Source organism: Lactuca serriola, chromosome 8 (assembly GCF_051521515.1).
Source record: "Lactuca serriola cultivar US96UC23 chromosome 8, Lser_US96UC23_V15, whole genome shotgun sequence".
In the NCBI taxonomy this organism is placed as follows: domain Eukaryota; kingdom Viridiplantae; phylum Streptophyta; class Magnoliopsida; order Asterales; family Asteraceae; genus Lactuca; species Lactuca serriola.
In genome coordinates this window covers 197074864-197146952 of record NC_136415.1, presented here as the reverse complement: position 1 = coordinate 197146952, position 72089 = coordinate 197074864, and the positions used below count along the sequence as shown (strand labels likewise).

The following is a 72089-nucleotide window of genomic DNA, read 5'->3' as shown; positions in this document are numbered from 1 at the left end:
TCAGAGGCATCTGTTAGTGATTTTGCAACGACACAATCTGATCAACCCCCATTGAAAAGACAAAGAAGGGAGCCGATGCAGGGTAAAGTAATTGCAAGTCTCGTTAGCGGCCTCCCAGTACCACCTACTACTACTAGTACTACCAATCTCACCACAACCAAACTGTTTTCTATGGGTCCAGACACTACTTTTGAGGTTGGTGGTTCCTCTATTCCACCAGGGTTTACTCGTCCTCGATCTGATCATGATGAAGCTTCTGTGAGATTGGCCATGCATTTGGCTGAGGAGCAATTTTTAATGCCTTCTGCTCATGGTAAGGGTGTTTCTATAGGAGATGGTGGTTATGGAGGAGACAACCTTACTATCTCAGGGCTACAGAAGGAGATATCGGTGCTGAGTCAGAAAAACATTGAGCTTGACATTCAAGTGTCAGAACTTCGAGCTGAAAATTCAAAGCTTAGTGTTCAAGTGTCTGAGCTTCAGTCTGATAATTCAAACCTTGTTGTGCAAGTAGCTGATCTTACTAAGGATAAAGAGCTAAAGTCAAAACAGATTTCCGATCTCCAAGATCACTTCAATTTATTGACTTCAAGCTATTTTGAGCTGAAGAGGAAACTTGAGGAAGACTTTGGTGATAAATACCAGACGTTTGCTGATGAATATAAGATTAATCTGCATGTTCAAGATTTTCCAGTCTCGATGCCAACTGGTCAAACATCAGGAGCTGCTAATCGTGTTGAAGATGAGCCTCCTCAAGCTCCTCATGTTTCAGCAACCATTCGTGATGCACAAGAGGAAGCAGCTAAGAAAGGGCAACTGCTGTTCAAAAGAAACACTAATCAAAATGCTTCTTGGGATGAACCTGCGATTACAATGACTGATCTTGAAGTCGTTCGATTTAGAGATACTTTCAGTGATAGGTTAGGAATTTCTTCGTGGGGATTTCATGATCCTCTCAAGATGTGGATAGTGTTAAGGAAAAGTGGCAATTCTGAACTTTATAGAGATAGTCATGACTTAAGTTCATGGACTAGAGTCGATCTGACTGAACTGTCTCGAGCTCCTTTCTCCAATTTATCAAACAATCCTCAGGCTACTCAGTTTAAGCACTTCCTTGAAGATCAAGTCAAGAAAGGGTTTCCGGCCATGAATACTGCCGAGTCTGTTATAGAAGAGCACTCTGATATCCTTGATCCTAAAACTGATAAGCCTTTGCAAGTCGTGATGTGACCTGCAACTAAGCAGGTCAAACAATTCCCTATTCTTCAACATTAGCAAGATGGATCTCTAAGTTCTATGGAGTGTTGGGTCTTTGATGAAGTTACTTCTACTGCGGTCATCAAGCTCAAGAATGGATGCATTCGACTCTACGATCAAAGAGATTTGTTACAATTTCGAAAATGGGATATTCATAACCTAAGTAACTTTCAGATTTTGGTTGCAGAGGATACTTTTGAAGATGCTGCAAAGGTGTATACAACTATGGTTGCTGAGATTCTTAACAAACGAATGTGGAATGGGGCCATGGGGAAGCGGACGTCATGGTAGTTACTAAAGGTTAACTTCGAGCTAGTCCAAACCAAGGGGGAGATTGAAGGGCCCAAATTAGTGGTTTGGTCTAGTCTTTACAATGTAATAGTAGGGAGTATGTTATTAGTGTGCTTTTGTCTAGTTTACGGTTGTAACGAGTTTACGGCCGTAAACACCTTGCGGCCGTAAACTCTTCTCGGTCGTAGTCCCTATAAATAGAGGGTTAGTCAGACGTTTGTAGTTGTTGATACCTTTTTGTTCACGGCCTTTCATCGAGTTGTACCAGTCATTTATTGATATAAAACATGTGCAAGATTGGTTTATTCTCTTTTCGCTTCTATTCTTGCTTTGCGTGATTGTGTTTGTTGTTGATCTCTGGTAGGATCCGTTATTTGGACTTTACAGAACTTGAATTTGACTTTGACCTGAGTTGACCCTTGAAAGGGTTGTGAGTAGGAAATGGTAATTAAGGAAGGTTGTTATGTGTAGGAGTTTGAGATGAGTCGATTCCAACACCGAGGACAGTTCAGATACTACATGAATTTGAGGTGAGTTACCTTCCAGTAGAAGTGGGTTTAAGGCCACAATGTTGACCTACTAAGCAAGAATTGTAGTTAGATGATTGTCTTTGTGACAATTGTCTAGTATGCCACTATCTGTTACACTTTATGTACTAGGATGCTATATGTGTTAGTAGTAGTAGGGACGGAATAGTCCCTGGTTACCGGTTGAAAGATATCTAAGGGGTAGGCAGTACCCATGCATGCCTAGCTTTATGATATGTTATTATGTAGTAGTAGAAGGGGGTGAAATAATCCCCAGTTACCGGTTGAAAGATACCGAAGGGGAGGTTAGCTCTTGATTACCGGTTAAAACGTACCGAAGGGGAGGGTAGCTCCTGGTTACCGGTTGGAAGATACCGAATGGGAGGTTAGTTCGCGGTTACCGGCTGAAAATACCGAAGGGGAGCTCAGCTCCCAGTTCTGCCAGACAGATACCCGTTGAAAGATATCGAAGGACAGGCATTATGTGGTATGTGGTATGATGGGGGAACTCACTAAGCTTTGTGCTTACAGTTTTCAGTTTTGTTTTCAGGTATGTCACACCCCCAAACCAAGGATGGCGGAAACGTCCGGGGGTGGAGGACTTCATGTAGGGTATCACAACAACGAGTATAATAGTGCTCAAAGTAAATACAACCATCATAAATATAACTGAAAAAGTTACACCAATGTATATGTTTACATGATTTGAATCAATTACATTATGAAACAAAATGAACTGTTTGACGACTTATCGTCCCATCCTCAAAACGTTGTTGGTTTCCTGTTTTCACTGAATTCCTGAGAATACAAGTAGTTTTGAAAAGTGTCAACACAAAGGTTGGTGAGTTCATAAGATATTTTATTGGAGAAATAGACCGTTTTCCTTGTAAAAATGATATGATATGTATTCAGAAAATCCGATATTTTCTTTATAAAGTTTATGTAATGTAGTCTCATAACCGTCAACCAAAATGTATAAGTAACCTTTCTTATTAAAGGAAAATAAAATGTGCTTAAATTGACATAAACGCACTTGAATTAAATGATGTTCCCGCAAATTCTTATGTTTGTTAATACTTAATGTATATGTAGTCCTAAGTCTCAGGACCAAGAAAATAACAAGTATCGTCTATACTTAAAGTTATAAATGTGGTTTCAAATGATGTGTAGTCATAAATACCATAAACCGAATGTACACAGTAATATCGGTACTTATTGAGGTAAAAAGGTGATTTTAAAATCGTCATAAAACCCATTAAAGTTTTATAAAAATCCCGTAAACTTTATGTATTGTTATATCCTTATGTGAGCCGCTATAATCATACTTAAGACTAATGAACCTGCCACGACGTTTCTCAGGCGTCGATTAACTGAAATGACAATTATCACCCGTAGACCTGCAGGTCCAACTGTAGCTAGCAGCAAGGTGTGGGGTGTCAAACCCAATATAGATCTATATATAACTATCACGTTCTCCCTCCAGGAGACTCTGATTATAACGTACAAGATTTTATATTCCGCACTCGGACGTACGGAAAAAGAATGTCTCACAATCTAGGTTAACAAGTTTACAAGTTGTATTCGGGAGTGTAAAACTTTTCTGTATGAATGTATCCTTTTCGTACGTGTGTGTTATGTGATGTATTGAAAACTATACCTGTTATAGTTTTATCCAAAACGTTTGTAATATATAAGAACTCTTTTATGAAAAAGCGTTAGGATTATAAAATCCATTAAACTATGCTTATTATAGTTTATATATATACGTGTTCTAAATAGATGAATAATCTTATCATGAATGACTTATTTTCAGTTTATGATGATAAAATTTACAACGTATCACATTCAATACTTAGAACTTGACATTATACACTTTGCTCAACATAATACAAAGTGTTATAAAAATTACAAGCTGTTAACAAGTTTTCAGCCTTTCTACACTGTTTTTGAAAATTCATAGGAAAACCATGCGAAGTCGAAAACTAAATCCGTAAATTCTGGGAGTTCCCAAAATGTGTCTAGTTTACTCATAATTTTTATCATGATTTTTAATGACCTGCAACTTAGGTGGAAAAGTCCATAATCACAGACTGGTCCGGATTGGTGTTTGAAATGATAGGCAGTTTTGTAAAAATCACCATAATTTGTAGAAAAATCGTATGGAGATGTGCAAGTAGTCATTTTAAAGCTAAGAAGTGGAACTACATGCACCTAAAACAGTTTTGAAAACTAAAATGTTTAAGGTGTCCAAAACAGTCTGTGAATGGAGTCCAACTTTTCTGATGAAAGCTGTTAGGAAATTTTAGTTATGTTCTTGGTGTTTTAACTTGTATTCCCCCCCTAAAAACTTAAGAAAACATGAAAATGTAGGGGTATGAACTCACCTTGTGTGATTTCAGTAGATAAGTGTTGAAGAAGAGAAGTGTTCAACCCAAGAACACTTGAAGAATCGCTTGAAGATTCGAAGCTCTAACACAAATTTAATGGAGTTTGTGTAAGATACTCATGATTTGAGTGGAAATAATCGAGATAATCTTAAAGGAAATGGATTATGCTTACCAAAGGTGGAGGAAACTCTCAAGATCAGCCCTTGAATCTCGGATTTCTAGAGAGAGAAAGTGAGAGAGAAAGGAGTTTGATCTTCTTGTGAAATGAGAACAAATGAGAGAAAAATGAGGAGAGAGGATGAATATCCAGCTCTCAAAGCATGGAGATGGCTTGTGAGGGAGGTAAAAAGTACAAGGTATGGGGGAGAGGAGTGTGGGTTGTCATGGAGTGGGTGTGGGGGTTGCTTGCGTCATAACTAAGGTAAGGTCAACACTCTTCTTTTTGTACTTTACCAACTCCTTTTTAAATATGATTTTATCCTTAAAATGTGATTAAATCATTAATTTAGGGGTCTTATAATTAAAAATAAAGTTTTGGGTGAAAATCCTATGTTAAAATAATTAAAAATGGGTTTAAAACGCGAAAATATGCAAAAATGGGCGAAAAATGTAATTTCCAGCGAGTTTCTTCGGACCTAGGCCGAAGTCCGGTCAGGCGGAACTTGGTTCGGACGCGGGTGGCTGGTCTCGGAAGCGAAGGCGCGAGCCAGAAGAAGGGGCGAGGCGAGGGTCTGGTCCGAGGCTCGGTCCGAAAGGAGGCAGTCCGACGCGAAGGCAAGGTTCGGTCCGAGGTCAGGCTAGAACCGAAGGCACTGTTGTGAACAGTAATGAACAGTACTTTCGGTTCGGATTTTTCCTTCTATGCTGGTTCGGTTCGGACCTTCCTTCAGTGCTGGGTTCGGTTCGGATGAACAGTAACTTCGGTTCAGCTCATGAACAGTACTTTCGGTTTGGACCCTCATGAATAGTGCTTTCGGTTCGGTTCATGAATAGTACTTTCGGTTCGGAGGGTTCGTTTCCTTAAGTCCGTTTTTCGCGTAGACTTCCGTTCTTGGGCTATTTTTCGCCAAATTCGAGGGTCGGGATGCCCCGAGTGATTATAGAAAGTTGGGAGAGATTTCGAGAGAGATTTGAGAGAGATTCCTCGTTCTCAGAGAGATTTGGGAGAGATTTGACGTACTTGGAGAGATTTCACATACAAAGAGATACGTGAGAGAGATTTCACATACTGGGAGAGATTTGGGAGAGATTTGACATACTTAGAGAGATTTGGGAGAGATTTGACATACTTAGAGAGATTTGGGAGAGATTTGACATACTTGGAGAGATTTCACATACAAAGGGATATGTGAGAGAGATTTCACATACTTAGAGAGATTTGGGAGAGATTTGACACACTTGGAGAGATTTCACATACAAAGAGATATGTGAGAGAGATTTCACATACTTAGAGAGATTTGGGAGAGATTTGACACACTTAGAGAGATTTCACATACAAAGAGATATGTGAGAGAGATTTCACATACTTAGAGAGATTTGGGAGAGATTTGACATACTTGGAGAGATTTCACATACAAAGGGATATGTGAGAGAGATTTCACATACAAAGGGATATGTGAGAGAGATTTCACATACTTAGAGAGATTTGGGAGAGATTTGACATACTTAGAGAGATTTCACATACAAAGAGATATGTGAGAGAGATTTCACATACTTAGAGAGATTTGGGAGAGGTTTCACCGGTGACCTTTTTGAGTGTCCGGCTACGCACTGCAAGGTCCGTAAACCCCGTTAAGCCTTGTTTAGGGATCTTGCATACTCCCAATGAGTATGTAACATTGTTTTTATCGGTTTGGCTCTCCACGTATCACCGTTTTAGGTTAAGGATATCTAAATGTACGCACTTTTCGATTTATGATTTCTCATTAGAATAGAGAGTTGTTTAGAAGTTACGTAACGTAAACTCTAGTACTCACGGCAAATTGAGTTGACCGGTTTGACTTGTTGACTTTAGTTGACTTTGACTTGACCGAAAATTGACGGTTGTCACAAGGTACCTCTTTATCGAAGGGGAAGGAGTCGGCACGGTAGCAGTGCATCACACACACAGGACTTCCGCATTATGAAATTCTTGGGATTGCACTATGACATTATTACTATTTTTATGATATGGTTTTGTGACATGTGATTGTGGTTTTATGAAATGATATGACTTGATTATGTTTTTTTATAAATGTTTTTCTAAAACGTTATATCAAAAATGAAAATTTTGGTCTGGAAAATTGGGATGTTACAGGAAGGCTCTCCCCACACCAACTCCCACTGTAGCGATGGTTGCGGTAGCTATAGCAGCAATAGTTTTAGAAATTACAGTGTATTGTTCATCAAAGAACTCCATCATGGTGGTCTTGATAGACCCAAATAACTCCGGTATCTGCCCCTAGACAATAGAAACAACCTCAGCATGAATCATCTCCCTGACCAGATCCTCAGACAACACCGGCCTATCCTGGAGACTCGATACAACTCTTGACTCAAATCGCTTCGTGTACACCATACTGAAATAAACCAGAAACTATCAGATAAAGCACAATTCATATCATAGGATCTATTTCCAAACAACAAAAACCTAGGGGTTGTGACTTCCTTGCTACGTGTACGGGTCCTGTGCTTCCAGTAGTACAGGCCCATACTACCTTCCACACCCACCCGTATTTGTCTCAGAAGATCATCACAACGACCCTAACAACACACACTAGGATACACATACATCATATTCTCACTACCTAGAGAAAGGATAGACATTCCTCCACTGGCCTGTTGACCCCACATAACTCATCCATGAAACTTCCACCAACCCTGTAGTACTCGTGTATGCTAACCATACATAACAATGGATCCTATAGGCAGTCGCATACCTGATTCAACCCTAAGCCCTAAATTAAACAAGAATAGGAAATAAGGCTTAAATAAAACATTCTCACGCTATAGAATCTTAGTTATGTACAATTATGATGCATACACTAAGCAATTACAGTAATGATGTCAATTTCATACCGAGAATAACCCTAGGCTATCAGACATCATATGTCAGGCAATTCTACCATGCAATTCTTAAAGATCTTTAGCCTATCACTAGCATGCTGTCCTAACATAAACATAATACCAATAACAGTGTGGTAACTTTGGGTATACTTACTGGCTCCCACTAATCGTATACATCACATCCTTCATTAGTTACTTTTGAAATCAATTTTAAAGATTTAAAACTTTTGCAGTCCCTTAGTTTGAGCTTGGATTCACACGGATATTCCTCTAATTCGCTCAAAATAAGGCTCTGATACCAACTTGTAACATCTCAAAAATCACAACAAATTTAAAATTTTCAAAACAACCCATTTATTAAAATGAAGTGTTTACATAAACATTGCTTCCAAAAACATTATTCAAAATCACAGTCTCCCAAGATCCACAACATAAAACCAAGTATGTATACGGTTACGCCTTCGCCTTGCCACGGTCCTCAGAAGTACCTGAAATAAAACTAAAACCATAAGCCTACGCTTAGTGAGTTCCCCCCAAAGTACCACCACCTAAACATAAGAAACAACAACATGCATATAGAGCCTTCAACATGACTGGACTGCCTTACCGGGCCTTCAGCCTATATGGACCGCTCTCTGGGCATTTGACCTGACTGGTTTGCCTTGCAGGCCTACAATCTATCAGGACCGCCCTGGGTGTCTTGGCCTTCAGTTCCAGCTAGTCTGCCTCAACCCAATATACCAACATATATCAACATAGCAAACGCAAGTAGTCATATAGATCTAACATATCACTACAACATAACAACATACTATATACCAGCATACAGATCTAATAGATCGCTATAGCATATCAACATACAGTAAACCCAAATATCAATCTAATGGGTCGGCCTTGGTGTCTTTGACCCGTAAGTACAGTGAGGAAACTCACATCACAGTCTAAGAATAGTTGAACAATACACTGCTCCAAATGTCGGCTCTATAGGTCACCTATTTAATAGACAGAGACGAAAGCTCAACTATGGCTCAAAATACCCAAAATACCCTTAAGTCAAACTTGGTCAACCCTGGTCAAAATCAAAGTTAACGGATCAAGGAGTCATATTGGTCCACTCGGTCGAGTACGCGAGGAGTACTCAGCTCCTACGTTGGGCGTACTCGAGCCTTGACCGGAGTCGGGAAATTGACCATGTACGTACGGCGTACGTTAGGGTACGCACGATGTATGCTTAAAACCCCGTTTTCTCAATAAGAGCTTAATGCATTAAGCTCTCACGTCCTACTTTCAGATCCAAGGCCAAAATACCACTAAGAGTCATAAAGTTTCCAACTTTATGACTTTACATGTCTCTTAAGTGCTTAATACACAAAATCTCAGCATCTTAATGCCTTAAGACCTTCTATAGCATGCATGGAGAAAAACTAAGCATCAAAACCACATTTTTATGACTCAAGACCCCTCATAAGGTCTGAAAGGACGAATTATTTGGTTAAGAGCATGCTATGCTCAAGAATCACCATATTTGGGACTAAAAGTGCCCTAAATGAAGAAGTGGCTAGATCTACAAGATAGGATGATCAAGCAAGGAGATTTTTACATTTTGGAGGTAGCTAACAAGTGAAGAATCACCAAAGCACACAAATGGCTCAAAATGCACTCTTCTCACTTAGGGTTTGCTAAAGGGTCGTTTTTCTCAGATGCATGTTGGTAAGGGAATGAGAAATGAGAGATAATGATGCTTAAATATGGACAAAACCCTAAAAATTAGGGTTTGAAGGTTAACCACGTACGCCCTGTGTACGTGGTGTACGCCCAATGTACTAGGGTCCGCCCTAGTACGCCTTGCGTACACAACGTACGCTCAACATACTAAACCTTCAGCCAAATTTACCAAAATGAAACTATGGGCCATTCTTGCAATCTTTTTCAAACTCAAGGGTCAAAATACAATATTCTTTCATATTAAGGTTAAGATCGAAAATACCTCGTCGTCGGGATGTTACATACTAGTTATATTTTAAACATTAACTAACCCACTTGATCTAAAGATCAAGAATCAATGGTATTAATTTTCTTTAGATATGTAAACCATAGTTTATGTTTCTAATAGTATCATGTATTAAAAATATTAATGATAACCATAAAAAATCGACTTAAATTCATACTTTTCAATAACAACTTTATTTCAAAAAGACAAAGAAAATATTCAAGTGCATCGTTTCAATATTTGAAAAAGGGAAATCCATGGAAAAAATCATAACATTTCACCATTATTGACGAAAAAGTCTCAAACTAAAAGTTGTTTACGAAAAATACTTAATTACCAGTAAAAATGACGATTTGGCCATTTTTTTTCCAGTTTATCGGTTTTGATACTTACACGGTTTCATTAAAGTCCTATTATTTTACCTTAATTTCATTAAAATTTCATTATTTTACCATAATTTGGGACTTATTCGTAAATTATGGTAAAATAATGAGACTTTAATAAAATCGGGTAAATAATGAAACCGGTAAACCTGGAAAAATAGGTCAAATCTTCACTTTACCGGTGATTGTGACTTTTTCGTAAACAAATTTTAGTTTGAGACTTTTTTGTAAATTAGAATAAAATATTGAGATTTTTCCAGAGATTTCTCTTTGAAAAACCACAAGGCTATGTAAACTAAGTAAATTATTTCAAGCAACATTGAACATTTCAAAATTTTAAAAGACACACACAAAATAAAATGATTAACCTATTTATTTTATAGATTCAACTAGATTTGAAAAAAAAAAATATCTATACAAATCTATATTATCAAATATTTAATCATTTTCATCGTCAAATTTTCTTACCGGAACACAAAATATTATAAAATTAGTAAAATAAATCGAATAACAAATGGGTAAATGGCACAAAAAACATTTTTTTTACACAGAAATTCGATTTTGACACCGTGTTTTTTTTTATGTCAATTTTGGCACTGTGTTTTCCAATTTGTTACAATTCTGACCACTTGACCGGTTAACCAGGTTACATGCTAACGTGGCATGATGATGTGTCAGTTTTGTTGACGTGTCATGCTGACATGATATGTTGACGTATCAAAATTGATTTTTTTCCACAAAAAACACTGAGTTTTCACTTTTTTTCGATTTTAACACTAAGTTTAATTTTTTATTTCAATTTTAACACTATGTCTTTTTGTTCCAATCGAAAATCATTTATCAAATTTTGTTCAAATTTGTCTATTTTCCATTTGAAACCGTATAAATATATTTTTATTACATTTTAAACCGTAGAAACATATTTTTTTTCGTTTAAAAACCACATTTTATTTAAATACAAGGTGTTTTTTTCTTACATTCAAAGCATTAGTTATATAATGAGAATCAAACTAACCATAAGCTTCTAATAAGATATAAAAATTTGATGGGTTGCAAACTTGATATCTGAGTTTTGATCGACTACACGCCTCCACACCTCCATACACATTTTAAAGTTACATATTTAATATAAAATACAATTTTTATATAACTAATACATATTTATATATAAAAATATGGTTTGACTGTAAAAAAATGTATTTATACAAAACTATGGTTTTTAAATGAAAAATTAACATATTTATACGGTTTAAATGTATTAAAAAAAATATTTATACGATTTAAATGTATTAAAAAAATATTTATACGGTTCCAAATAGAAAATTGTCAACATTGAACAAAATTGGAAAAAATGATGTCCGATTTGGAACAAAAAAACATAATGTCAAAGTTGAAAGAAAAAATTAAACTTATTGTCAAAATCGAAAAAAAAAAATAAAAACTTAGTGTTTTTTGTGAGAAAAAATTCAATTTTGACACATCAGCATATAATGTCAGCATGTCACGTCATCAAAACTGACACGTAATCATGCCACGTCAGCATATAACCTGGTTAACCGGTCAAGTGGTCAGAATTGTAACAAATTGAAAAACACAGTGTGAAAATTGACACAAGAAAAAAACACAGTGTCAAAATCAAATTTCTGTATAAAAAAATGTTTTTTTGTGCCATTTACGCATAACAAATCAGTAAAAAGGCATGTCAACTACAAAACATAAATCTTTATTTTCATTATATATTAACAAAAATATTTTAAAAAAAGGTTTTTATATAGAAAAAGGTTTTTTTTATGTGAAAACATGATTTTTTTTTGGTATAAATATGATTTTATACAATAAATATATATATATATATATATATATATATATATATATATATATATATATATATTCAAAGCAAAATTTTGAAAAAAAAAGAATGTAAAACAACTAAATTTAAAATGAATTCGTAACAAAAATTTGAAATCTAACAAAAAAAATATAAATTTTGAACCAAATTTGTAAGAAAATTTAAAATATAAGTCAAATATGTAAATTTTAAAAATGAGATAACATGTTGACCGTATAAAATGATTAAAATAAATATAATTACGTGTGTGTAAACTTAATTAAATAAAAAATATATACAAAGACTAAATGGATTATAAACCCAAAATATAAAAACTTTATAATGTTTACACAATTGTATGGTAAAAAACTCAAACCGAAAGATTACCGATAAACCTGTTAAAATAAACAAATAATAAAGTAGTTAACTTGTATTTTTCGGATTAATTCTAATATTTTTCTAAATATATTTTTTTAATTATTTGAATTTGTCCATCTTAGCCGTTATATTTTTTGAAAAAACAAAATAAAATAATTAAAGGTTTAATGAGGAACAATTAAAAGGGCAAAATTCAAATAGTCTTCAAAAGTCTATTTCTTGCAAGCACAAAATTTATTACAGACATATGGTCTTCTCCTTCCCTCACAACTTTCCTTCCGCCATTTATATACCCTCCAAAAATTCCAAAATCCAAATAGCGCCTTCTGTTACAAGCACAAAATTTCTTATAACTTTACAGAAAGAGAAAACATGGTGTTTTCCAACATCATTTTCTTCCCCATCTTGTTTTTACTCTGTTCCATCTTCTCCATTCATTCAACTGCACAAACACAAACTCTTGGTTTCCGATGCACAAACACCACCACCTGCAACTCACTCGTCGACTACAGACTCCCAAACACCACCTCCATCTCTTCCATCCTCAAACTCTTCGGAGTCAAAAACCTCCGCTCTTTCCTCGCCGCAAACAACCTCCCAATCACCACCCCACAAACCCAAACATTCCCCGCCTCCCAAATCCTCAAAATCCCCTTCCCCTGCTTCTGCCGTAACGGCGTCGGAATCTCCGACCACCGGCCGATATACACCGTGCTTCCCGAAGACGGTCTTGACCATATCGCCGCCGATGTTTTTTCTAACATCGTGACGTACCCGCAGATCCAGTCTGTTAATAATATATCTGATCCGAATAATATATTGGATGGTCAGAAGCTGTGGATTCCATTGCCGTGTAGCTGCGATGAGGTTGATGGGGAGACGGTGGTGCATTATGGATACATGGTGGCCGTCGGCAACACGGCGAGTGAGATTGCGTTACAGTTTAATACGACGGAGAGCACGTTGTTGTATTTGAATGGGATGAATAGTTCTCTAGACTTGATAGATGATACTATTATTGACGTTCCTCTTATGCCTTGTTCCCGAGTTTTTTTTTAAATTCATTAAAGGAAAAGGATGGAAAATTTTGATAGAAAGAAAGGGAGGTGAAGGAAAATATAATTTTTTTTCTTAAATTCATTAAAGGAAAAGGATGGAAAATTTTGACAGAAAGAAAGGGAGGTGAAGGAAAATATTAATTATTCCGTGTTCCCGAGTTCGGAGGAAATGAAAGGAAATGAAAAGAAAATTTTATGTTTTGTGTTCCCGAGTTAGGAGGAAAAAGAAAATAAAACTTCAAATTTTCCTTCCCCTCACTTTCTTCCCAAATCCGTCCAATTTGAGAGGAAAATTTGGAAGGAAAATATGGCTCCAAAATTCTTCTTCTCCCTCACTTTCCTTCTATTAATGAAACTCGGGAACACAGTTTTCCTTCGTCACCCCTCACTTTCCCTCCGTATCCTCTCATTTCTCTCCTTAAGTAGAACTCGAGAACAAGGCGTTAAAGGTAGTATATTCAGCATTCCTTTGTTTTTTTTCCCTTTTATTACGTGGGTCAGTGTTTGAGCATCATATATGGTGTTTGGATATAAAAATAAATAAATAAATAAATAAAATAATAAATATTGTTTATCTTTACTTATAAGTTAAAATTAAATGCATGGATGGATAGAAAACACTAAAAATCAATTTATTACGGTGGAAATAAGCTAAGACCATCTCCAATGCATTGAACTTATATGAGTTCAATGGATTGCCACATATACATTCCACTCATTATACAACTTTATCCATTAAACTCTACACTCCATTGAACTCTATACAATTTAATGGACTGTCACATTATTTATCATTTTCTTTTTTTTTATTATTTTTAAAAAATTAATTAACATGAAATTAAAAATTAAAAACTACAATTAAAATTAACATTAATTAAAAAATTAAAATAAAAATAATTTATATATATATATATATATATGTGTGTGTGTGTGTGTGTGTGAGAGAGAGAGAGAGAGAGGGGAGAGAATATAGAGTTCAACTCCCCATTCCATTGAATCCTAGTCACTTTTTCACAATGGAGATTTTGAGTTTAATGAGATTAAACCCTCAACTCCCATTGGAGATGGCCTAAATAAGTTAATTTAAAAAAAAACATTTCCCACTTACTTATAGTTTATTGTTTATTATTAATTCAAACATTTTGCAAAAAATGTTTTCTTTCACACCCTCCGGTCTAATAACCATATTTGATACCCCTAGTTTGATTATATATATATATATATATATATATATATATATATATATATATATATATATATATATATATATATATATATATATATATATATATATATATATATAAAGGGAGTTTCAATATAAAAATGTTTAACTTTGAGAAGATTATTCGTGAGTGATGTTTATGGAATATTTATTTAACGTCATTTTTAAAACATAATAAACATTAAATTCGTAAATTCATATATGAATATTTTTTTTGCATAATTTTCATACATTTTCTCAAATGTTACATCATTTATAGAAAAAAAATTAAAAAAAAATTATCCAGATAACATTTTATTTATACATCTAATATCAATATTTTTGTTATTTATAACAGTTTGCACATCTATGGTACAAATTACAAAATAACTCTTCTGACTACCCTTTAATCGTCCCAAATGGTACTTACACTCTTACGGCTAACAATTGTGTCCAATGCGAATGCAATGCTGCAAATAGTAGGATGTAAGTGAACACATCAAACTCAATTTATTTATTTATTTATTATATATTTTAAAATTAATATAATCATTTTTATGGGTTTTTTTAGATTAGAATGCAAGCCATCAACGATTATTTTGCCACAAGGGCAAACTTGTCCTTCCATGCAATGTGTGGGGAGCGATTTTAATTTGGGGGCCACCACTTTTGATTCTAATTGTAACCATTCAAGATGTTCGTATGCCGGTTACACAAATCGCACCATTTTTACTACGGTTACTCACGAGTCTACATGTCCAAGTAGTCCATCAGGTAAATTGTCTTAATATATACAGTCGGTTAAAACTTAAAAGATAAATCACAAACTGTAAATAGACAAATAAGTAGCAGCATTCACTTTAATCCTAATTTGGTCCCCAACCTTTGAAAATTGTTAGTAAAAGCCTTCAACTTTCAGAATCTATACAAAATACCATTCAACTTTGTCAAAATGTTACATGTTTTTTGGTCATAATTTTTTTTAAGCATAGTCGTTTTGGTAAAAAAAAATACCGTTTAACTTTGTTTGCATGATAAAGCAACATAACTTTCGTTAAATTATCTATTTTGGCATCTTACTTGCAATTTGTCGTATTACAATAACCAATTACAGACTTATAAACAGTGGCGGATGCAGACTGTTTTAGTAGGGGTGTCCCTCGTACTTCAAGCGGGTGCACCTAATATAGAAAAACCAAAAAAAAAAAAAAAAAAAAAAATTTACACTGCGTGCCGGAAATTGAGCAGTGGCCCGGGACCCCAAAGACCCTTAATAGGTCCGCCATTGCTTATAAAAACTCTAACCAGTTATAGCAGTGTCATCAAAGTAGGAAACAATTTTCATTGCTAAGATTAGTAGGTTTTTCAAACTATTTTTCATAATAAAAAATAATATTAAAGTATAATACTATAACTGAGTATAATTTTTCTAATACAATGTATTATTAAGAAAAATAGTTTTTGAAAGTTCAATATTTTAAGAGAAAAATAAATAAAATGTTGAGTTTCTTAACGTATTTTAAAGATAAATTTGTCTTCTATGTCGTTTAAACAGGCGGAAATAACATCCCTATGGGAAATGGTTCAAAACGTTTAAGATCGAGCTTTGTTGGAGCATTATTGATCGTTATTCATCTTCTCAAGTGATATATATATATATATATATATATATATATAAAAGTTTGTGATCGATGTAGTTAGTATCCATGAAAATAGTATAATTATGATTTTTTATTTTCTTGTTTCAGTTTTCATGGAATATTATTTATGAGAGGGAAGATGTTAGTTAATATTTAGTGGTTGATTGTTTTGAATTTGTATTTGTAAAAAATTTGTTTAATAATGTCGGTTTTGTTCTTGACAGTTTTTTAACAACTTAATGATTAAATATAAACCACAACTAGTAAGAGGCTATCAAATAATTACAAAACGTTCAAAAATGTTGTTCTTGATAATTAATTGGGCTATATGCATGAGAATATGTATACTTGTGTTTTTTTATCTTTAAAACTCTAACAAATACTGTAATAACTTGTCCTAAAGAGATTCAAATTTATTTTGTTAATGTATGTGTATACCTTGTACTCATGTATTACGTAGTAGAAAATCATCCATCGCTGCCACTTCTACCTTACCATTCTCAAAGAAAATATGTTCTCTCTAAAATCTCTCTTGGATCATTGGTCACAAACACCAACGTTTATCTCTCTAAATTTCTCATCTCAATTCTTTCAATTCATTTTTCTTATGTTTTTTTCGCTATATTCTTTTCTTGTCTTCTATTTTTCCTCTACATCACCTCCCTATGGTTTCCCCTCTCACTGAATTCATTGTCGTTCCATCCGCTAGCCACCTCCTCAAATCATTCAGTTGTCTTCTCAACTCCTCTTCCTTTCTAAGAGTACAACTACCCTTCTTGATTACAAGCACATAAATGCTTCACATAAAGACTTTCAAGTTCAAAAGTTTGAAGACCACCAAAATTGTCACGATACAGATTATATTGTTTGATGATCTATGCATCCGTTTCAATGTCCGTCTTCCTCCCGCTCCAACTTTAGGGGTTATTAGCTTAACATTTATGTTGTTTATATTTAGTTGTAATCAATCCCTTGATTGTTGGGATATTAGTTATACTCAAGGGTATTTAAACCATGATCACATTAATAAAATAGCAAACGATTATACTTTCATTTATGTTAGTTTTTTGTCCCACATCTTATAGGAAATATGTCAATATAAAGATACCACTAAGCTGAAGATGTTTAGTTGGAGTACTAGTCCAAATCTCTGAATAAACAAACATATATAAATGAAGATAGTACAAAGCATTTCCGGACACCCAAAGGAGTTACTTGGGCGATGTAGCTCATGAAAATTGTTACAGTGCTTGTGTAAGTTGAACGAACAAAATCTTAGCATAAATTGTTCATACATTCACAAAACTTTCTATTTTATGAACTTAACATCTTACATACTCATAGTAAATGATGTTACAAACCTTGAACAAATACTATAATTCTTATTTTAATTTTCTCCATACTTATAAACTTTTCACTATGCTTGGACAATGTTCTTCACTGATATTCATGTTTTACACTTTATACCCAAAGAGTGTTCCAATCATTTTCTTGTTTGTCCCAACTTTACACACACTAACAACCTACCTGGTTACAATGTTTATTTATGGGATAATGTCATTGTAACACAATGAACTTTTGTGATTTGTCCGACTTGACCAATTATGTTTTTTTCTTGCTCATAAGGTCATCTAACTTTTACTTTACATGTCAATTTGGTCATTATCGTTAGTTTTTAACTATTCCTCCGTTAACTAGTTATCAAAATTACACGAATGGCCCCTATGATTTAAATTTCTTTCGTAATTGGTCGTTATCAGCCATGTTTTAAATCACTCGACTAAAACTACCACAATCCTGAAACTCTAGAGACCAAAGTGTAACATTAGGGCTTTTAAGATCCCGTTTCTTTTGTTTGATCGGGTATACAACGGATGAACGAAAGCAGTGGCAAGTCGATCGGAAGGAACACGAAGCAGTCGTTGAGGCAAAAACGAAATCGAAGGAGAATCTGATTTGGGGTTTCGACGGTGGTTGGCGATTCGCGAGGGGAATGAAAGAAAGGCTCACAGGCGGCTAATCCCGTAGGTCATGGGTCGATTGATAGCAACGAGGGAGATCGTCTCCGGGTTTTACGAGCCTACGCAACGAAGTGAAAGGAGCAGCGGGGTTGCGCTCTTGCTTCTCCGTCAGTAGGGTGCGAAGAGGAGGGTCAGGTGAGACCAAAGAGAAGGAAAGAGGAAAGCTGCGAATCCTTCCTCGTCTCTTCCGGCTATGAGGTGTGAGCCACGGCTTTGCAAGCAGGGGTGGCAGCAAGGCAAGACTTTTGGGGCATTAGGTTGATGGGAACAACATAGAAGGGAGCGAGGGGCAAAGGATTTCCGGTCTTTGACCGTTCGCGAGGGAGAACGAAGGCAGAATCATAAGGAGCTCTTTGATGGGGCAAGGCAAGCTGCGATATTTCAGGTGGGGACGGTTTGGCAACAAGGATCGATGGAAGGAAGAAAAGGTTCGAAGATAGATACTAAAACTACCACAATCCCCACCTAAAACTACTACAATCCTGAAAACTACTACATCAATTTTTTTTTGCCTATTATTTGGTTTGGTGCTTATGAAATCCAATGGTATGCTTCGAGTTTCAACCAGATTTAATGGGGAGAATAATGACAATATTACACTTTGGTCCCTAGAGTTTCAGGATTGTAGTAGTTTTAGTCGAGTGATTTAAAACATGGCTGATAACGACCAATTACGAGAGAAATTTAAACCATAGGGGCCATTCGTGTAATTTTGATAACTAGTTAACGGAGAAATGGTTAAAAACTAACGATAATGACCAAATTGACATGTAAAGTAAAAGTTAGATGACCTTATGAGCAAGAAAAAAACATAATTGGTCAAGTCGGACAAATCACAAAAGTTCATTGTGCTACAATGACATTATCCCTTTATTTATAGTAGTCTACTTTGTTATTTCTTCACTTTTAGGTTCAAACACCTAAATCTTTGCATCATTTCACTTCTAATAAGACAAAGTTGCAAGCTTGGTCCCTGTGGTATGTCAAAAATTGGATGTTTCGTCCAAAATGTTTTGGGGTTGCACCGATAGTCCAAAATGTTTGATTTGTTGTGGAATTGGTCCAAAGGCTTAACAGCCGTTTGTGCCCTCCGTTTGTGTGAGGGTATTTTTGTCAATTCACACCCCTTCTTTTAATATCTTATTAAATTAAACCCCATCCTCCTAATTAATTGATACCTACCGCCAAATCCCCTGTGCAGTTCATCGATTGACTCTCCTATCACCTTCATCTTCGTTCGTTACCCAAAAGCCCTAATCTCAAAGTGAAGTTTTTTCTGTGATCGCTATTATTTCAGTGTATGAATATTCCAATGTGGAATATAAGACTCTTAGACAAACCGTTCAATGCAAAGGTGGCTTATGGTAAGGATTTTGTAATTTCTCTGTACATTACATCTTTTATATGTGAAATCATGCTTATGAACTTATTTTTGTTGTTGGTTTGTGTAACGCATGTGTTTATGGGCTTGCCATTTTTAGTAATGTAATAGTCTAGGTTAACTTTTGTAACTAATTTTGAAATAATAAGAACGTATTATTTGAGTATTATGTGTTTCTGCTTAATTGCTTAATTATGTGATTTGATTAATTAAGAATAAAAATAAGCGTCAAAATTTAAGTGTAAAATGAGCCCGATATCTTTGCATGAAGATGTAGTGGTTGAATCAAGGATCCCGAAGATATAAAGAATGCCGAAATCCGAGTTATAACGAAAAAGTTATGACCTGTCGAAGTTTCGCGACAGAACCGGCAATGCTGAATGACGTAAAAAGTGAAATTTATGTTAGAGCGATATTTAGCCTTAGTGATCTACACGAAAGTCGTAGAGTTCGTTAAACCGAGAGCGTGCATAAAAAGAACGCTCAAATCTGACTTCGTATGAGGAAGTTATGATTTTCTGAAGTTTCGACTTAGCAGTATGCAGCCCGAATACTCGATTTGAGATTAAGCGGTCCTTAGCCGAAACAATCTAAACGAGAATCGAAGATCTCGTTAGTAGTAGAGAAGCGATAAAAATATAGGCGAGAACGGACATCGGATAAAGAAGTTATGAATTTATAACGAAGTTTTCCTGTCCCGGCTTACTAAAAATAAATAATAAAAATAAATTAAAAATTAGCCGACGAAGTCTAAACGAAAGTTGTAGAGCGTAGTCTCACTTACGCGTGGATATAAAGAACGTCGAAAACGGAGTTCGTATGAAGAAGATATGAATTCTGAAGTTTTTAAATAATTAATATTTATTTATTTAATCTTTAATTCGGACAATATCCGAAAGAGTCATTGGTCTGATCCGAACTACGCCTAGCGTACAGCGAAGCATGACGCGCCTCGCACTCGAGTTCTTCGGATACGTAAGCAGTGACGATCCGAGGCATTACACCCCGCGTAGAGCATTACGCCCAGCGTAGGCTTGCGAGGGCAGCCGACTCCATTTGCCAAATTCTCTTCTCTTTCTCCCGTTTTGCATCATTTTGCGTGCCAGAAGTATCCCGAAGCCCCAGTATTATTCCCGAGCCCCGAAGCAAGTCCCAAAGCACCGAAGATCCCGAGAAGTGCGATTCCCGAGCCGAAGCTCTGCCCGCGAGGAGCCCGGATTTTGTGAAGATCTTCCAGATCTACCGAAGAATACTACTTCTACAAGCCGTAGTGTTGTCCGATCATCTTCTGATCAAGTGAGTGTGTAGTTACTTTCTTCTAATGCATAATTATGAAGTATTTGGTACGAAATACGTGTTATGTGTATATTTTGTTGATTATATGTGTGAATGTATATTCACTTTCTTCTATCTCATAGATCTGATTTATTCTCTATGAAATACATGTTATGTGTGTGTGCCTCATCTATTTTGTGGAATATATATTGAATGAACATGCTATACAGGTTTTAAACTATGTATAAAAATATATATTTTTATCTACTAATGTGTTGGGTAGAACATGGGTAGATAGTTGATGTGTGATAAACAGATGAGAGGCCTCGTTGTTGTTGTTGATCTAGTTATTCAGCGGAGTATGGATAACGACCACATACTCTTTCTAGACAGTCCTGTGGAACGCTAGCAGGCTCATAACCTGTAGGTGTTGTGAACGATGTATTCACCGGTGTACTCTATCCCCCTCATGGTTGCCTTATGACTTTTATTGCTGAGGAAACCCCTCGCGGTAAAGTTCATCCCGATGAAATTCCTAGATTAGGTCCCTTATAATAGATGTTGTTTTAGGGACGTAAAGTGAGGATAACGGGGATGGGTAATCGGGTTATTGTTGTTGTTGGTTGTTGGTTGGTGAATTAAATATAATTATTTATTGTGGGTCGAAAACCCTATATGCTCACCAGGCTTCCAAGCCTAACCCACTCAGTTTATTTGTATTACAGGAAGTGGCGCAAGGGCATAAGATGGATGAATCATCGAGTTGTTTTGTTTACAAGTCTGTATATGTATATATTTGTTGAATGACTTGTAATGTTATTGTTTATGCTTTTGGTCTGTTTATCGAAACATGACATCCCGAATATTGTTATATAATGAAAAATGCATCTCTTGATGAAATGCTTTGATAAACTTTATTTTATCATATTTTGTTTTGGGAACAAATTCCGCAACTTTTTTAAATCAAAAGGATTTACTCTGAAATTATTTTAAAAGCATAAATGAAAACGGTCTTTTCTGGCCGTGATTTTGGGTATGTCACAGTTTGAAGATGGCCACCCAACATTAATTACAATCAAGCTATACCATGGAGGTGAGTTCACCAAGTTTCCTGATGTTAAGTACATTGACGGAAGTGTAAACTATGCTGACATGGTGGATGTAGATGAGTTTTCAGTTCATGAGTTGGATGCTATCATGAAAGGGTTCAGGTACGGTGTTCCTCCTGTGATTTACTATCACTCACTTGTGTATGTTGTTCAGGTACGGTGTTCCTCCTGTGATTTACTATCTCAATTCAGTGATTAATTACACATATTTGGTGTATGTTGTTCCAAGTTACAACTGTCTTGCAGGTAGACCAATCACAAATATACTTTTGAATAACCTTTGTGAAGTGTTTAATAGTAAACTGATAGAAGGGATGGATAAACCAATAATCGCATGCTTAGAGTACATTCGGGAGTACATGATGAAGAGGATTTGCAATGTGATCAAGGTTCAACAGAAGTGTGTAGGTCCATTGACTCCAACAACAACAAAGATCATGGAAACAAACACAACAAATGCTTCTAACTACATAGTCAGGTGGAATTCCTCAGACAAGTATGAAGTACAAGGGCCATGGCAAGATCAGCATGTTGTTGACATGAGCCAAAGGGTATGCAGCTGTAGGAAATGGGAATTAACAGTAATTCCTTGTAGGCATGTGATTGCAATCCTATTTGAAAAGCTGACAATGGTGAGGATGTAGGTGAACTTTACAATTATGTACACAAGGTGCATTGGCTTGAAACCTGGAAAGAAGCTTATTCCTACAAGGTAGAACCAATCAAAGGTCATATCATGTGGCCTCTTAGTGATTGTCCTATGGAGATCAGCCCTCCTCCACATCGTAATCAACCAGGTAGGCCCAAGAAGAAGAGGCAAAGATCCATGGATGAAAAATATCAAAGTCAAGCTCAGAGTCAGAGTCAAAGTCAAAGTGAAAGTCAAACAGGTGGTGCTAGTGGTATAGATGGTCATGGTCCAGGGGATAGTGGAAAACTCACAAGGAAGTTCATTACTGTCATTTGTAGCAAGTGTAAAAACAAGGGACATAATGCAAGAACCTGTAAGGGGCAAGGAGGAAATTGATGTGTTGACTTGTTGGATTAAGACTGTGTAATTTGTTGTAACTTTTGGGAACCATTGTGATGTTATTTTGGGTGTCTGTTTTATGTTGTTTGATAATTTGGACAACTTTATCCTTAGTTTAGAATGATGTTTTTTTGGTCATGTAACAAAAATTCGGTATGTGAAAACAATGGTTATTTACTTTTGATGTTCTTTTGGTTATGTTAAGCATTAACAGTTTGTCCCGTCACTGCTATGTATAGTTCAACCAAACTATTTGGATGTTTGCAACAAATAAATTCATTACCCACTAACCAAAACACCACATTCACTTGCATGTCCAAAATAGTACATTCACAAACATTGCAATCTTCCCAAATCTACCACAAAATATACCCCTAATACATGGACGAACTACTTCATCAGAAAAAAGACAAACCCAAAAAAAACCCAGCTACATATCAGGTATAAATTTAGTTTTGATTTTTCTTCCTTTATTTTTCCAACATCCTACTTGAACATTTGACTTTATTCCTTCAAATTTCCAACTCCAGTCTTTAGCTTGTTGATTGATCTCAGCAACCTGGGTATTATTGCTTTTGATCGTTCACACATTGGAGGGTCGATCCATCCCACAAACCCACATTTCGAATCCTAGAAAAATATAAGAAGAAATTGAGCGATTGGTGAAAAATCTTCATAACCAACCACATGAATACTAACCTCTTTAGGGCATCCCCAAAAATGTCGCCCAGGGTTCTTGTCAATCCAAGTCGTTCGCACTTTCGCCATTTCACCACAGAAACACCTCACCATGAGACGATTTCGAATTTAGCAAGAGGAGATATCGATTTAGGGAAAAGGGGGAACACACATTAGATCTATTAATAAGGGAAGTAGATGTTAGGAGGGTTTAATTTAATGAGATATTAAATGAAGGGGTGTGAATTGACAGAAATACCCTCACAGAAACGAAGGGCACAAACGGCTGTTAAGCCTTTGGACCAATTCCACAACAAAACAAACTTTTTGGACTACCGGTGCAACCCCAAAACTTTTTGAACCAAACATCCAATTTTTGACATACCACAGGGACCAAACTTGCATTTTTTTCCTTCTAAAAACTACCATAACATGTCTAAATACAAATTTTATCATGTTATAGAATTTAGAACATGTCAAACACATTTTTTATCATATTATATCAAATTATCTATGTTTCTCAAGATTTTGTCCCACATTGGAACATAATATTTACATGATTTATTGTTTTCCCAAGTTCCTGCATTGACATAGTTTATGTAACGTTCCAAAAATTTATAGTAAAATTTTCATTTTTAAAACAATAAATCATATAATCGAGTTGTTCCAAAACCGATACAAAATGAATATATTATTTAAACATCAGAGTAATATCATTAATTGCCAATGCGGAAAACTATGGGGGATGTTGTGCAATCACGTCGGGTCATTCCCTCTCGAACCGAAAGTACCTGAAACCATAAATATGAAACTGTAAGCACAACTCTTAGTGAGTTTCCCAAAATACCACATACAAAACACACACACACACATACACACTATAACGCCTATGTTCTGGGCTACACATTAGTATAATGATGTAATAGACTCAACCATTGTAACCTATTTTGAAGTAATAAAGATGAATTACTTGAATATTATGTGAATTATGTGATTTTATATGCTTATATATTCGTTTATAAAGATATAATAAAAATAAGCGTCAAAAATAAAGTGTTAGATAAACTCAACATCTATGAAGAAAGCGGTATTGCACATGACAAGGATTACAGAGATATAAAAAACGGCGAAATCCGAGCTATAATGAAAAAGTTATGACTTGTCAAAGTTTTATGGATAAATGGGCACGTCACCGCGTAACGTAAAAAGTGAATTTTCGATAAAATATTTTTTAGCCTTAGCAATCTAAGCAAAAGTCTTAGTATACGTTAAACCGAGAGCGTGCCTAAAAAGAACGTCCAAATCTGACTTCGTATGAGGAAGTTACGATTTTTCTAAGATTTAGCACAACAGCACCACCCGAAATTCGAATTTTAGATCAGTCGATTTTTATCCAAAATAATCTAAACAAGAAATGAAAATATCATTCATAGGAGTTCTACGATAAAAATACAGTAAAAAACGGAGCTCATATGTTAAAGATATGGACGAAACTTAGTCCCTACTCTTCGAGCGCGATAAATTCGATACAATTTTGCAAATCGGAGATAAAATGAGAATTAGCCGACAGGGTCTAAATGAAAGTTGTATCACTCATAAATACCAATGTGTGGATATAAAGAACGTAGAAAACGGAGCTCATACGCAGAAGATACGGACGAAACATAGGGTCCACTCTATGATAAAACCCTTATAAATAAAGAGTGAATACTTCATATTTTCTTCACACCATAAGTCTTTCTTTCTCTCTCTAACTTCTCTCTAGACTCCCAAAACCCCTCTAAATCCCTAGTAACCTCAAGTTTCTAGAGGAAAGGTCCGGAGCGCCGGAAGGCTCCGAGAAAAAGAGCTTTTCGGCTCAGAAGCTCTGCTCCAGCGGAACCAGGTTTTTAGCAAAACCCGTTGTAAGTGAGATACGCCTACCCTGCTTTAAATATAGCTTATATTTAAATATAATATCATTATTATGAACCTATAAATATAATTTATCAGTGATTCAAAGTCGTTGTACTGATTGAACTACTTACGGGAGAGGTGTCTAGAATGGTCACATTGGGTTTGGTTGTTGATTTCAGAAAAGCTATATGCAGAAATGGTTTTGCCTCCTAACTGTCCTGCCTGGTTGATCCTTACTTGATAGATCATGAAGTAGACTCTGATTTAATGACGAATCTAGAATAATAATTAGTCGCAATAAGTATTAGACTAAAGTCTAGTGGTAATAATACTAGGTTTCGTCGAAGGAAATCATATTGTTAAGAAGAGAAGGGCTGCTTGAATTTCGAGTCGTCGCTTTAACAAGTGAATGCATAGTTACTTTCATCTTACACATAGATATGAAGTATTCTATATAAATTACGTGCTATGTGTGCATATTATCTTTTTACTTGATATTATGTTGGATGAACATTTTTATACAAGTTTTAAATGATTTAAACTGTATATGTATTTTATATCTATAAAATATGTTGGGTAAAACATGGGTAGATGTAATAGACGATGTGTGATAGTCCTTAGACTAGCTCCCTTGTGTTAGATGTTTTAGGGACATAAAGTGAGGATAACGGGAACGGGTAATCGGGTTTGTGTGGTTGATAAAGTTAATAAACTTATTTATTGTGGGTTGAAAACCATATGTGCTCACCAGACTCCCAAGCCTGACCCACTCAGTTTCTTGTATTACAGGTAGTGGCACACGAGCATAGATATGATGTTGGGATGAGGGATTACGGATTATAGGCCTGTAGATATGAAATAATGTAGTAAGACTTATATTCTACTGTTTATGCTTTTGATTTGTATCGAGCATGACATGCTAAGGTTTTTAATGAAATACATTTCTTCGAAAATGCTTTGATAAATCTTTATCATATTTTATTTTGGGAACGAATTCCGCAACAGTTTTCTTTAAAATGTTACTCTGATTTTTAAGCAAAGCATAAACAAAATCGGTCTTTTCTGGCCGTGAAAATGGAGATGTCACATTTGGTATCAAAGCATTAGTTTAAGCGAACTAGTAATTTGTTGGATTTCTAGACTTAAACTTAGAATGCTAAGCGATGATTGTGACGTGAGTGTCTACTATATTTTAGACACGATCACTAGATTATTTAGGAAAGATGCCTAAAATGCTTTTATGTGCTAAATGCTTTATCTTATAGCAGTAAGAATGTCATAATGCTATTATTTGTTCGGGTCTATCGTCTGTTGTCGACCGGATTTGGAAACCTTATGTGTTCAGGATTCTAAGCGTACGACTACAATATCATGTTAACGTTTCAGAGAGATAAGGATGATTTAAACGTCTATCCTAAATAAAGATCTAAATTTACCTTATTCGGTGTATAGATCAAAATGGCCAGAACCCGAAGTGGAGTCGGGACTAAAAATGGAAACAGGAATCAACCCCCATTGATTGAACGAATACTTGTTGTAGTAGCCGCTCGTGAGCCAATCACGATGGTCGGAGTACAAGCGATGACCCAAATGATGTTGGATCGTCAAATGGAGGAAACCAGACGTTTGCTCCAACAAAATCGAGAGGAAGTTACAATACCGATCGAACAGCCTGAGCTAAATGATGGGCGGTAAGAAGGAGGGAACTATAGTGGGACCGTTGGTCAAGCCAACCCACCAATAGTTCGACAAAACAACCAGGATGACGGAGTCAAGAGGAATAGATGCAAGTACAAGGATTTATGACTTGCAAGCCATCGACTTTTACTGGAAAGGAAGATCCGATTGGAGTCATGGATTGGATCTCGGAGATGGAGTTAGCTTTCATGATGTGTGGTTGTAGAGGCAAGTTACAGACCACCTTTGCAGTATGTTAGTTTTGAGGAGGCATTGTGCGCTGGTGGAATACACTGAGGAAGACTCTGATCCCCAATGAGCCCCTGTAACTGACGTGGGTAGAGTTTTTGGTGCAATTCAAACGCAAGTACTGCTCAGCCCAAAACCTGCTCGAGCTAGAGAACCGATTCTTGACCTTGAAGAAAGGAAGCATGTCAATTGATGAATACACCAACAACTTCATAGAGAAGATGGAGTTTGCATTGTGTCTTGTCCCAGATGAGCTGACAAAAATCATCAAGTATGCAAAGAGACTTCCATGGGAGTACGTAGTGCCAATACGTCAGGCACCTACTCTGGAGGCAGCTATTTAGGTTGCCAAGTCTGTGGAGGATATGATTAAGGGAATAGCTGCTAGCAAGGTTGAGGTTGGCGAGAAGAGGAAGTTCGAGGGGTCTGCAAGGCCCAACAATAAGAAAATCAAGTCTCGTTCAAGGAAGTTTGGAGGAGGAGGAAATGAAGAGAAGTGGTGCGAGAAGTGCAAGAAGAAGCACTTCGGGAAGTGTAGCGAGGAGGTGACATGCTACAAGTGTAAGAAGACAGGGCATTACGCCAATGAGTGCACCACCAACAAAAGGGTGTGCTATGGATGTAACCAGGAAGGGTACATTGCGAAGGATTTCCCAAAGAAGAACGAGGCAACAAAGCCCAATGTCCCACCGAAGCCGAAGGTGGGAGCCTTCCAGATGACGCTCGAGATTGCGAAGGAGGCAGCAAATGTCACTTCAGGTACCTTTCTTGTAAATGGTTTGCCTGCCAGTATACTATTTGATTCCAGAGCAAATTACTCCTTTGTATCACATAGATTTGGTGGAAAACTAGCATTGCCTGTAGAAAAACTTGATAATGCCTTAGTTGTGGAAATTGCCAGTGGGAAATTTGTACCTGTTAGTGATCGTATTAAGATAATCGTCATCGACCTAAACGGAAAAAAATTCCGCAAAGAGCTGTTACCCATAGAATTGAACGGTTTCGACATCATTCTGGGAATGGATTGGCTTAGTGCCAACGATGGGATACTTTGCAGGAAAAAGATAGTGAGGGTAAACCCACCTGGGAAAGAGTCATTTATGGTGTACAGGGACAAACACAGAATAAACTCTGGAATCATCTCCTTGATGAAAGCCAGAAAATGTTTGTCCAAGGGATGTGCATCTTATTTGGAATTTGTAATCGATGATAAGAAGGAAAAGAAAGAGGTGTCGAATATACCAGCGGTGTGTGACTATTTGGAAGTCTTTCCCGAAGATCTTCCTGGATCACCGCCTGATAGACAAGTGGAGTTTCGGATATACTTGTTACCAGGAACAACACCGATAGCAAAAGCACCATACTGATTAGCACCGACGGAGATGAAGGAGCTTATGATGCAACTTTAGTAGTTGTTGAGCAACGGTTTTATCAAACCTAGTTCATCACCCTTGGGAGCTCTGGTGTTATTCGTGAAGAAGAAAGATGGAAGAATGAGAATGTGCATAGACTACCTAGAGCTGAACAAGGAAACGATGAAGAACAAGTATCCATTGCCAAGGATTAATGACCTATTCGATCAGCTGCAAGGTTTGATGTAACATCCCGGAAATTCAGAAGTTTAGTTGAGGGGCTAAAGTGTAAATAAGAAGGTCGACTCGGCGAGTCTATGGATAGACTCGGCGAGTCGAGTCGCGATTCAGGTCACGTGTTAAGTGACCAACTCGGCGAGTCAATAGCTGGGACTCGACGAGTTGGTGCTGAATGGAGAAAACCCTAATCCTGGGGGTTGTGCCCTATATAAAGAACATAATACCCTCTCCCCAGCCTCTTTACCCTCCCTTTGAGTCCCAGAAACTCGTGAGTGAGATATTAGAGTGCAATTTGGAGCTTGGATAAGTGGGATAGGAAGGAGATCTTGAAGACTAAGAAGCTTGGATCAAGGAGGCTTGAGGAGATTCGGTTCACTCATCAGTTGGAGGTTGTTTTGAGGTAAGGATTTGTCATCTTGGCTTTATTCCTTCTAGATCCACCTTTTTGGAGCTTTAGGGTTTGTTTGGAAGAAATTATGTTGAGATCTTGATGCATGAGTTAGATCTGGAGTTGAAACTCCAAATCTGAGTCCCATATGGATGCTATGTGAAGAAAGCCCTATGATTAGCCATGCAAAAGCCAACCGTAATGAGTTAAGTTCCATTGTAACTTGGTTTTTGATGAATGGGTCGTGGAAGCACGTAAAGGTAGCAACTTTTTGTTGCTAATGAACCTTAGGAACCCTGATCTAGTGTTTGGAGTAAGCGAGTGGCTCTGTGACTCGAGATTATGGAACTTTCATGTTGGACTCGGCGAGTCTGGGAGATTACTCGGCGAGTCGGACTAGAGATTAGACATGAGTCGCGTAGTGACTCTACGAGTCACATGGGTGTACTCAACGAGTTGCATGAAGATAGGCAGGAACTCGACGAGTTGGAAGAACAACTCAGCGAGTCTGTTGAAGATTGCCTAGGACCCGACGAGTCTGTTCTTGGACTCGGCGAGTCTGGTCATGGAACCCCAACCTTTCTGGTTAAGTCGTGAATCAGTGAGTTGGGGGATGACTCGGTGAGTTGAGCATGAAGGGACTCAGAGTTTGTTGGAATCGGTGAGTCTTGGGGCGACTCGGCGAGTTGAGTCGCGATATGGGAGTTTACAGAGCATGGGGACTCGACGAGTCAGCGGGTTGACTCGGCGAGTAGAGTCAGTCAGGAAGTTTGACTTTGACTGAGGACTTTGACTTTAACCAAGAGTTGACCAGTTGTCTTCCAGGGGTATTTTGGTAATTATTGGTTTTGGTTATTTGGTGTTGTCCAGTGGTGGAGTTCGTGTCGGAGGTTGGAGCAGCGTGATCTTATCTCTTCAGTCAGCAATTGCGAGGTGAGTTATCCTCACTATATCGACAAGGTCTACGGCACCAAGGTCGGCCCTTTATCGGATGGTAGTCCGGGTAGTTATTGGTTATGTTATTGTTTTGCTATGTTTGCATCCTGGTAGTTAGGATGACATATGTTAGAGACCTGGTTAGGGTCAGTATCCTGGGTTATAAGATGATGCTATGCTAGTGACCGGTTAGGTCGGTATCCTGGTAAGGATGTGCTATGTATGTGATCTGCTAGATTGATTGATTAATTGTGAATTGCTATATGATTATATGTTTATGTGCACATGGCTGTTAGACTGGGGTTGGGTTGAGGCGGGTCCTGTTTTGTGCTGTAGGCCAACATACCCAGGGCGGACCGGTTATCCCGAAGGCCCAGCGAGCGGTCCGGATAGGCTGTAGGCCCCAAGAGGGCAGACCAGACATATCGAGGCTCGGAGAGTGGACCAGGCCGACTGAAGGCCCGGTGTGGGCGGACCAGTCATACTGTAGACTCAGAGAGTGGACCAGGTGGATTGAAGGCCCGGTGCGGGCAGACCAATCACACTGTAGACTCGATGTATATGGCTAGACCCGGAGGTGGACCAGGTGGACTGTAGGCCTGGTGCGGCGGACCAGTCACACAGTAGACCCGAAGTGCATGGTTGTTCTGTTCTGTGTTTATGTTATGATATGTGTATGGTATTGTGGTTGGTATTTTGGGGGTAACTAGCTAAGCTTTCAGGCTTACAGTTTTCTGTGTATTGTTTCAGGTACTTCAGGAGATCGTGGCAAGGCGAAGGCGTGATCGTACCGCTTCTCATGTTTTATGTACTTATGATGTGATTCTAGGAAATACTCTGATAATAAATGAATTGAAAACCGTTTTGTAATGAATTAATGAAAATGGGTTGTTTTTGAAAAGTTTAAATTGGTTTGAATTTTTAGAGTGTTACATTCGAGCTATTTCTCAAAGATCGATCTTAGGTCAGGATATCATCAGTTGAAGGTAAGAGAGTAGGATATTGAGAAAAGTGCATTCAGAATGAGATATGGACACTACGAGTTCTTGGTTATGTCGTTTGGACTAACCAATGCTCTAGCAACGTTCATGGATTTGATCAATAGGATTTGTAAACCATTCCTCAATAAATCTATGATAGTGTTCATAGATAACATTCTGATTTACTCGAAGAGCCAGGAGGGGCATGGCAAGCATCTACGGGAAGTGTTAGAAGGCTTGAAGAAGGAGAATCTGTATGCAAAGTTCTCCAAATGTGATTTTTGGATCCGAGAAGTCCAATTCTTGGGTCACGTGGTTACCTGTAACATCCCGAAAACACAGTTTGAAAATTTCGTTTAATTTAATAATAAAAACCATAGTCAATAAACCTCATACAAAATCTTAAGCAATGTATCTCAAAATATTATAACAACTGTCAAGTATATCGGAGTATAAATATCACAGGCTGAACAAATGGTGTGTGCGCTGCAATCTTCCCAAGCTCCTCTTTTGAAAACTGAGTACCTAAAACCAAAACTGAAAACTGTAAGCACGAAGCTTAGTGAGCTCCCCCAATCTACCACATACCATAAAATAACATATGAAGCACATACTGGGCCTTACCCACTGCATCGGAGCAAATTCCGGACTAACTGGGGCCTTGCCCCCTACATTGGACCGAAATCCGGAAACTGCATCGGGCCAAAGCCCGGACTAACCGGGGCCTTTCCCCCTGCATCGGAACGAAGTCCGGCTAACTGCATCGGACCGGAGTCCATACTAACTGGGGCCTTGCCCCCTGAATCAGACCGAAATCCAGAAACTGCATCTGGCCGAAGCCCGGACTAACTGGGGCCTTGCCCCCTGCATCGGGCCAAAGTCTGGCTAACTGCATCCGACCGGAGTCCGGACTAACTGGGGTCTTGCCCCTGCATCGGACCGAAGTCCGGCTAACTGCATTGGACCGGAGTCCGGACTAACTGGGGCCTTGCCCCCTACATCGGACCAAAGTCCGACTAACTGCATCGGACCGGAGTCCGACTAACTGGGGCCTTGCCCCCTGCATCGTACCAAAGTCCGGCTAACTGCATCGGACCGGAGTCCGGAATAACTAGCTGAACATAGCATAGCATAATCATAACTACTAGCATAAATACATATACTGCATACTTCGTCGGACCGAAGTCCGGAACACATAACACAAAAACATGCTTGAATCACAAAGACATCAAGCACACTGAACTACTGCATCGGACCGAAGTCCGGAAACTATTGTTAACTAGACGGGTCGGTATTGTGGCCGTAGACCCGTTCCTACTGGAAGGAAACTCACCTGAACTGATGAACTCGGCCGATAACCCTCTGCTGCTAACCGATAACTCTCCGAAATGCTGCTCCTCTAGCTCCCTGAGCAACCAATACCAATAACAACACTTAGACTAAGTTATCCTCCCGGGGTCAACTAAGTCAACTTTGGTCAAATTCCTGGTCAAAGTCAACCTTCCTGATTGACTCTACTCGTCGAGTCAACCCGTCAACTCGTCGAGTTCTTATACTCAGAAAACTCCCATAACACGACTCAACTCGTCGAGTCGCCCCAGGACTCGTCGAGTTGAACAATCTCTGAATTCCGTCTTGACCAACTCACTGAGTCGCCAACCGACTCACAGATCCGAAGCTTAACCAAAAGAGATTGGGGGTCTACGACCTGACTCGTCGAGTCCAAGGCAATCTTTAACAAACTCGCCGAGTTGTTCTTCCAACTCGCTGAGTCCTCGCTCATGTTCATACAACTCGCCGAGTACACCCATGTAACTCACCGAGTTTCTTCAGCTCTCAATCCATACAATGGCTTTTCGAGCCAAGCAGGGGCTCCAATCCATAGATTCACTCTTCTACATTCTATCCCTCACGTAAAGTGACAAACTTTACGTGAAACCAAGGAGTTAAAGGTCCAAATCACTATAGGGCTAGGGCTTAAGACAAAGGGGATTTACCAACAACTCTTTGACTGATACTTTATGACATTTTAGACCAACAAAAGTCTAGATCTGAAGTAGCAACCTCATATTTAAACTCGAAACCCAAAATAGATCTCAAACATACCAAAAATGGCCCCAAAACTCATCCATGAATAGATCTAGATGCAAAAGAGGGAATGCAATATCTTATTACCTCCAAGATGTGCCCAAAATGAAGTAGATTCTGGATCCACACCACTCTCTTGATGCAATCCCTTTTGATCTTCATGTTTCTTCCACTAGAAACAACTTCCAAAGCTTCAATCTTCCTCCAAAGGCCTCACACACACGATCTTAGGGTTTTCTGGTTCTCAAGGGCAATAAGGAGGTTGAGAGAAGGACATAAAGTCCTTTAAATAGGGTGCAACCCGTGAGATTAGGGTTTTTCTCATTCCAGCACCAACTCGTCGAGTCCAGCTTCTGGCTCGGCGAGTTGGTCACTTAATTCGCGACCTGAAAACTGCTCCGACTCGGTGAGTAAGTATACCTACTCGTCGAGTCCCTTCTTCAATTTATACTTTTAGCCCTTAACTCAAACTTCTGAAATTTGGGATGTTACATTACCCAAGAAGGGATAATGGTTGACCCAACAAAGATCGAAGTTGTGATAAATTGGGAACGACCAAAAAGTCCCACAGAGATTCGAAGCTTTCTAGGATTAGTCGGATATTACCGAAGGTTTATCCAAGGCTTTTCTTCGATAGCTGCTCCACTGACAGCTTTGACCCACAAAGGAGCTACTTATACATGGAGTGAGAAGCATGAAGAAGCGTTCAAGAAGCTAAAGAAGAAGTTATGTGAGGAACCTATTCTTTCTCTACTCGATGGATTTGAAGACTTCGCAATGTATAGCGATGCGTCGGGAGTCGCGTTAGGGTGTGTTCTAACTCAAGGAGAAAAAGTGATAGCATATGTGTCTCGACTATTGAAAGAGCACGAAAAGAACTACCCCACTCATGATCTGGAGTTGGCAGCGGTAGTATTCGCTCTAAAGATATGGAGGCATGTCACACCCCAAAACCGGAACAGCGGAAACGTTCGGGGGTGGAGGACGTCATGTACAGTATCACAACAAAGCATAGTAGTAAACAAGCAACAACATCATCCATTGCATTAATAATATAATTTTTTACAAGTGTATTCTGTGAAGTTTATAAGACATCAAAATGTAAATCAAAATAAGAGATGAGTCTTGAACGAGCTCCATCTTCTCAAAACCTAGCATCGGTACCTGTCTACTGATGACCTGAGAATACAAGTTATTTTGAAAGAGTTTATCAGCATAAAAGCTGGTGAGTTCATAAGTATTTTAGTGTCATTGTTTGTATGAAAATGTTTGTATGTATTTGAATGTATAAGCTTGTAATTGTTTGTAGTAAAGTTATAAGTGTTTACTTGTAGTAAAATGTTTGTAGTACAGTTGTAAGTATTCACTAGTAGTAAAATGTTCGTTGTAAATGTTTGTAAAATGTTCGTATCTCCCTAGAAAATCCCATGTTTTCTAGTAAGCTATAGTCTTCTACCAAGACCCAATGTTCGGTTTGTTTGTTGTAAAAGTATGTATCTTTCCCAAGTCTACCTATCATTATCAAAATATAGTTTGTACGTTATCGTTTATCTAGAAAATGTTTCAAGGAAATGTATTAGGGAAAATATTATAGAACCGTAGTTTTGTATATGTAAACTACCTTAATACTATTTACCTTAAAGCCAGTGAATTATAAGGTAAGGTGAGATTTGCAACCATACTGATTGACAGCTGAAGAAACACGACGATGAAAGACGTCGAAAATAAATGTGACATTTGTCACCCCATCGGCTTGGTCGGCCTAGGACTGTAGCTAACAGTCAGAGTGCGGGATAGTCTGTCCCGTATAGATCTATACACACAATGCCCGCTCTCCCTCCAGGAGACTTTGGTTACCAACATGACAATGGTGGAATCCGCGTCATGTAGAAATAAATCTCATATTCTAAATGTTATGTTGATGTATGTTCCTTCTGTTTACTTGTAAATGTATATGTATATGTTCTCTTGTTTGTTCCTCATAATAGTAAGTTATTTTTGTTTCTCATTATAGTATGTTCTGACTAATGTAGGAACTGACTCTTTGTATGTTTCATTGTACTAGAATTAATGAGTAGTATCTTCCTAAACTATACATATTATAGTTTATTAGTAGAATTGTTTGTATAACTGAATGTATTGAACTAAGATAAAAGCTATTATGTCTTATACATATATACATAATATATAGCTAAGGATCAAACAACACTCGGACAAACAACCGGGTACTCTAAGTCCACAACCAAACAAAGAACAGGAAAATAAAGTGAGTTAATCAGTCCTAAGTCCTTCCAACCTTAATTATATAACTATATATGCATCAGGCATGGTTTTGACAATATAAATATATAAGTTTAAAAAGAAGTTTTGTAAAGCCTTTTGAAGAGTTCAATAACAAATATTGATGACTTGATGTCACTTTATAAAATGATTTAAAAGCAGTTTGGCATTTAAGAACAAGATTGATAAAGAATATAACATGTAAAAGAGTTTGATAACTAGTTTGAAGTAGTTTGTTTGATAAAACATTTAAACGTATAGAAAATCCATTTGTTTAATATAACATTTAAAAGTACTGTAAATCCATTTGTTTGATATAGAAGTTAAAAGTATAGTAAATCCATTTGTTTGATAAAACAGTTAAAAGCATAGTAAATCCATCTGTTTGATAGTTATAAATCACATGTGATTGATACTATAACTATAATGAGTCAACTTGTATCCCCCCATAAAAGCATTTAAAACATTTAAAAGGTTGATTAAGGGGTATGAACTCACCTGTAGTGAGTGGTTTGGATGAAAGTGTTGGACAAGGTGTTAGGTGTCAAGTGAAGACTTGAACACACACAATGATCCTATTTAACATATAAAGACACATATATGTATCTAATTAGTGATTATAACACTAATTAAGCAAGTATAAACACACTAAAACATGGAAAACACTTTGATTCAAGTGTTATAAGATCATAGGGTTGCATCTAAGGGTAGTAGGGGTGTACATTGGTGTTCACGGCCCAAGAGTAAACTCCCTTTGAGTTTACGACCTAGGGTTTGCGGCCCTATTGTGATTACGACTGTAAGCTCATGGAAAGGTGTGTAATTTTGATGTTTAAGGTCCTATAAGTGCATTGAGAGTGTTCTAGAGATAGTTCCTTGGCTTAAGAAAGTGTTGTGGCAACTTTGCACCCAAGAACTAGGGTTTACGGCCTTAGGAGATGCCCTGGCCGTAAACACCTTTCATTCTAGCTTTCTTGATGATTCCATGGTGTAAACTAATTGATTCTAGTATATAACAAGTTAAGACAAGAGTACTTACAATATAGAAGCTTTTTTGGGTGTTTAAGGCTCAAGAACACTAGTGTGTTCTTGGTGAAATGAAGAACACTTGAAGATCTATCCAAAAGAAGAGATTGCATGGATGAAATTATGTGTATTCATTAGATATGGAAGGATATCAAGTTGAAAATGGAAAGTTTACTTACTAGATTGAAGATTGGAAGCAAAACTCTCAAGATCCTTGAGAGAGAATCCGTTTTCTTGGGCTTGGAATGGTAGAAATGAAGAAAAATAACTAAGTGTCATATATATACTAGGGGTTCATGGCCACTTGGAGTTTACGGTCGTAAACCCAAGTGCCTTTGCCATGAACTCCTCTTGTGAGGGTTTAAGGCTTGATTGTTGCTCAATAAACCTAGGGGATACTTTCTTTCACTAATTTCTTTGATGCATTTAAGATTAAAACACCCCACACAGACTCCAAAAGTGCTAAAAGTTAGCAGAAGCAAGTTTGACTTTGATTTAACGTAGGGTTTGTACAAATGGAAATTTCGGGTTGTCACAAGGAATTACCTCTATGGCACAAAGTGCAAAATTTTCACTGATCATAAGAGTATCCAATATCTCTTTAATCAGAAGGAATTGAACATGAGGCAACGACGTTGGCTAGAGTTACTAAAGGACTACGGCTGTGAGATACTTTACCACCCCGATAAAGCAAATGTTGTAACTGATGCTCTAAATCGAAAAGTCAACCTTGAAAGAAAAAGGCCAAGAGCGTTGAGAATAGAAGTTTTCTAGACAATTTTGGAAAGCATAAAGAAAGCTCAGGAAGAAGCTTCAGAGAAAAATGACCGAAAGGAAGAACATTTAGGTAAAACGTTGGAGTTCAGTACTAACAACCAATGGTTGAAAGTATTCCTAGGCAGTATTTGGGTACCTAAGACGGGAGGAGTAAGAGATCTTCTGATGGAAAAAGCTCACAAGACCATGTACTCAATTCATCCCGGCAGTACTAAAATGTATAGGGATCTAAAACCCTGCTACTGGTGGACAACGATAAAGCTCAATGTTGCAAAATATGTGGCCGAGTGTGTAAGATGTGCAAGAGTTAAGGCACAACATCAGAAACCATACGGGACTTTAGAACCTTTAATTGTACCCATGGGTAAAAGGGAAGACATCACCATGGATTTTGTGACTAAACTACCCCGAACGAAGAATGGTCACGATATAATTTGGGTAGTCATAGACCATTTCACTAAGAGTGCACACTTCATAGCAGCCAACGAGAGTTGGTCTATGGATAAGCTCACAAATGCTTACGTGAAGGAGGTCGTAAGACTTCACGGTGTTTCTCTAACGATTGTATCATATCGTGATATTCGTTTCACGTCAAGGTTTTGGAGAAGTCTACAAGAGGAATTGGGTACGAAGTTGTGTTTAAGTACAACTTACCATCCGCAGACTTATGATTAGAGCAAAAGAACGATTCAAACATTGGAATATATGCTAAGAGCATGTACCCTGGAACTCCAAGGTAATTGGGATGAGCACTTACCTCTGGTAGAGTTTTCCTACAATAACAGTTTCCACTCGAGCATCAAGATGGCACCCTATCAAGCTTTGTACGGACAGAAGTGACGTACCCCGTCTTGTTGGCTTGAGTCTGGGGAAAAGTAGTTTATGGGACCAGAGATAGTCCATGAGACTGCTAAGAAGTTAAAGGTGATCAGGGAAAGGATGTTAGCAACTCAGGATCGTCAGAAGAGCTATGCTGATAAGAAAAGACTACCGATGGCATTTGAAGTTGGAGATTCCGTTTTGCTTAAAGTCTCACCGTGGAAGGGACTTATAAGATTCGGGAAACGAGGAAAGCTGAGTGAATGAGTCCAAGGTTTATTGGATCGTTCAAAGTTCTTCAGAAGATTGAGAACCAAGCTTACAAGCTCGAATTGCCCGAAAAACTAGATGGTAAGCATAATACTTTCCATGTGTGTTATTTGAGGAAATATCAAGGGAGAAGTTCCTGACATAATTCCAATCTCAGAATTAAGAATGGATGAGAATAAGAGGCTAATCGAAGAGACCGAGGCAATCGTTGACCGTAAGACTAAGAAGTTATTACGCAAGATGGTCGATTTAGTGCTAGTCTGTTGGAAATATTCGAATGGGCCGAATCTCACCTGGGAGACATAGAGTGACATGATAAGTCGCTATCCACATCTGTTTACCGATGCATGATTCCGGGACGGAATCATCCTAAGGGGGAGAGAATTGTAACGCGCGTGTTTCTGCTCTACGCATTAGTATAATGATGTAATGGTTAAGGTCAACCATTGTAACCTATTTTGAAGTAATAAAGATAAATTACATGAATATTATGTGAATTATGTGATTTTATATGCTTATATATTCGTTTATAAAGATAATAAGATATAATAAAAATAAGTGTCGAAAATAAAGTGTTAGATAACCCCAATATCTATGAAGAAATTGGTAGTGGTCATGAAAAAGATTACGAAGATATAAAAAACGGCGAAATCTGAGCTATAATGAGGAAGTTATGACTTGTCGAAGATTTACGGCTAAACCGACACGACACCAGGTAACGTAAAAAGTGAATTTTTGATAAAATACTTTTTAGCCTTAGCAATCTAAAAAAAATTTGTAGTATACGTTAAACCGAGAGCGTGCATAAAAAGAACGTCCAAATCTGACTTCGTATGAGGAAATTACGATTTTTCTAAGATTTAGCACAACAGTGCACCGCCCGGAATTCGAATTTTAGATCGGTTGATTTTTAGCCAAAATAATCTAAACAAGAAAGGAAGATATCATTAATATGAGTTTAACGATAAAAATACAGTCGAAAACGGAGCTCGTATGTTAAAAATATGGACGAAACTTAGTCTCTACTATTCTAGCGCGATAAATTCGATACAATTTTGCAAATGGGAGATAGAATGAGAATTAGCCGACGGGGTCTAAATGAAAGTTGTATTACTCATAAATACCAACGTGTGGATATAAAGAATGTAGAAAACGAAGCTCATACTGTCACACCCCAAAACCGGAACGGAGGAAACGTTCTGGGGTGGATGACTTCATATCATGTATCACAACACATGCATATAGTAATCAAAGTACAACAAAACATTGCATTAATAGTAATAATTTTACATGATTTACATTACAACGTATCAAAGTATACAAGCAAATATAATAAGTACAGCAAGGTACTAAGCCATCTTCATCAACAGCTCCGGGGGTGTACCTGTCTAATTGCTGACCTGAGAATACAAGTTATTTGAAAAGCGAGTATCAGCATTTTTACAAATGCTAGTGAGTTCATAAGTATTTAGTGACATTTATTCAAATAACTTTATAATGTAGTAGTTTAAGTGTTTACAGTGCATTTGAGTTCTTTCCAGAAAATCCTATATTTTCTTTAATAAAAGCAGCCTTCTACCAAGACTGGTCAGTGTTATGTGGTAAAAAGTAGTTTTCCCTTAATTGTTATCATTATCAAAATACTGAATTTGATTATTAAAGAAAGCAAGAGATATCAGGGAATATCATATGCCTCAGCAGTGAGGACTGCTGACTAAGGCAAGGAATTCATAGACGCCATGAGAGTATCGAACGAACGGCACGCCTGGTTCGGTCTAACAAGTGGAGACACAGACCCCAGAAGGTACCAAATGAAAGGTATAGCTGGTAAGGTCTAAAAACAGTGAACACAGACCCCAGAAAGTACCAACTGAATGATACGTCTAGCAAGGTCTAAAGTAGTGAATACAGTGGATACAGTGGATACAGACCCTAGACAGCACCAAATGAATGATGCGTCTAGTAAGATCTAAAACAAAGAATACAGACCGCAGACAGTATGAAAGATACATTTTGCAAGGTCAAAACAGTGTGACTCTAAAAAATGGGTTACCAGCATACAGTGTAAATTGCCGGTGAATACCGTTACCTTAAGGCCAATGAATTATAAGGTAACCCGGGATACTCGTAACCATACTGACTAGAGTTCCAGACGCCCTACAAGTGTCTATAAAATGTGACATTTGTCACCCGTTGGCTTGGTAGGCCGGGACTGTAGCTAGCAGTCTAGGTGCGGGGTTGTCAATCCCGTATAGATCTATACACACAATGTCCGCTCTCCCTACAGGAGATTCTGGTTACCAACTAGACGACGGAGAAGGCCGTGTCCTGAAGATGCATCCCAAATAGTGGGTAGAGACTTCCAAATAGTGGGTTTCTAATGTAAGTGTTGAACTAGAGGTAGAGACTCATAACTGAATTGACTAAAGTAAACCCATATGTTTATGCTTGTGTACATAATATATAACTAATAAATCAAACGACCTTCGGATGGACATCCGATCCCACCAGACCACATCTCAACGAAGAAAAGGAAATAGGGCGGACAAGCCTTCCTAATTCCTTCAATCATTATTTATATGCATCTATATAAGCACAGACATACATCTAACTACGCTTGAGTGTGTATCAAGTGGAATCATACAGTGGGGAATAATCGACTTGTGAAGTATATGCGTATAGTGAAATATCCGAGTCGTGAAGTATAAGCGTACAGTGAAATATCCGAGTCGTGAAGTATAAGCGTACAGAGTGGGATAATCGAATCGTGAAGTATAAGTGTACCAAGTATAAGTGTATCACGAAGTAGAGACGATAATAAGTGAAGTAAGAGCGTCTATCAGGTATAAGCGACTACAAGTATAAGTGAAATAGAGACAATAACAGGTATAAACGCATCACGAAGTGAAAGCGTTATCGAGTAGGAGTTTAAAATACATGAAAGCGAAGCAGCAGTAACAAACAAGTAAAAGTATACATCGTGAAAGGAACTTTGATGAAAACCTTGGAAACCTTTATATTTAGGAAAATCGCATTTGGTGTTCTTGGTAAAATAAGTTTGAAAGCCTTTAAAATCTTTGGAACCTTTATAAACCAGTTTAAAATGAATTTAGATAAAACAGTATAAGTAAGAGTTTTGAAACCATTGAAATCTCTTTGAAAATCATTATAGTGTCCTACTCGGTAAAACAGTGTACAGTGTGGTAAATCATTGTGCATGCGGGTTATCAATCACATGTGATTGATATGATAACTGACATGTTTAACTTGTATTCCCCCCTATAAAACATGTAAAAACATTTAAAAAGGTTCATTCAGGGGTATGAACTCACCTGGTGTAAGTAGGTCCGACGAGGGTGTCGGTTGGGCGTTCGGTGTCACGTAAGGACTCGAACACACTCAATGACCTATTTAACATATGATAACATATGTTCACATACAATTAGTATATTTAATACAATTAGTATATTTACTCTCCGAGAGTAAACTCCCAAAGCTTAGTTTACGGCCCAGGGACATCTCACCATGAGTTTACGGCCGTAAACTCATGGTGAGGGGAACTAGTGTGTTTTAAGGCTTCTAACTTGTTCATGGAATTATTCTAGGTCCAAAACTATATAGTATGAGTGGGTTTAAGGTCTTTAAGGGCATCTTAATGGAGTTTACGGCCCAAGGACAACTCCTAAGGGAGTTTACGGCCGTAAAATCTTATTCTTTGAGTTTATTGAAGTTTCAAGCCCCTAAATCACTTCTAGTAATTTATTCAAGGCTATGGGGGTGTTTGGGGTTCCAAGAGTGCATTCCTTTAGATTTTATGGTCCAAATGACCATCCCTTGGGAGTTTACGGCCGTAAGCTCTATGGCTTGGCCGTGAACTCTCATACACCCTCAACTCTTTGATTTTAAGCCCTTGTTTCAACCCTAGGATTTTCTAGTGAAAGTATAAGGCCATTTAGGGGACAATTACTACCATTTTAGCAGGTTTAGGGGTGTTTACGGCCTAGGCACTTGCTTGGGCCGTAAACTCCATGTTACCCCATATTTCCTTGTTTTTAAAAGATCTAAACCCGAAATAGAAAGTCCCTTAATTATGTCTTAAGCCTAAGGGTGGTTTGGGAGTGTTTTTGGGGCATTTTAGCATGGATTAGAGGTGTTTACGGCCTTGGCATATGCCTGGGCCGTAAACTCTCTTTTATGCCTCAAAATAATTGTTTTAATTGATCAAACACTCCTAGGCTAAATCCTCAATTTATTTTCAAGCTTTTAGGGACAATTTAGGGTCTTTTGGCCTCATTTAAGGTGTTTACGGCCTAAGGAGGAGCTTAGGCCGTAAAATCCTCTTCCATAGCTTTTAAGTCCGATTTTTGGGCTATAAACACAAATCATAATGTTTAGAATAAGCTAGGGTAAGCGGACTTACGATTTGGAAGCGTTTGGTTGCGGATTCGGGTCGAAAACGAGTCTAGAGAGAGAGTATAGAGAGAGAGGGTGGAAAAGCTCCAAATGGAGTTTACTCCCCCTTATATATGGGTGGGAGTTGGAGCTCAGTGGAATTCTACCCGATACTGCCGTTAAACGGGGCTTTTGATCGCACCCGATTTAGTGGTCATAATAATAAAAACTAACTTTTTTCCGAATAAATGGAATATGTGTGTTATGTGTTTTTATTCCCTTTTATCACGACTTAACGGCATATTAAATATAAACAAATGAAATGTTTATTTAATTGACGACCTCTAATTAACGGAACTTTTATAAACTGAAATATTTTGTTAACGGTAACGGGGAAAATGTAACGGAACAACTTGGGTTGTCACACATACGCAGAAGATACGGAAGAAACTTAGGGTCCACTCTATGATAAAACCCCTATAAATAAAGAGTGAATACTTCATATTTTCTTCACACCATAAGTCTTTCTTTCTCTCTCTAACTTCTCTCTAGACTCCCCAAACCCCTCTAAATCCCTAGTAACCTCAAGTTGCTAGAGGAAAGGTTCGGAGCGCCGGAAGGCTCCGAGAAAAAGAGCTTTTCGGCTCAGAAGCTCTGCTCCAACGGAACCAGGTTTTTAGCAAAACCCGTTGTAAGTGAGATACGCCTACCCTGCTTTAAATATAGCTTATAGTTAAATATAATATCATTATTATGAACCTATAAATATAATTTATCAGTGATTCAAAGTCGTTGTACTGATTGAACTACTTACGGGAGAGGTGTCTAGAATGGTGACATTGGGTTTGGTTGTTGGATTTCAGAAAAGTTGTATGCCGAAATGGTCTTGCTTCCCAACTGTCCTGCCTGACTGATCCTTACTTGATAGATCATGAAGTAGACTCTGAGTTACTGACGAATCTAGAATAATAATTAGTCGCAATAAGCATTATACTAAAGTCTAGTGGTAATAATACTAGGTTTCGTCGAAGGAAATCATATTGTTAAGAAGCGAAGGGCTGCTCGAACTTCGAGTCATCACTTTAACAAGTTAGTGCATAGTTACTTTCATATTACACATAGATATGAAGTATTTTATATAAATTACGTGCTATGTGTGCATATTATCTTTTTACTTGATATTTATGTTGGATGAACATTTTTATACAAGTTTTAAATGATTTAAACTGTATATGTATTTTATATCTATAAAATATGTTGGGTAAAACATGGGTAGATGTAATAGACGATGTGTGATAAAATGATGAGATACCTCGATGTTTTAAGATGATCCAGTCATCTAGCGGATTATAGATGACAACCACAGACTATTCTAGACAGTCCAGTGGAACGCTAGCAGGCTCGCAACCTGTAGGTGTTTATTTGAAGTTAGTGTTCACCAGTAGTACTCCATCCTCCACATGGTTGCCTTATTTGACATAAATTGCTGAGGAACCCCCAACACAGTGTTGTCGCCCGATGAAAGTCCTTAGACTAGCTCCCTTGTGTTAGATGTTTTAGGGACATAAAGTGAGGATAATGGGAACGAGTAACCGGGTTTGTGTGGTTGATAAAATTAATAAACTTATTTATTGTGGGTTGAAAACCCTATGTGCTCACCAGACTCCCAAGCCTGACCCACTCAGTTTCTTGTATTACAGGTAGTGGCACACGAGCATAGATATGATGTTGGGATGAGGGATTACGGATTATAGGTATGTAAATATGAAATAATGTAGTAAGACTTATATTGTACTGTTTATGCTTTTGATTTGTATCGAGCATGACATCCTAAGGTTTTTAATGAAATACATTTCTTCGAAAATGCTTTGATAAATCTTTATCATATTTTATTTTGGGAACGAATTCCGCAACCGTTTTCTTTAAAATGTTACTCTGATTTTTAAGCAAAGCATAAACAAAATCGGTCTTTTCTGGTCGTGAAAATAGGGATGTCACACACACACACGCACACACACAAACATACACACACATACACACACACACACACACACACACATATATATATATATATATATATATATATATAATATGTAACGACCCAATTTTTTAATTAAATTTTTTATTTTTAATTTACCAAAACAATTCCAATAAACCACCAAATCTGAAGAATAATTGTTTTCAAATCCATAACAATAACAATTTTATTTCAAATATCAGAGTGTCCCAACAGAAAACGACAGAGAGAGTGCATGCTGCGACATCAAGCCTTGCCCTTGCCCTTAGGCTCAGAAGTATCTGAGAGAGCGCTACAGGCAACGTTAACAGCAACTGGTGGCTTTTTCTTCTTCATACCCGACGTCCCAACGTCCTCCTTCCTCCTCGGCCTCAACAGCAGCGGGAACAATAGCGCACTGATAGTGGTGGTGGCGCTCCAACGGTGAAGTAGCGGGTGGTGGATGAAGCCTCATATAACGGCGGCTGAAGAAGGAGAAGGAGTAGAAGGACGATCGTCCGGTGACCCATGGCGATGCAATCGGTGGCGGCGTCTGGACGACAATAGTGAAGGTGGCGGCTGAAGACATCCTTCATAGGGTTAGGGTTTGAAGCGGGAGAGTGACGGGTTATATACCCTGATCCCCCAAACTTACCTCCATAATGACAAGTTTAGCCCCTCCCTTCCCTCATTTCTTTCAAAATAAATCCATATTTTACCCTTTTAACCCTGCCTCCTGAAACCCTCTACAAATTAAGTCCGAATTTTACGATTTAGCCCCCGCCTTCTGAAATCTCTTTCACATCCAGTCCCAAAATGTTACCGCATCCCCTTCTTCCATAAATCCTTACATATTATGTCCAAATAATACCAAGACCCCCTGACTTCTAAAATCCTTTGCAAAACAAGTCCTGAAATTACACTTTAACCCCCTATTAATCTAAATTATAACATTCGGCTCCCCAAAACCAACACTCCACTAAATAATATGGATTTAGGGAGACTATTTGTTCATCACTTTTATCTATTTATTTATTAAATAAACATAATGTTACACATAAAGTTGGCACCTTTATGGAAAATGAGTCCATGAAGACCTTAGATCTAAAAGAATAAGCCTTTGGGGTGCCCTAATCCCATCATCCATCCAAACCATGGCTAAAAACATAACAATTTAACCCCAAAAGAGATGTAAACATCTAGCAATCAAGATGGAAGCTTGATACCTTAAAACCTTGGCAAACAAGGTGGTAATTATGGATCCAAGACCTCCTCTTTAGGCTAAGCAACTTCTAGCTTCTTCAACTCCTTCAAAATGCACAAAAAATGAACACCAAAAGTTCTCCAAAGGCTCACACATTTAACAATGGAAGCTAAGACTCGATTTTAGGGTTTCTGCACAGTAGAGGCTAATATGGAGGCTAACACTTGGGACTTAATGACATTATATAGGGCTTGAACCCTAAAAATTAGGGTTTTAGGTCTGAGCATGTACGCTGCGTGTACATCCTTGTATGCAGCGCGTACGTGCATGCCTTCGCGATCTACTTTAGACCAACTACGCCTCACATACACCAGGCTTACGCCCCGCATACAGCCTCGACTAAGCCTACACATAGAAGGCTTAAATCACCAAGCCCAAAGCAACATAGTTGATTAAGACAATTAAATAAATAATATCTTAGAACCATCGGGTGTTACAGTAGCATTGTGGCCGGTTCATGGTACCTCTATTTATAGGGGAGTAATAAAATTTTTAACTTGGATAATTATTTGGTCACTAAGTTATTATCCATAAGATTTGAATTTCAAATCTTACACTTTAAACCCCTTGCGATCTATATGTGTATATTAATTTATTAATCACTAATAAATTACTAAACTAAATCACCATTATTTTATTTTGTCAATTATTGCTTAAATATGTTGTTGCGCCCAAACTAAAAGAACCTGTTATTAATAGTAACATACCCAAACTACTATGAAACGGTGGACATACTTCTAATAGTGTGTGATTTGGCATCAAAATAATGTAAAATATAAGATTTGATGCACTCATTAAGATATTCATTTTGTGTTTTGCGATATCAATATTAAAATTCACAAGAATATCTCTCAAACCTCTATTTTATTTTTATGCTTATTTTTCAAAGATAGATATATCCAAAGAGAATAAAAAAGAGAAGATTTTCAAACCAAATTTCATTTTTCTTAACATCTATTTCCAAGTCCTCGAGGAATTATTCCCACGAATTAGTGGTTTTTCCATTGATTAGTCTACAAGAATATAATGGCAATATAGTTTTTGAAAAGACAACCAACAAAAATAATGGATCAAACATATAAGCATAAATTTAACTAAACACGTATAAACTAATATATTTATTAAACCACAATAATCATGCATTCATATGACATATTTTTATCATTTTTTTATAAAAGTTTAAATATATTTGGCCCCAATTTCGACATATTTGTCAAAATAAATGGAAGTCTTAAAACCTCAAAAGTCTCCCACCAAGTCAACATTTCCCCATTTACAATTCCAAAATCCAAATAGACTTCTTCCCCTTCCCCCAACTTTCCTTCCACCATTTATATACCCTCGAAGCTCTTTCCATTGCAAGCACACAATATCTTACAAAGAGAAAACATGGGGTTTTCCAACATGGTTTTCTTCCCCATATTGTTTTTACTCTGTTCCATCTTCTCCATTCAATCAACTGCACAAACACCAAGTTTAGGTTTCCGATGCTCAAACACCACCTCCACCGCCACATGCAACTCACTCATCGACTACAAACTCCCAAACACCACCACCCTCGCTTCCATCCTCAGACTCTTCGAAATCAAAAACCTCCGCTCTCTCCTCGCCGCCAACAACCTCCCAATCACAACCCCACAAACCCAAACCTTCCCCGCCTCCCAAATCCTCAAAATCCCCTTCCCCTGCGCCTGCCGTGACGGTTCCGGAATCTCCAACCGCCGTCCGATATACACCGTGGTTCCCGACGACGGTCTATTCCATATCGCCGCCGAGGTGTTTTCTAACCTCGTGACGTACCCGCAGATCCAGTCTGTTAATAATATATCCGATCCGAATACTATATTGGTGGGTCAGAAGCTCTGGATTCCATTGCCGTGTAGCTGCGATGAAGTTAATGGGGATACGGTGGTGCATTATGGATACTTGGTGCCCGCCGGGAGCACCGTCAGTGGGATTGCGGAGCAGTTTAGTACGACGGAGAGCACGTTGTTGAATCTGAATGGGATGAACAGCTCTGCAAACTTGCTAGCTGATTCGATTCTTGATGTTCCTCTTAAAGGTAATCGATTGTTTTTCATTTTTGTTATATGGATCTATCTGTTTGATCATCGATTTTGCAACAAAAGGGCATTATTGGGATTAAATAATTTTAGCCAAACAATTTTCAGTTTAACATATTTTAAGAAAGTGCGAAGATACTTGTTATCCATATGGCTTAATTTCCTAATATTAATTATGATATGCAAGATATCTTTTTCAATTTTCATGATCGGTGATTCTTTTTTAATATTTAAACGAAAATGTCAAACAATAGTCATATTAAGTATATGGGTAGAATGGGTATTTTTTAATTTTTGTTTATGTTTGAATAGTTTGACCGAAGTCTAATGTTTGACTGATTATGACATGTCTAAAGACCAAAAATAGTCTTTGATAATCGAGTTTTTTTTACAAAAAGGATTAAAAAAGAATATAGTAGTTTATTTAGGTCAAAACAAAAATGAAGGTAAAATAGGTTGTATAACTTTTTAATCAATCTAATTCTTTTCATTTCAAACTTTCCTTTTTGATAAGTTTTTACATCGAAATCACTTATTCATCTATCTGGAAGGATATTTTGGTACTTTTCTAAATAAAGGAGACAATCACATGTCGACAAGGTCCACAAACTTTAAGGCAGTAGTAATAACGACAAATTGTTATTTTTTATTTTTATTTTTATTGCATTCATCTTCTTGTTGTATATACCTTTGTGTGATTTTATCGATTGCCTCTATCCTAATTCACACGTCTTTTGAAAACAAAAGTCTTGTATGTGGGCCCATATGGTGTTATTTTTTAAACTTAATAAACATTTATTCCACTAATACTTTTGTTGTTTTTTAACAGTTTGTACATCATCGGTGCAAAATAACTCTTCGGACTACCCTTTACTCGTCCCAAATGGTACTTACGTTTTTACGGCTAACAGTTGTGTCCGATGCCAATGCAATGCTGCGAATAATTGGATGTAAGTCAACACATCAAATTCTAACTCAAATCATTTTATTTTTTCAAATATTATTTTTAAATTGTTATAATTATTTTTATGTTTTTTGTTTTTTTAGATTGGACTGCAAGCCATCGGGGATTAAGTTGCCACAAGGGCAAACTTGTCCTTCCACGCAATGTGTGGGGACCGCTTTCGATTTGGGCAACACCACTTCGGATTCTGATTGTAGCCTTTCAAGATGTTCGTATGCGGGATACATAAATGGCACCATTGAAACTACTCTTACTCAAGAGTCTACTTGTCCAAGTAGTCCAGGTAAATTTAAATTGTCTGACAAATATCTACTAAATAAAATGTTACGTTTCTTAATGTATTTTTATGTGGTGTAAACAGGTGGAAATAACAACACCCCTTCAGGAAATGGTTCGAATGGTTTAAGATCGAGCTTTATTGTTGGTGTATTATTGATCGCTTTTCATCTTCTCAAGTGAGATAAATATATACCCGTGAATTTTTACAGTGATGTAGTAGTTAGTATCCATGAAGCTAGTATTATCACGGTTTTTTGTTTTCTTGCAATTTTCATGGAATGTTGTTTATTAGAGGGAAGATTTTGGTTAATATTTGGTGTTTGATCATTTTGAGTTTTGTATATGTAACACGATTGCCTAATAATGTTGGTTCTTGTTCTTGAGATTCTTTTTTGATCCTCCAACTTCTTTAGAATCTTTTCCCTTTTCACTCATGCTAACTTTGTGTCCTACATTTCCTAATAGAAAGTGTATTACCATTTGTTTTAAAAATGTTTAACATCCCAATTGGAGCCTTGAACATTGAAAAATAGTTAATACCCAATCTCCCCATAAAAGACATGGTAAAAGTTTAAGTGATAAAGTTTAGACCTACTAACTTGACAATTTCTTCTCAAACTTCTCCAATATTTTTTGCAAACTTTCTCTATTAACCATGTCATCAATAATAGCAAGATCAAGATGAATCCTCAACAAATTGGCTATAATCTTTGCCTTCACGAAACAAACACCAATTTTGTACATATTATTTTTATTAAAAAATATATTTAACCCAGCCAAGTTTCCCGAATAAAAGCACCTTAGAATTCGAATAAGACCCATAACATTATAATTTGACAAATCCTCTAAAAAATTGCATCAATCCACCAAAAAATGTGAAAAGACATAAATTCAGTGAGCCCATCTTAACACCTTTAAAAGGCCCTTTAATTTGGTCCGTTGACATGATCGCATCATTGTAAATTATCTATATTGACTATGATCCATTGGGCAATATGAATAAAATGGAGATAATGGGTCGTCTTACCGAAGACCATTTGTTATCTTAAATCAAACACTACGTGAAACGTTGACAAGAATCGAAATACAATATTTGATTAATGAAGACAAAGCTTTATACTTAATCAGAAAATCCCATAATTTTCATCATCGAAGGAAAATGTGACCAACAAATCGAGTCATATGCGTCTTCTTTAGATCAACTTTAGAAAAAAAGAAAAAATTTTCCTGCCTCTTGAGGGAAAATGAAAGAATTTCGTAAAAAAGACACTCGTATATGACAAAATAAGATAAAATTTTGAACTTATAATTTGGAGTCCAAAACAAATATATTTTATTTGAAGGTTAGGCCAAATAACCCATGCTGATAAATGTTGTGTTTAAAGTTCACTATTTTTTTCGTGTACTTATGTAATTATGTGTTCTTTATTATATAACTAGGTGGGAAACCCCCGCGTTGCGGGGTCGGATGCGACAGGTCTTTCAGCAAAATTGAAATATAAACAAAATAACTTTAAATTTTAAGAATGACTTTTAAAAAAAATTAAATTCCTATTTTTTACATATTCATTTTCACTATAGGATGTAAAAAGTTTTGTTTTTTTATATATATTTGTTTTAAAAAACAAAAATTGCACCTTAAGACGGATTTGAACACAAAATGACCGGGAAACCGGAACTATTCTCAACATGTATTCGCACAAAATATGGGTAGTGACATAAAATGACATAAAGACGGATTTGAACACAAACACATAAAGAAAAAGACCATTCTTGCCAAAAGTCACATAAGTTTACTATTCCTAAAAAGTGTCATCTTTTAATATATATATATATATATATATATATATATATATATATATATATATATATATATATATATATATATATATATATATATATATATATAAGAATGTATAATTCGGCATTGGGTTATTTGTCCCTTGTCATTCTTTGTACAAGGGATAAAAGTGGGTCTAAACCTGGTATGAATGGATTCGGATCTAGAAAACCCGAAAACCTGTTCTTAGGATTTTATAGGAAAGGATACCAGACTGTTATATAGTAACCGGTTCCAGGTAAAGTGGGCCTAGAACCACACAATCTGGAAATGTCAAAGTGGGTCAAGTGGAACTGGGTAAAATTAGTCTAGAACCAAAAAAACTAAGAAAACCAGAGTTTTTTTTGGTAATTACTTAGTGTGTTTGAACTTTAAAAAAACTAACTTTGATATTTCGACTTCGAGGGACTGTAAGTCATTGAATATCAAACCAAAAATATCAAAATTATTGTTTAAAAACTTATACAAACTCTAAACTACGCGTTTTAAAAAACTGCCTGTTTATCTGAGTTCAAAAAAAATTAAATATACATATTCTAATATTTTCACATAATACAAAAAAAAATGAAAATTTACAGCTTTGATATCCCAAATTTAGAGGATTGTAAGTTAATGAATATGAAATTGAAAATAACATAAATATAATCTAAAATCATGTACAAATTCTAAACTATATGTTGGAAAAAATAGTATGTCAATCCGATTTCAAACAAACGAAACATGCATGTTTTAAACTTTTCACAAAAACCAGTTCTAGCCGCTAAAACAGTTCCGGTTCTAACACAACCAAACCCGGATAAAATCATTCTTTAAACCCGGAACTCAAACCGATTTTACATATTCCAGTTTTAAGAGTTCTGGTTCCAATCCAATTTTCTAGTTTTAAATCTCATCCTACTTTGTGCACCATTAAAATATCCTACAAAATTTTTACTCCAACAGATTAATATAACTTATTTTTACTTTTATATTTAACCTAAATTAAGAGTTTTTGTTTTTCACAAAAAACATAGTTTCGTGGTTATTAATTTATTATAAATAAAGATTCAATTCGGGTCGGGTTGTCGGTTACCATGGATTTTCCGGGTAACATAACCGAAACGAAAAATCATGAATTCATCGTCATCGTCGTATTCATAAAACCACGGCGGAGTTGACAGTAACGCCTTTGCATGCCGCCGCTTTTATAAACTCGTAGTACCACCAATCAACACAAAATCCCTATCTACTCAGGTTAATCTTTCATCTTCATTCACGATTTTCATTTTTGCTTTTGCTTTTTACTCTCTGTATTAAATTACTTATCTTTCATGGTTTTGAGGTTTTCACTTTTCCGTAATGATTTTGTTATATCTCAGTGAGTGTTCTTGTTTTTTATTGCAACACACAGTGACACAACCATGTGATTCTTGACAGATGCCGGAAATTTGGTTTTGTACGCTAATTTGATCAAATTCGCTTCTATAGGCCTCTAATGTTTTCACTTTTTAGTGGGTGTTTCTTGTGAAATTCAGATAGCGCTTGTTCATCTCTTTGTTTGTCAGTTTTGATGTTATCTTTCTAAACCCTCCATTTCCAAAAAGGAAAACTGTATTTTTCTTCTTTTTTTTTAGTCATATACTTAGCTATGTGGATTCAAAATCCATATGGATTTTATTACGGATTTTACATAATTTCATCATATGTTCTTGAAAATTTGAATATTCCATATTCAATCGCGCTTGTGGAAAAAGAACCATTTGACCTCATATTTGATCATATGATGGATTGATGGTTCTTTGTAGTTAAGGTGTTCGATGATATGCCAATTGCCACCTCCTTTTTATTCCTGAATGACTTTATCTGTCTTATCTGAACATTTCCAATAAATGTCGCTAATTTGGGGAATCGAAAGCCTTTATTACATCGGTCTTATTAACATTTTCATCTTGTGGGTCCAAGTGACCACTTGTACATAAGAAGAAAGAACATTAATTTCCATTATTGATAGTCATATTACTCTCTAATTCATTCAAAAATCAACCCATTGCTTTCTTGATCTGTAAATAAAAACATTTCATTATGAAATTTGCCAAACATGTCATTATCTGAAACCCAATAAAATCACACATCCATCAATGTCATGTTGCTAATTTGATGCTAAGGGCATTGAAAATGACAACTCTTACATAATCTTTACTTTCTATAAGAGTTATATAATAGTGGATGACACACATCCATCAATGTCTCCCACATCTTTTTAATTAATCTTGTATGTAAGATAAGATGTATATTCAGTTTCTTGTCTTCCATGATTTATTTATAGTGATTTTAGTCATAGTTTTTTGTTATATTATGATGTTACTTACCTACTCCTCTTTTAGCAAATTCACTATTACATATTGACACATGAGCAAATTTGTACAAGTTTGTGAAGTTGGTATCTCTACTCCACTCTAGGTTTATAAAATTACTTAACTTTATTCCTTAGATAAAAGACAGAAATAAGTGAATATGACAAAATTTTGTTTTAATATAACACAGATACATAATGACTTCTGGGCAACTGAATGATGGTGTTGTATATAATGGATTGGCTACAAGAAGTAGTGAATGGACAAAAAGAAAGTTAAAGAAACCAGAACAATTGTCAATAGGAGGAGTTCATGATTCATTTTCATCACACAATTTGAAATATTCTTCAAATCCCTCAAAGATGATGTTGTATTCTTCAATTATGCGTAAAAGGAAGCATGTTTCTTCTTCAATAAAAAGGAAAAATTCAGATTTTAGTGTGTGTTCTTCTGAAGAGAATATTGCAACACAGGAAGAAGAAGATGATGTGGCAAACATTAGAGAAGTATATCCGTATGTCCTCAAACTTAGTCTTTATCATCATTTTTCACTTCTATAATAAGAAAAAGATTCACATTTATATATATATTCAGGGACTTAATGGGAATTGCTAAAAAAGAAGAACCAGAAATGATTGAAAAATCACGTGCCAAAAATATAAAAAAGGAGCTCATTGCACTCACATTACCAGCACTTGCAGGGCAAGCTATTGAACCTTTAGCCATGTTAATGGAGACAGCTTATATTGGTAGATTAGGTAAAGATTAAAAAGCTTTCAGGGTTAATTTAGTAAATTCAACTTTTTTCTTTTTCTTTTTTGTGTTTATCATATCCTATTCACAGGTCCTGTGCAGTTGGCTTCTGCTGGAGTTTCCATATCAATCTTTAACATTGTTTCAAAGCTTTTCAACATTCCTCTTCTCAGTGTTGCCACTTCTTTTGTTGCTGAAGATATTGCTAAAAACCAAGGTGGAAAATTTTTACCTTTTTACTGTTTTCAAGAAAAAAAAAAATTACCTTTTTTTTTTTTTTTACAGGAGATAATTCTGATGAAGCAAATGGGAATGGAATGACAGAAAGGAAACAGTTAGCTTCTGTTTCTACAGCTTTGCTTTTAGCTGTTGGAATTGGAATCTTTGAGGGTTTATCTTTATATTTTGGATCAGGGGTTTTTCTTAATCTCATGGGTATATCATCAGTAAGTTTCAATTCAAATAATTCAAATTAGGGCTAAATGCAAGAAACAGAAGAATACTTTTATATATAGTTTTCTGTTATTATAGCATTATACTTTAATTGCTATTTCTTGCATAAAATTGTTGAATTTATTGGTTTATATTATACAGGCTTCTTCAATGCATGCGCCAGCTCAGCAATTTCTTTCCCTTAGAGCCCTTGGTGCTCCTGCAGTTGTGGTCTCTTTAGCTCTTCAAGGTGTTTTTCGTGGTTTTAAGGACACAAAGACTCCTGTATTTTGTCTAGGCAAGTTTTTTGTTTTTTCAATTTTAAACGTTTAATTATTATTTTCTATTGGTTAATAATATATATATTTTTTCTTTCTACAGGCATTGGTAATACTTCAGCTGTTTTTCTGTTTCCTATTCTTATGTACTACTTCAAATTAGGTGTAACTGGAGCTGCCATTTCTACTGTTACCTCACAGTATGTAAAAATAAAAAATCTCCCTTTTATAAAAAAAAAAAGTTTTATCTTTAATTCTTACCTTTTTTAAAAAAAATCATATTGTTTCAGATACATTGTCACATTTTTAATGATATGGCACCTTAATAAAAGAGCTGTATTACTTCCTCCAAAGCCAGGAGCACTTAAATTCGGTTGCTATATGAAATCTGGTAAGTAATGAAATATGTTATTATTATTATGTTTTTGGATTTTAAAAACTAAAAAATTGTGTTTTTTTTAGGTGGGTTTCTTCTTGGAAGAACACTTGCAGTTCTTACAACAACAACCTTAGCAACATCAATGGCTGCTAGACAAGGTCCTATAGCCATGGCTGCTCATCAGATATGTCTGCAAGTTTGGTTGGCTGTTTCTCTTATTACAGATGCATTGGCTGCATCTGGTCAGGTATAAATTCACCAAATGTTGACTTTGACTTTGACTTTGACTTGACATATAGTTTAAGGAAAATGTTTGACTATTTGTCAGATAGTTGACTTCTTAACCATTTTTTTTTGTTTTGTTTTAGGCATTGATTGCTAGTTCGGTTTCGAAAGGGGATTATAGATCTGTGAAGGATATCACATACTTTGTGTTGACTGTAATGTTAATTAATAATTTTTTTCTTTATATAATATATAAAGATGTTTTTATTTTATTTTATAAAAGTTGATTAATGTTTATTATTTTCTTTAGATTGGTTTTGTGATGGGTGTTACTTTGGCTGCAATATTGGGAGTTTCATTTGGTTCTATAGTCACACTGTTCACTAAGGATGTTGGAGTATTGGCGATTGCTAGAACCGGGGTTTTGGTAAAATCCCTATAATGCCCTTGCTGTTATTTTATTTATTTATATTTTATATGTATACATCTCTGATGTGTTTTGTTTTTGTGGAAAAAGTTTGTGAGTGCTAGTCAGCCTTTGAATGCTTTGGCTTTTATTGTTGATGGTTTGCATTATGGAGTTTCAGACTTCCCGTATGCTGCTTATTCCATGGTATGCTTTTCTTTTTTAGACATGAATATAAAATTACGTATTTGCCCTTGGATTAATATGTTGTTCACTGTAGATGCTTGTTGGGATTTTATCGTCTGCTTTTCTTTACTATGCTCCCTCGGGTTTTGGTCTTCATGGTGTTTGGTCGGGTTTGACTCTCTTCATGGGATTACGAATGTTGGCAGGGCTTATCAGGTAATTGTGTGATTTCATGACATGACAAAGGGTATATTGGTAATTTCATCTTCTTGAGAGAGAGAGAGCTAACTTTTTTGTGTTTTTGTTTAGATTGTTAAACAAGAATGGGCCATGGTGGTTTCTGCATGAGGATTTGAATTTAACAAAGGTCGTGCCATGAATTTTTATTTATTTATTTATTATTTTTTTTTTGTTTTGCTAAATTGTGTTGCCTTTTATATTGTTTTCACAGGTTGGGCGTTAGATGGGATTTCGAAAAAAAAAATAAAACAACTGATCTGATTACACACAACACAATCTTGACTACTGCTGATATACTTGTTGACTGTAAGTTTGTTTCTTTTTTACTTAATGCAAGAACGAACGACTTAATTCATAAAGTGGTGTAAATTAGGTCATGACTTATTGTGGCTTTGTAGGATACAACAGAGTGAACTGGAGAAAGTATTTTGATGATGGGTACAAATTTTATCATGCTTCTGAAAGGAACTGGTTTCAAAAAAAGGAATGTGGTGCATGTATCACTTAATGCCAAATAGTTGTATATAATCTTTTTTTTTTAATGTTCGTATGATAATTTAGGACAAAATGAATGCAAAAAACAACAAAGTACCTTCACTTATCTATGTATTATATATAGTATCCTACTTATATTTCTTTTCATTACAGCACCCTATTTTAAGACTTTCTACTACTAAATTAAGGACATGAACAATCAACATATGAATTTATGGAAAGCATAACAAACTACATTTAAGTAAATGGAGAAAAATAAATGATATGTTGAAATTTGGTACAAACATCTCACAATTGATTCTTATTGAAGTCTTTAATGTTTATCATCTTGCCTCAAAGGTCATCATAATATATATTATGTTATTCACAAGGAATAAAAATCTGTGAAGAAATATCAAAATCAAAAGGATGATGATTTGGAATTGGAATTGGAATTGGAAGTGATCTAATGAAGTTTAGAAATGACAGCATCGACAACTTCTTGAGTGGTGCTGTTCCCACCGAGATCTTTTGTTCGGTATTTACCCTCGGAAATGACACGTTTGACTGAGTTTTCCAATCGGTCAGCAAAAGAAGGGAATTGAAGATGTCTGAGCATCATAGCAGATGAGAGAAGCAATGCCACTGGATTTGCTGTCTTTCTGTCCACTATCTTCTGTTTTCCAACATTTCCTGCTGAAGCACCTTGCTCAAACACAGCATGATCAGCTCCCACATTGCCTACAAATTTGGACTCCCATATGTTAAGTAAATTCAGAAATATGCAAGAAATAGCCACCTACTTTCATTGATTTTAAAGAAATAAAAAAAAAAATAGGCGATTATCATCCAAGTACAAAGCAATTTTCACTGCTAATTTGATAGATTATTCAAACTATGAAAGTTACCTATTAAGAGAAATAGAAAGGAATGGAAGTATATGATCCTATAATAATATATTAGAGAAAATGAAAGGGTGTTTCTATGAATTGCATTTAGCCCATTTGTTTATTATATATAGACAAATTTTCATAATTGGTCCATGTGGTTTGCAAAATATTGCGTTTTAACAACTATGGAAAATGTCATGCCACTGTCCCTGTGGTTTGCAAAATTTCATGAATGGTCCTTCCGTAGTTAAAACCAACTTTTCAGCTGTTACTTTTTATGAAAAGACCATTTTACCCTTGAACCAAATCTGCAATAATATTCAACAAACCTCAAGGACCAGTTGTGTAATTGTGAAAATTTGAAATATATATAATATATATATATAAACACACACACACACTTTAATTTTTTTTCGTTTTTTTTTTTAAATTTATTTTTCAAAAACTTGATAACATTTTTTTACCTTTTAGACCTTTCTTTTCTATTTTTTTTAGTTTAAGTTATTTATTGTGTTTTCTAATGTTTTTATTTATTTTGATTCAAGTAAATGAAAAAACTTCAATTGAAAATATTGTAACAAATTAAATCATATTTCTACATGTGATATCAATAGTGTAAATTCAATATAATATTTTTCAATTTGAATATTTGATAATAGACTAAAATAAAGAATAAAAGAAATAATAAGAGTCGGACTCTATAAAAAAAGTAAAGTGTATATTGCAGAATTGATCCTTGAGGTATACACAATTCTCAGATTTGGTCCAAGGGCATTTAGGTCATTTAGAAAAAAAACTAACTAGTCAAAAGTTAAAGTTAACGCCAGACATGCAAGGTTTCAAAACAATAGAGACCGGTGGCGTGATGTTTTCCATAGTTGTCCTCAAAGTGAGATATTTTGCAAAGCACAAGGACCAATTATGAAATTTTGTCTTATACTTTGAAAATCTACACAATTACAGAAATGGTATCCAGATAAAAAGCAATTTTCACTGCTATAATTGGGTAGATTTTTTAAAATATAATGGTCTAATAAGAAAGAAATCAGAAGCACAATGCTAAAAATTTATTAGATTCATACAGAAACTCTATATAAGAAATCTATTACAAATTTTCAAAATCATCCTTTGAAAAATCCACCCAATTATAGCCAATCATATGTAACATTGATATATGAAAGTACATTGTAACATTGATATATCTTGCATAAGACAGGAATAATTATGCAAATATAATAAATTTAAAAGAGCACCAACCTCCAGGCATGACACCAGTGCCACCAGCAATACCAGCAGCAGTATTTGCCACCAAATTTCCATAAAGATTAGGAGTAACCTAAACAATAACCACACACTTAAATCTATGTGGCATTTTAAAAACTTAAAATCTTGAAAAGATTCATAGAAAGCAAAGAATTATGAGTTGTGACATTGTATAATGATTACTGACCATAACATCAAATTGTTCTGGCTTTGAAACCAGCTGCATACAGCAATTGTCCACAATGATCTCATTGTATTTTATGCCTGGATACTTGCTTGCTATTTCTCTACAAGATTCTAGAAACAAACCATCTGCAAGTTTCATGATGTTTGCTTTGTGGACAGCTGTCACTGTTTTCCTGTTATTGAGGTAAGCATACTCAAACGCGTACTTTGCAATTCGCTCTGAGCAAAACTTTGTGATCACCTGGAAATTATGGAAACTTCAGATCATTTTTAAAAAAGTTCATTCAGACCTCTCAACCCAAACTTCAAGGGAAATTGAGTTCATTTCAGGGCCTATCATCTACTTCCCTAAACTTCTTTATTTGACCTAAGATTCTAAGCTTAGAACTTGCTAAACCTTAAGATTATTCAGAATACATACATCAAGTACCTACTTACATGTGCAAGTTTCAGAATCCATAACGTTTTTTTTTACATATTCAATGGAAATTGGATGGAGATGAAAGCAAAACGATACTTGGATTAGAGTATACCTTAAGACTTTCCACCACACCAGGAACAACCTCGTGTTCGAGCCCTGCGTATTCCCCTTCAGTATTCTCTCTAATCACCACAATATCAACATTTTCATGGCGCGTGGGTAATCCAGGCAAATTAAAACAATTTACAAGCGAAGCGTACAGATCAAGCTCTTTCCTTAACTGCACATTCAGCGAACTAACCCCTCCACCCATGGGAGTATTCAAACCCCCTTTCAAGCACACTTTATTCTTCTTAATCGACTCTATGACTTCCGCTGGTATGGTCTTCATGTCACCATGAACATCGAACTTTTCGAAGTAAATCGGCGCGTGCATCGCATCCATTACTTGCTCGACAGCTCCGGTAACGAGGGGACCGATCCCATCTCCGGGGATTAAGGTGACTGTGCGAGGAGCACCATCACCTGGTCGGGGCATGTAAGTGACAGATCGGGATGGGGTCGAAACAGGTGGAGCTGGTCGGTGAAGCAGTTGCTTGAGGATCGGTAGAGTTCGTTTGGCCATCGGATGCAGATTTACTTGTTTGATCTGATTGAATAAGATTACAGACAGAGCGGATATTAGGGTTTTGATTGACGAATCTGCTACTGGAAAGGGCGGGCGAATAATGGAGGAAGGAAAGAGAAATACTGGTGAAATAGAGAATAAGTTGACCTTTCAAGGATCCCAATATTAGAAAAGTTTAATAAAATTATTAATGATTTAGGGACAAGGAGTCGTATTATATGTTCGTTAAACAAAGGCACGGTTTATAAAAAAAAAAGTTCTAAATTTATTTTGTTAATAAGAAAATCATGATCAGTGGATAAAAAATTCAAATCAGCTCTTTTTTACATCAAAATATATTTTACATGGTTACTTTCAAAAAGTCTCATTAAAAAAATCTCAATTTTTTTTTAATTTTATTTTAACTATTTTACCCTTTCATTAAAAATCTAAATTTTTTTGAATGAAATTATAAATAAAAATAAAACGTTATTAAACTAGTAAGATTAAGGATCAAATTCCTCTATAACCACTTATTTGCTACAAAACAATAACGTTAATATCATTTTGAACTTATCATCGCCGGTATAATATATTTCTCATACAAATTTACTTTACTAAGTATTATAATATATTCAAATTATGTGTTGAGATAATACTCAATCACAATGACACCGTACCCTCATTATGAATGAATGAGAAATTGCATGGATAAGAGTTCCAAACATATTTTAATTACATTTAAACTACAGGTCAAAATACATTGTTGTTTAAGAAACTTCATATGAAGATGCATAAATAATTAGTTCATTTCTAACTATGAGTAATCTCATTAAGCGGAGTATTGGTATCCAAGTCATATTTAAGCACCTAAAACATTCTCAAAAGTTTATATATATATATATATATATATATATATATATATATATATATATATATATATATATATATATATATATTTTGATGTGTTTCTTATATTTATTGTATGCTAAAATTGACCAATAAGAATTTAATAAAAATTAAATTATTAATTAACCAAATAAAGATAGATATTAAATGATTTTATAATTCAATGTATATTAAACAATATCCATAATTATAATTCATGTTTTATGGAAACTATTTAAATTCTTCATTAATATCAGCAATAATATTTTTTCAGAATGAATTCGCATCTATATTTTTATTTATGGGTTCGTGTTTTGTTTTAGGACTCACTCACTCAAAATACAACAAAGTTGCCTGGAACATAGAGAATTGGAGTGTATTTTAGTAGAATACACTCTCATTCTGCTAGAATACACTCTTATTCTGTTACAATAAACCAAAACTCATATTTGGAGAATTTTGCATAAAACATCACCCTCCTCAGGGTCTCCAACACCTCTCGTAAATGTTGCACGTGCTACTCCTTGGTCTTGGAGTAGACCAAAATATCATCACTGGAAACAATCAAAGATCGATCCAGCGTCAGCCTACAGACCCAGTTCATGAGATCTATGAACGATGATGGTGCATTGGTGAGCCCGAAAGGCATCACCATAAACTCGTAATGACTATAACGAGTCCTGAAGGTTGTCGTCTGCACATCCTAATCCCTAACCCTTACCTGGTGGTACACGGACCGTAAATCAATCTTGGAGAACCAAGATGCACCCTGAAGCTGGTCAAACAAATCGTCAATCCGAGAAAGTGGGTAACTGTTCTTCACCATTAGCTTACTTAACTCCCGATAGTCAATGCACATTCTGTGTGACACATCTTTCTTCTTCACAAATAGGATCGGAGCTCCCCATGGAAAATTGCTCGGACGAATAAAACTCATGTCTAGCAGCTCTTGCTGTTGCATAGACAACTCATGCATCTCAGGTGGTGGCAGACGATACGAAGCCTTGTCTATCGGAGCCGCGTCAGGTACTAAATCAATCCAAAAATCGACCTGCCTCTCGGGAGGCACTCCGAGTAACTCCTCAGGAAAGGCATCAGGAAAATCCTGCACAATGGGTACCATTTTCAACTCCTTCGTGCCTGCAACTCGTGTGTCAAAAACATAAGCTAAGAACCCAAAACAACCTTGTTGTAGATATCTCTTAGCCCTCGCATCTGAACAAAGAGCTGGCTCATGTGAAGATCTCTCACCAGTAATAACCAGTTCTACCCCACTTGGGGTTCGAACTCTCACCAACTGTAGCTTGTAATAAATCACGACCCTATTGGGGCTCAACCAATCCATCCTGGTGATAACCTTCGGGTCTCTCAAGGGAATTGGCACCAGATAAATATAGAACCTCTTGTTAAACATGTTTAGGAAACACCCACGGAAAAACCTTGAAGCACTCACGATACGGTCATCCGAAATCTCCAAATCTAGAGGAGAGTACAAAGTCCTCGGCGTGTCTCGAAACTTCTTGCTAAGCACAAGAAATACAACGGATCGGTAGCCCCCGAATCGAACAAAATATAAGCAGTCAAACCATTTACCAAAAGGTCCCTATACAAGATCATAATAAGCATAAGCATAAACAAGAAAGCGATAAAAGATGAGGTTAAAACACATACTAGTAACTACATCCGGCGCTGCACATGCCTCATCGGTGGCCAGCTGAAAAGCCCTGCTCTTCACCAAAGGAGCCTCTGCCTTGCCATGGAGGCCACTGGTAATCCTCAAGGGGGCTGGTGTAGGCCCCACCACTTCTACCCCAGACAATCTCGGACAATCGACCTTTTTATGGCTGATCTGATTGCAATGGAAGCAAATCAGAGCCCTTTTGGGGCAATCCCTACACATGTGGCCCGACTAGCCACAACTGAAACATCCTGGACCTGTTGATCGGCAGACTCAACTGTACGACTTCCCGCACTTGACGTAACAGCCCCGACCCTCCTAGCCACTGGTGTGGGTATCAGAGGTCTTGGGTCTATTAGCCTGACCCACAACCATCTAAAACTGCTCCGGCTTCCACTTCGTCCGGAGCTCAAACTCAATCTCCCGCTCATGGGCCTTCTCGATCATATCATCTCTCATCATATCATGATATCTCGTCTTACTCATCTCCTTATCTGCAAAATACTATAGGACCAAAAATGCTCTCTCCCTGAATTTGGCTGTAATCTCCGCCACTGTCTGTGTAGTCTGCCGAAGGTCATGGAACTCCCTCGCCAACTGCTACACTTTGATAGCTGGTGCAAACTCCCTCTGAAACCTCTGAAAAAAGTCCTCCCATGTCATCTCTACCACTGCTGCTGCCCCCATGGCTCGTGTAACCTCCTCCCACCAGTCCTATGCTCTGTCCCTCAGCAGGTTGGACGCAAATCCCATATTTTCCCCCGTAGGGCAAAAACTCGTCCGATGATCATTCTCCATGTTAGCAATCTAGTGACGGCTAGCGATGGGGTCCTTGACCCCAAAGAACTCAGGCGCTCTACACGCCTTGAACTCCCGGAAAGAGAGAGCTCGAGCCCTAACCTGACCCGTAATAATCTCGGCTCAAAATACTTGAGACACTCCTCCACGAGCTCCAAAAGCCCCTTCTTGATGGTACCGAAGATCATGTGGGTAGCGTCAAGAATACCTCGAGTAACCTCGGTTGCAATGAGCTCGTGCAACCTCTCATCAATCAGTTATGAGCCAGAGCCAGAACTAGTACCTCCCGATCCCAAACGAGTGACCACCATCCTCAAACTTAAACACAAGATATAAAGAATCAGCAAACACTCGAGGGAAAATCGCAACACATATACCCTTAGAGTCCCAGATCTATACATATCTCAGGTACATGTCCTATGCTTTCAGTAGTATGGGCCCAATACTACCTTCCACACCTACCTGTAACTTCCTCAAGGTGAAATTTGATTCCTATAAGTTACCAGACTACAAGCAAGAACAAACCTATGCTACACAACATACATATCCTAGACTCTTCTAGAAACTCTCAACCCTCACCACTAGCAGTACCAAGAACCTCAATCAAAATTGTTGGTTGCCCTATGCATTTTGTAACACCCAGAAAGTTGAGGATAAACTTTGGGTATAAATAACTTTTGAGGATTTGACACGACGTGTTAGAGGCACCGACACAACGTGTCCAGATAAGAAATAGGCATTGGTTTCATTTAGGTAATACATCGTGTTTCCTCTTGGAACACGGCGTGTTGATGGCTAGGAATGAAACCCTAATTTTTCGGGTTTTTCTCCCTATTTAAAGGAATGTGGAGGCTAGGGTTTGTTCCCCCTCATCCCCCATCAGCTCCTCAAACCCTGAGAAAAACCCTAATCATCTTTCCTTCCCATTTTGAAGCTAGTTTGGTGTTTTTGAGGAAGAATGTGTGTAATGCCCATGTTTCTAGGCTAGACATTAATATTGATGTAATAGTCTAGGTTAACCTTTGTAACCCGTCTTGAAATAATAAAGATGTATTATTTGAGTATTATGTGTTTTATGCTTAATTGTGTGACTTAAATAAATTAAGGATAAAAATAAGCGTCAAAATAAAATGTTAGATAAACCCAATATCTATGAGGGATGTGGTAGTGATCGTGGCAAGGTTTCCGAATATATAAAGAATGTCGAAATCCGAGTTATAACGAAGAAGTTATGACCTGTCGAAGTTTTGCGACAGAACCGGTGCGACACTACGTGACGTAAATAGTGAATTTACGATAAAGCGATATTTAGCCTTAGTGATCTAAACGGAAGTCGTAGAATAAGTTAAACCGAGAGCGTGCATAAGAAGAACGTCTAAATCTGACTTCGTATGAGGAAGTTATGATTATTCGAAGTTTCGACTTAGTAGTATGCAACCCAAATCTCGAAATAGAGATCGAGTAATATTTAGCTTAAACAATCTAAACGAGAATCGAAGATCTTGCCGATAGTAGTCCAACAGTGAAAAGACAGACGAAAACGGACGTCGGATGAAGAAGTTATGAATTTCTAACGGAGTTTTCTTGTCCCGGCCTACTAAAAATAATATAATAAAAATAAAGTCAAAACTAGCCGACGGAGTCTAAACGAAAGTTGTAGAGCTTAGTCTCACCTACGCGTTGATATAAAGAACGTCGAAAACGGAGCTCATATGAGGAAGATATGATTTTCTGAAGTTTTTAAATAATTAAAATATATAAATAAAATTATTTATTCGGATAATATCTGAATCCTCGACAACGGCGCACAATCTCCTCGACAACGACGCCAAAATTTTGATCGAGGTCTTTGTCTCGGTCAAAAATAAACCTCACATACACTAGATAGCTAGGGTAAGTAAGGTTCGAATCCACGAGGAGGTTGTGGTCAAACTTTATGTTAAAATAGTTAATGAAAAACTACTAGCAATTGTCACGAAATTATTTAAACTAAAAGTTGATGAAAAATCTAAAAACTTGGTAATGTAAGAACTACTAAAACAAACTACTATCAAAGAGAAAAAAAACAAGATACTTCCGGTTCAGTTGTTTAGATGGTTGGACTTACACGTTTTCTTTCATTAAATTCCAATTTAATTACGTAGACATAATTAAGGTTGATTAACTTGCAACAAATAATTTTGAGCACACAATATGTTCTCCCAACTAGTTGTCTTACTCCCTATGTCTAATTGGATTAGGAACAACTAGTGGTTTGGCGATAATGTGTCTTACGGTTACCTATTACAATGTTGAATATATAATACTACAAATTTGAAATAATGTATGTGGGTTCAACTGGTCATCTTAGTTCCTAAACTACTTGAATTCAGAATGACTAGTGAATTAACAATACACTATCTTAGTTGCAATATCACACAATAAGAAAACCCAACTCGAATTACTGTAAGTAAAAATCATAACTTTAAGAATGAAACAATAACTAAAATTGACTAGAATAAAAGTAATAATTAAAATGTGATCATCCTAACATCCTACAATGTTCCCGGAAGTAACCTAGGTGGTTTAGCCTTCCATATGATTAACAAAACACACAAATTCAATATAAACAATGGAATTAATGCTAAAATTCACAAACCAACTTGAAATCATAAAATCAATGAATTCTAATGATCAATCAACTATGGAACGATGAAACCTTGGGGATGAAATAATCAAATTCGGAGCTTGATTGAATTGATGTAGATTCGTCGGTTGAATAATCTTCAAATGTTAAATGATAATGAATTTTATGATTTCTCGTCTTGGATTTGGAAATTAATGATCAAAAACGTATTTGTAGAAGCTTTGAATGTGTTTTGAACCCTCCAAACTGTGGAAAATCACAGGGAAGAAGTCCTAAGTCGATTAGGGTTTAATCTCCCTTAAATAGGTGCTGAAAAACTGATTTTCGGGTCTTTTTCCGTGTCGGCGTCCTAGACGTCATGTAGGACGTGTAGGCATCCTTGGGGGCGTTTTACATGCCTTCTGCCGTCCTTGATTTGCTGTAACGACCGAAAAATACAACCAATTTTAAATTTTTCAAAAACATCTCAATTCCATAAAATCTTTACAAAAAGGTTTTCAATACAAAACATTTATCGTGTTCCCAGAATCATAACACCACGAAATCATGAGGAGCGGTACGATCACGCCTTCGCATTGCCACGATCTCCTGAAGAACCTGAAAAACATGAAACCACAACTGTAAGCCCGAAAGCTTAGTGAGATATCCCCAAAATACCAACCGCAAATACCATACACGCATATCATGCCACAACATATCTAAACACAGAACAGCCATGCTCTCCGGGTCTACTGTGTGACTGGTCTGCCGCACCGGCCAACAGTCCACCTGGTCCACCCTCTGAGTCTATCCGCATACATCGAGTCTTCAGTGTGATTGGTCCGCCCGTTCTCGGGCCTTCAATCCACCTGGTCCACTCTCTGAGTCTACAGTATGACTGGTCCGCCCGCACCGGGCCTTCAGTCTGTCTGGTCCACTCTTCGAGCCTTCGGCACGTTTGGTCCGCCCCTATCAGGACCTACAGCCTATCCGGACCGCTCGCTGGGCCTACAGGACAACCGGTCCGCCCTGGGTATCTTGGCCTACTGCACACAGCAGGACCCGCCTCAACCCAACTCCAGTCCAAACAACCATGTGCACATACATACATACAATCATAAAGCAAATCACAGTCCACAAGCAGATCTAACAGATCACATAACATATAATCATCCTAACCAGGATACTGACCTAACAGGTCACTAGCATAGCGCCTCCCTATCTCCCAGGATACCGATCTCAAACAGGCCTCTAACATATACCATCCTAACTCTCAGGATGCAAACATATCACATCAACAACATAACAATAACATAGCAACAACTACCCGGATCTCAATCCGATAAGGGCCGCCCTTGGTGCCTTAGACCCCGTTGATATAGTGAGGATAACTCACCTCGAAACTGCCGACTGAACAGATAACCCAAGCTGCTCCGATCACTGATACGATCTCCACCACTGGTCAACCACCAATGCACTGAACTCAAAACAATAATCAACAATTACTAAAATACCCCTGGAAACCACTGATCAACCCTTGGTCAAAGACAAGGTCAAAGTCAACCCCTGACTGACCCTACTCGCCGAGTCAACCCTATGACTCGCTGAGTTCCCATACTCAGAACTTTTCTCAATCCGCGACCTAACTCGCCGAGTCACCCCGAGACTTGCCGAGTCCAACAACGCAGAGTCCACTCGCACACAACTCACCGAGTCATCCCTTGACTCACCGATTCTCGACTCAACTAGAGAATATCGGGACTCTTCGACAAGACTCGCCGAGTCCGAGAACAGACTCGCCGAGTCCAAGACTATCTTCAACCTACTCGCCGAGTTGTTCATACAACTCGCCGAGTTCCAGGCCATCTTCATCCGACTCGCCGAGTTGTTCTTCCAACTCGTCGAGTTCCAGCTCATCTTCAAGCAACTCGTCGAGTTCACCCATGTGACTCGCCGAGTACCACCGGTCTGAATCCATACAGAAGCATTCCAGACCATGCAATTGATCCAAAACATAGATCTAGCCTCCTACAACTCATCCATCACGTAAAGTGGCAAACTTTACGTGAATCCAAAGAGATCTAGGCCTTTTGCACAAAGGTTTAGGGTTTGGGACATGAAAGCTTCACTACACACTCCAACACAGGGACTTTCATGCTCTCTGATTCTTCTCCATTCCAGATCTGAGGTAGCAACCTCAGATCTAACCTCTAGACTTCCAATTACATCCATAGACAAGTTCCCACAAACCCCAAAATGAAGAAACAACATACAATCAGACTAAGAACGAGATATTACCTCCAATGGACGCCCCAACTGCAATGAAATACGAATCCAAGCAAAGCCCCTTGCTCCAAGCCTTCAATCTCCCAAAATTCCTTCAATAATCCTTTCCTTCAAGCTCCCAATTGAGATAGGATCACTCACACACGAAGGCTAAGGGTTTCTGGACTTGGGGATGAATAAAGAGGCTGGGAGTGGGCTGTTATGTTCTTTATATAGGGCTCAACCCCGAGAATTAGGGTTTTCTCCACCCAGCGCCTACTCGCCGAGTCCATCTTATCGACTCGCCGAGTCGGCTACTTAACACGCGACCCGGTCGCGACTCTACTCACCGAGTCCATCCATGGACTCGCCGAGTCACTCTTCCACAACTTACTCTTTTAGTCCTTCAACTCTACTCTTGATATTTCGGGATGTTACAATTCTCCCCCACTTAAATTAGGTTTCGTCCTCGAAGCCTACAACAGCTCAACTCCAAAGATACTCCTGCAACGCGCCACCTGGCCTCAACCAGGCCAGGTCCCTCAAGGCATACCCAATCGAAGCTCGAACACACTTTCCCTTCCTCACGGTGTCCTAACCATCGTCTCAAACCGGGCGCCGGATTCACCCTCTGATAACTTCACTTAACCACTGAGAATTACTCATAATGCAACACTGCTCCAAATCACAACCATCACTCGACTCATAAGGGCTAGAAAACCATGAACCATCGGTTCCTCGATCCGAATCTCACTCTATCTATTTCGTGACGACGGAAAGACCCATTCTCTATCTCAGAGCAACTCCCACGAGTTCTCTTCTTACAATCACATACACATGCTGAACTAGCTCTAGCACCCTCAGGTTGGGAAAAACCGATACACTGATGACACCCTCAAACATCCCCCAGGATGAACCATTAATACATACCCAATACCCTGATCAGAAACACACTGAGAGTCCAGGACTCTCTCCCTGCATCCTTTCCAAGCCTCTTGGGTCTATACCTGCAGAATTCCTTCCGCAACCTCAACAGACATCCCAAAACGGATGAGCTTCTACTCCACTGCCGCAAACACGATGCTCAAAAACCATACTCGAAATACTCTAATCATAACTCTGCTCTGCAGCTTTCACTTTCGTGAACTTGCACTCCCTCTCGGAGTTACACACCTTTCTCTCTTCCTTTTCCAAGGAATCCACTTGGCCACATTGTCACACCAACAAGTGCCACGGTGCTCGCCCAACGCGACACCACCCTTTTTGCGTAACCGCTATCCACATACTCTGGCTCTCATCGCAGGGGCTCTTAAGCCCATGCACTCTCTCAACTCATCAAAATCACAACCCGGGGCCAGACCTTCTAATGCAAACACACTGCGACATACCCCAAACCATATCCTCAACAGATCCAACAATATCTACAGAGTCTTCAGCATGACTGGACCGCCTCACCAGGCCTTCAGCCCATCTGGACCACCCTCAGAACCTTCAGCCAATCTGGACCGCTCTCAGTGCCTCCAGTTTGGCTGGACCGTTCTCCGAGCCTTCGGCCTGACTGGTACGCCTACCGGCCTTCAGTCTATTCGGACCGCTCAACTAGCATTCAACATTCTGAGTTATCACCTCCGGAAATCCTCCCATGCATACCGTTCTAGCCCTCTAGGGGTTCCGAACTCTAACTCCATCAACATACTCGATCCCGGCCTGCTCCCAGGCCTCCACAATCAAATGCCCTAGGTCTGTATCCCGCCTCGCATGCCCGACACTCGCTCCTATCAGCCTATACTCTGGGCTGACGGAACACTGCTGAATCCCAACAGCTAAGCACCCTCAAATACTCATCGACCTCCCGGAGAATTCTCCAATTCTCCCCCACTTATAGCACTGATTAACAACCACCGGTCGCCATTAACGACCTTCCAGATCAACCCTGCACAAAGAGAACACTTACACACTGACTGCTTCCCACAAGCATGAACAATCCTCAGTAAAACACATCTCCTCACTGATCAATCCGCTCAAAAGAATCCGATCTCCAATTATCCATTCCACGAATGTAGATGCCACCCGACATTCAACCCAATGCCGCATCTCCACTAATAACCCTTACGAACGATAACCAACGATAGCACAAAACACCAAACTATAATCATACCAAACCCTTAGGGAACAACGGATACCAAGACGAAAACCCGAAACACAAATCCATAATCCAAACCTCAACCCGCAAAACGACGAATACCGCATCGAAATCCACACAAAGATACCAGCACAAACCATACACCACAAAAATCGCAAGATAACAAGACATCAAGAAAGAAACATACCCGCAGCTGTCTCTGGCTCTACCCTGACCTCCTCTGCAACAAGCTGAAAAGCACGACCCTGAGCCCTTGGGAGCTCCGCTCCACCCTGACCTCCACCTGTGATCCTTAAAGTGGCCGGTGCTGGAGCCTGCACCGATCCTGCAGCAAGCTGTGGACAGTTGACCCTCAAATGTCCAACCTGATGACAAAGATAGCAAATCCTCAGATCCCGAACTGGCGCTGACTGCCGACAATCCCTCACATAATGCTCCTCCTTTCCGCACTCGCGGCATGCACCACCGGACCTACAAGCTCCGGTGTGACTCCTCCCACACTTTCCACAAGTGTGGCTGCTCAGGTCCGCCACTCTAACATCAACGGTCTTGGACCGTTTTGGCGCCGGCTGCGACTGCACCGGGGCCTGCCTCAGCTCACGCAATTGTAACTCAATCTCTAACTCACGCCGCCTAGCAGCCTCCTGCAACTCCAACAATGTCCCGCACCTCTGTGCAGACACAAACTGCCTGATGTCCCTCTTGAGCATGCTCAAATATCGAGACATCTGAGCCTGCTCTGAAGCGAACTCTAGGCAAAACATCGCCCTCTCAGCGAACATCCTGGTGATCTCAGTCACCAACTCCGAATCTTGCTTCAGCTCAAGGAACTCCTGAGCCAATCTCTTTCTCTCAACCTGCGGAACATAACGAGTGATGAACATCTCTCTGAACTGATCCCAAGAAACCGCGGCCCTCTGCGCATCTGAATATGACCCCGTGGTCAATCTCCACCAATCCTTCGCCCCGAGCCTCAACAGGTTCAGGGCACACCGCACCCGCTGATCGGCAGGGCATGAACACGTGAAGAAACACCCCTCCACGTCCAATAACCATCTCATAGCAACAATCGGGTCCTGAACTCCATCGAAGGTGGGAGGCTTCGTATAAGCGAAGTCCCGATACTGAAAGCCCCGACTCGCTCCTCCTCCTGCCGCCGCTACAGCCGCTGTAGCCGCTGCGGCAGCCGTCTCTGCGAGAGCCGCATAGCTCTCATCAAAATACTCCACCATGGCGGTCTTAATCGACCCAAACAGCTCTGGCAACTCAGCCCGAAACAACTCATCAATCTCATCACGCAGGATCTCACGAATCCTCGCATCCAACTCGCTCGTGCTCATCTGACCGATAGTCTCGGGCGGTACCGATCCGCCCAGAACTCCCT

At 37.5% G+C, this 72089-nt stretch overlaps 3 protein-coding genes and 1 pseudogene across 4 annotated transcripts; 3 read left to right on the top strand and 1 right to left on the bottom strand.

The window, feature by feature from the left end:
* Positions 1–12331: 12331 nt before the first annotated feature.
* On the top strand, positions 12332–13647 carry LOC145069226 (lysM domain-containing GPI-anchored protein 2 pseudogene; annotated as a pseudogene).
* Positions 13648–47383: 33736 nt separating this feature from the next.
* On the top strand, positions 47384–49798 carry LOC145068463 (lysM domain-containing GPI-anchored protein 2-like). Its single transcript, XM_079015431.1, has 4 exons — positions 47384–48171; positions 49002–49122; positions 49220–49419; positions 49498–49798. Exons 1-4 carry the CDS (start codon positions 47499–47501, stop codon positions 49593–49595), a joined length of 1092 nt encoding a protein of 363 aa, XP_078871557.1. The 5' UTR covers positions 47384–47498; the 3' UTR covers positions 49596–49798.
* Positions 49799–52372: 2574 nt separating this feature from the next.
* LOC145070362 (MATE efflux family protein) lies at positions 52373–57129 on the top strand. 2 transcript variants are annotated; one of them, XM_079017292.1, is made up of 16 exons: positions 52373–52488; positions 53779–54102; positions 54183–54346; positions 54433–54558; positions 54627–54787; positions 54936–55071; positions 55155–55251; positions 55342–55442; positions 55514–55677; positions 55799–55870; positions 55966–56082; positions 56173–56268; positions 56342–56463; positions 56557–56614; positions 56699–56793; positions 56886–57129. In XM_079017292.1, the coding sequence occupies exons 2-15, from the start codon at positions 53786–53788 to the stop codon at positions 56708–56710; spliced, it is 1743 nt and encodes a 580-aa protein (XP_078873418.1). In that variant the 5' UTR covers positions 52373–52488; positions 53779–53785; the 3' UTR covers positions 56711–56793; positions 56886–57129. The 2 variants fall into 2 exon arrangements, with proteins under 2 accessions (XP_078873418.1, XP_078873419.1); XM_079017293.1 differs by lacking the exon at positions 52373–52488 and adding an exon at positions 53548–53694.
* A 126-nt stretch (positions 57130–57255) lies between these two features.
* On the bottom strand, positions 57256–60506 carry IDH1 (isocitrate dehydrogenase 1). The gene is made up of 4 exons (XM_079017294.1): positions 59834–60506; positions 59302–59541; positions 59109–59187; positions 57256–57702 (listed from the first exon to the last, which is right to left on the bottom strand). Exons 1-4 carry the CDS (start codon positions 60344–60346, stop codon positions 57428–57430), a joined length of 1107 nt encoding a protein of 368 aa, XP_078873420.1. The 5' UTR covers positions 60347–60506; the 3' UTR covers positions 57256–57427.
* Positions 60507–72089: the final 11583 nt, after the last annotated feature.

Bases quoted from the DNA above. Each gene is read 5' to 3' on its own strand.
- IDH1 (XM_079017294.1), bottom strand. From the start codon at position 60,346: ATGGCCAAACGAACTCTACCGATCCTCAAGCAACTGCTTCACCGACCA. The intron at 59,542-59,833 runs GTATACTCTAAT...CATAATTTCCAG, and splicing joins GTGTGGTGGAAAGTCTTAAG to GTGATCACAAAGTTTTGCTC. The intron at 57,703-59,108 runs GTTGGTGCTCTT...CCAAATTTGTAG, and splicing joins CACTGGTGTCATGCCTGGAG to GCAATGTGGGAGCTGATCAT.
- LOC145070362 (XM_079017292.1), top strand. From the start codon at position 53,786: ATGACTTCTGGGCAACTGAATGATGGTGTTGTATATAATGGATTGGCT. The intron at 54,347-54,432 runs GTAAAGATTAAA...TCCTATTCACAG, and splicing joins AGCTTATATTGGTAGATTAG to GTCCTGTGCAGTTGGCTTCT. The intron at 54,559-54,626 runs GTGGAAAATTTT...TTTTTTTTACAG, and splicing joins AGATATTGCTAAAAACCAAG to GAGATAATTCTGATGAAGCA.
- LOC145068463 (XM_079015431.1), top strand. From the start codon at position 47,499: ATGGGGTTTTCCAACATGGTTTTCTTCCCCATATTGTTTTTACTCTGT. The intron at 48,172-49,001 runs GTAATCGATTGT...GTTTTTTAACAG, and splicing joins TCTTGATGTTCCTCTTAAAG to TTTGTACATCATCGGTGCAA. The intron at 49,420-49,497 runs GTAAATTTAAAT...TGGTGTAAACAG, and splicing joins TACTTGTCCAAGTAGTCCAG to GTGGAAATAACAACACCCCT.